We start from the raw sequence: 64,606 nt of genomic DNA, 5'->3' as shown, positions 1-64,606 counted from the left end.
GTGACCCATGACAAAAATGTAGACAAAAATACAAACAAAACAAAATATTTAATTATAGTTAGATTTATGACATTTTTTAGGACTAAAACAGATGCACTGATAGTTTAAAGCTGCAATAAAATTCAAGTCTTGAGAGTAGCCACTTCACGCATAGAACTATAGCAATCACATTCCTATGTGAATGATAGTTGACTAGATATGCAAGTACTTGTATAATTCTTAGAATGGTTAATCTAAAATAAATTAGAATTCATAATTAAACATGTTTTATTAAAAAAGTATCTTATCTTACTGAAGATATTCTTTTAAACTTCTTTTTTGGATCATGCATCATTCATAAAAAATTTAGCGAAATCTATTAGAAAGACAATAGAATTTAAGTTATAAATCATATTAAGGTGTAAACACATACAAATGTAATTAAAATCATATATTCGAAGGAAGTGACATGTACCTTTCTCTAACTTCTTTATATCTTCAAGTGATTCATCCATATTACCTTTAGAGACAAGACGAAACCAATCTTCTATACATATGATAGCTTGTACAATCTTTGAAGATAAAGATATCCTAAAGGAATCAAGATTGTGACCTCCCATACAAAATGTTGACTCAGCTGCATTGTGAAGATAGGAATTGCTGATGCATCTTGAGCAATTTGTGCGACTATCAAAAATCGAGAGCTATTTAGTTTCCACCAAACCAAAATGTCAACAAATATATATATATCATCCTCTTCGAGATCATCATCTAAATACTTATCTATCTCAATTTTGTTTTCCACAATATTATAGCTCGTCTTATGCTTCTTAAATAGATTTTTAAGAAATAATTTTTTAATCCTCTTTGATTCTCTGTCAATTGAGTTGAATCAAAATTTATAGTTGTTACACTTGTATGTTCAATCGTCTTTTTGTACTAACCAAACAAGCCACTTAAAGCTTATTTCACCCTACATTGGATCAAAGTAGCTATATCATCATCATCATACAATTGAGAAATCTTAAAATTTACATGTTCAAATTTGTATCTAGGATCAAAAACTACAACCACAAACAACAAAATATTTAGTTTCCCTGGATTTCTCCAATATTTGTCACATTTCTCTTTTATTTTTCATGCCATTGAAGAAAAAACAAACCTTTCACTTAGACTCCACTCTTTTAAGAGACATAACACATTGATAATTTCATGAAAACATAAATGTGAAGTCACATATGATGTTACAAATATAGGAACTGTTAGGTTATAAAAATGTTTCTAATAATGTGGTCAAATATCTAGCTTTATCTCAATCCTCATTAGTTAATAACCTTTTTAAATCACCTGAATCATGAGAATCACTAGATTAGAATCTAGTTATTTTTTATGTTATTTAGAAAAATAAGATTCATTCTCTGCAAACCTTTCAAAGGTCTTTTGAAACTTTTAAGTCGTATCTAACATCAAATATATGAAGTTTTACATAGTAGGTATATCTAGACATAAAAACTCTTACTTTGAATTTTCTCTTCTTCAATACATGATTTGAACTTTTTCAACCTAAATAGAGATCAAACATATCTTACTACATTTCAAATGTGAGTAATATGTTTTTCTTCTAATTCTAAACCGTCCATAACAATTAAGTTAATAATGTAGACAACACACTACACATGCAAATATTGTCTACCTAAAACACCTCCACCCCAATTGTCTATTTTCCTCTTTACATGTTCAATAGCAGAATCATTAGACTTGGTGTTATCAACTGTGATATTCATGACTTTTTTGATACTTCATTCAAGCAAACATTTATCAATTATCTTCCCAATTTGCTCACCTTTGTGACTAGTGATGGGAAAAAATTCAAAATGTTCTTTTGCAATTGCCAATTATTGTCATTGAAATGAGTTGTGATACATATATGATTAATCATTTGTAAAGATGTCCATAACGAAAATTCTATTACAATTACTCTTTATGAATCTCTTTAACTTCTCTTATTCTTTAATGAAAATCTCATCAGAATCTCTAGCGATTACAGTAAGAGATGAAACTTCAAATCTATGTTACATTTGCTTGCAAAAATTCCTAAACCCTTGCCCTTACAAACTTAAAGACAAGTTCATCCATTATGATCATTTGTCTAAGGGCCTTAATGAAAATTGCTCAAATTTCCAAGTGTTTATACTACCACTTGCACTATCTCCTTCAGCAACATCATAATTTAATATTTTCTGCTTAGAGTTTATTTTATTTTCACCACTTAGAGGATATTTCTTGCACCTAGACAAATAATTTTTTAATATACTTGTTTCAAGATTTTTCAGGAAACATTTGTACACTTGACCATAATAGCTGCACTTATATTTGCTTTCCCTAATATATTCAAACTCAATAAAATGTTCTCATTCCTTAAATCATTCCTTTATAAATTTTCTTTTTGCTATTGAGGAACCATTATCATTGCTTTCAACTTAAGGTAAGGATGATAAACTTCCTCCCTCTCTTAGCAAGGACTCACCATTGATATCTGTGATCTACAAAATTTGATCAACTATATATTAGATAACAAAAATAATTAAATTATTGGGCATGAATTTTTACTATTAGTTTGAAAGAACGTGTTGGAACATTGTTGGAGACATGCCTAAAGTTTGGTTGCTTGACAATTATTACAACAAACATTTGACTTGTGATTTATACTTTAAAATGTTAAACTTTCAACATTTTAAAATAAAACTAAGAAACAATGAAAATGAAATTTTTTTATATTAAAACTGAAAATTTAAGCCATCGAGAAACACTGTTTAATGTGATGATAATAGTTGTTATCAACCTTAAAACATAATGAAGTTTAAACAATACAAGAAAAGTAGAACTTGGTCACAATTAAACTGTTTACAAATTAAGGCTACAAAACTCTAAGTAATCAACAAACAAAACTATAAGTGCTTAGACAATTTATCATTGACCCAAATATATTATAAGCAAGGAACTATATTTCACATGTCAAATGAAAGAAAACATGAACAATTTATATACCGACATCAATATTTTGTCCATCAAAACCACCTAGACAATCCAAAATGCTATATAAATCGAGTCTTATAGACTTGTAGTCAAAGATCTACACAACGAACAAAAATTCCAACAACTATACTACACCATAATACTATTTTCAACTATTCAAGAAGGATGTGCTTTCATCAAAGCTTGAAAAAACATGTCAATGAATTGATTGTACTATCAAACTATCACAGATAGTAACATTAGATAGATCAAACAAAAGCAATTGACAAAAGCATCATAAAAGATAAACTAATCCTTCTTATTATTAATCCTAATTTTTATCCAGTCTATTATTTATTCGTGGTTATTATTACTATATATCTATAAACATATTGTTGTCAAAAGGATTATTACAACTCTCTCTTTGATATTTTATAAAAATTATTGTTAACTATATAGGCAAGAAATCAAGGGATTTAGTCTTCTTATGTCAATTAACATACTTTACTAGCTAAGATTACTTTGCTAGCATTTTAAAAGATTGATGGATTGCCAGTGGACAATAAAACATGGATGATATTGTTTTATCCAACCCATTACTATAGTCAGACAAATTTGTGGTTATCCTAGTCGTAATAAAAGTAGTTTCTTAAAAATAGATTTTTATAGAGGTGGTTTAGCCTTCTTCTGAAAACTTAGATTCATGTTATTGATATTTTGATGTAAATTCATTGGAGAGAACAAATATTGGTGGCAACAAGTTGAGCAACAATTGAGACGAGCTTAATGATGGCGAGTTGATTAGTGCCTGAGATGATGAATGAGACCAAAGTGATGGTTATAGAGCTATAATTATTTTTTGGCAAGGAAGAATGACAGTGATATTGGAGAGTTCAAGTAAAAGTCAGCTATGTTTGTAGGGTATGGTTGTGTGGCACCCATATATAAGAATAAGGGTAAGATAGTTATTGTAGTTAATTAATATTGACATATATTGACCATGGACCAAAATGAATTGAAATTAAATAGAAATATTTAATTTTAGCTTATAAATGATCATTCATGCGTCCATGAATGTTCGTGCATAACCTTTCATGTCAACAAAGCTAGATAAGCCATGTACACAAAATTTAAACATGTTGAACAAGTAGCAGTGGTAGAGTAAATGATAAGATATAAGTCAAAGACTTGAATTTTGAGAACTCTAATAGTAGAACAATAGATCTATATTATAGTATGTTACCTCAAAGTCTAATAAATAGAGCAACAAAGGTGAAAACGTTACGAGCTTATAGTCAAGTTGCTCAAGTTAGCATATATGTATAGCATGATTGTACCATAATTTGTAGTATGAGTTTAAAGGTCACTACAAGGATGCAATTGTAAGAGACTCCCTACACCACCCATAGTAGGATATTGTCTATAGTAGGATAATTGGTTGGTAGTAGAACTTGATCACCTACAATAGGGTGTGATAGACTGTAGTAGGCTTGAGAAAGACTGCAATTCAATAGTGGTGTTGGGAGTTATGATACTCATGTAAACAAAGTGTCAAATCTTTGTTTCGACTAAGTCTGATCGACAAGTTAGTTATAATTTAATTTAAAGTTAAGTAAGCTTTCATCTATAATGTGTCAATTGAAAATAAGGTCTTGAAGGGACCAATAAATATATGACATGAGGATCAAGTTAGTGAGACAGTTTTGAGGAATCCAGTAGGTTTCGAGGTATAAATAGTCAAGTAGGGATTCATTTCATCTTGACGGAGTAAATGACTTACTCTCGATGACATGTATAGTTTGAACTGAGTCAAGGGAAAAATAGGAATTTAGTAAATTTTATTTTATATTCCTACTTACTGAGTATAATTCACTTACGATTTCATGTTTTGTCCATTTTACAAGAGATATGACTAAGAGATGATAGCAATGCGAGGTCATGACATGTGTGAGTAGTAGAGGACTACTATGTCTTTTCCTGTTTTCAGTAAACTATGTAGTTGGCATTTTATAATGAGCTATGAAATTTTTGTTTTTATGTAATTAAGACATCGTATGCACATTTTTCATAGAATTTGTTATGAAGGGTAATTTGATCTTTTTATTCATTAAATTATTAAATTATCTTTATTGTTTTCATTTCATTTAAATAGAGATCACTTAGATTAGGGTTCTGTATTAAAAATAATATAATAAATATTATATATATTTTTTACTTCCTTACATTTATTCTTGTGTAGGTTAATAATGATTGAGATTCCATTACCAATAGATTGAGGACATTGGTTCCATCATTGTTGAAAATCCAAATAATTTGGCAATGGTTGTTATTTTTTTTATTTGAGTACACTAAATGCCTTTAATTTATGTTCAGTTCTTATTTCAATTAATTTTTTTTTTCTGGGAAGGTGTTGGAAAATTTTTTTGCTATGGATTAGGAAGTAAAGAGTTTGGATCTAGTTGATCAACCATTTTGATGTAAAAAATAGACACGTTTTTTTGTATGGTATTTAAACAAATGATAACTTGGTTCATAATGTTGTTTTATCAGACATATACTTTGGTTGGAATGTATAATTCCCACATGTACATATGAAGGTCATTTATGTAATTTTTCACTATTTGTGATGTGATGTGAATGTGGATAATGAAAATTTAAGTCATGCATAAGAGATAAACAATTCTAAAGAGTAGAACACTTGTTCAATTTGTACTAGTTGAACAATTCGTATAATACCATGTTAACAAGTGGTTTAAGTGATAAACGTCCATTCAAATAAGATGAACACATGTTTTGACAATTATCTAACTGAAATTCTATAGATTGAGAAAATAGTAAAAAATAAAACTATACGTGTTTACTTTGAGTATACAAATAGGTACATATTTGATGTATATTATCATGTAACTGAATGACTTTAAATTAAAGATAAAATAATATTCAATCATATAATAACACACATAAGTATGTACCTATTTGTATACTCAAAATGGGTATATTTAAATTGTTCATATATGTGTGTGTGTGTGTGGAATTGAGCTGTTATGGTATGTTGATAATGAAATTGTTGTATGGATTCGATTTATGATTAAAGTATGTGGATGTGTTATGTATTGTATTTGAAAGATAATGTGTTCATAGACTTTATAGCAATGTAGTTGATAGATTAAAATCGAGAATTTTAGCAAAATCAGTCATGTTTTTTTAATCTAGATTTGATCTAACAACTATTCTAAAGATGGGTACAACCCTTTCATAACAAAAATAGGAGAGACTAAATAACATATTTTACATATTTTATAAGTTCCTTAGGATGTAAAGCCATGTGGGACCAACTTTCACATAGTGTATATGTGATACTCGATCCCATAAGTTTAAATATTATGAAACCTATAAAGACATGGATTTTTAAAATGATATGTTTTCTAAAAGGTTGATTTAAGGAGACACCCGTGAAATTTTTCATGTCTGTAGTAAGGCATACCCATAGTATAATTGTTTTGCAATCCACCATATGTATCCATTATATAGGTGTTATAAAAGTCCTATTATGTGCACCCATAGTAAAGGTGTTATGATGAGTTTAGTTATATCTTGTGATTGTGAGAACCTATGAGACTTATGCGGTCAGGTTGTTGAATTCTTGCTTCAACCTAATATTATTGGCACAATCAAGTATAGTTTTCAGATAAAAATATTTTTTTATGAAAATGCTTTCACCAAGTTCTCTAATAAGTTTTTATCATGCATTGCATATCCATGTCATCCTAGTTTAGATATGTAGATGTATCTTAAATAACAAGTTTACAAGATAGAGAATGTAAGTTGTTAAACTACAAAAAGGAACTGGGTGAAAATGAATATAGACTTCGTATGTACTACTTATTTAGTGATTATCATTCACTTATTTCTTTTGATATTTTATAGGTAATAGGTGATGATTGCTATGTAGATGTGAGTCAACGAAGGATGTGTTTAAGGGTATATGTTGAGTTTATATGTTTTATAATATTGAGTTTTTATTTCTATGCACTGCGAGATTGTCTCATTTTTTAAAGACATTTTTTTATATATTTTCCATTAATTGCAATTTTATGATGTTGATACTGTTTCAGTAATTACAAGTTGTTTTATTTCGACAAGTTTTAAGTATTAATAATGTAAAATAGTCAAGTGAGTAACATTTCTCTCTAGAGGGTAATCTTATGGAGAGGGGTTTTACAAATTGTCCATTTAATTGTTAATACAAACCATGGATTGTGGCATATCGGTATCATTTACATCTAGGATTAAGTTGTTGGCTCCCTAGTGTTGACATAAACACATAACATGTATGTGTTTGGTTGATGGAACACCACTAGTCCCCCACAAAATGAGTCTTTGATTCTTGATGGTTTTTTTTGTTGATTAAATCATATCTTGTTTAATTGTTGTTGTGTTGTCATATGGCATTTATGACTATTACTAAATCCTTTGCATTGAAATTAATGCATCTACGGATTTAAGTGGTAAATATAGGGTTTAGGATACTAATTTGTAGTAGAAGAATTTTGTAGAAAACTTGAAGGGATATTGTGTTCGTTGTGGATTCAATTCAAAGTATTAAAAAATATATGGTAATAGATAAATTTTGTTTGATTAACCCACATATATATATATATATATATATATATATATATATATATATATATATATATATATATTGTCATGATTATTTTGGTTATTCTTATAATTCATTCTTTGAATTATAATATATGTGGTTCACCTTTATTTATGCTGATTGGTAAGTCAAAAGGGAGATGAGTTTCCACCAGAAAAGCTATCAATTGCTAATGTAGGAAGGCAAGATGCTAAGATGGACCTTAAGGAACCTTGTCTTTTACTTGATGTCATTTCACATAATTAAAACTTTAGGAACATTCAATTGTAATTTGATACTTGTCGCAATAAAAACCACACTGAATTTTTGTTTTACATATTTGACATGACATTTAGTTTTTTCAATACATAAGCTGAATATTTTATTAGAGTTTTTCTATTGCTTGAGATTTCTCTACAACGGCAAAGTAATTATTGGAATGTTCAATGATAGCTATGTAATTTCCAATTCCTAGTGTTGTGAATTTTATTTTTATTTTTTTTAAGCCAACAACCCATGGTTCCATGGATATTCACTCTTAGCCATAGATTTTGACTTGCCACCCATTCAATATGAATGAGTTCGATTTTGAATTGAGTTCGCTTTGTGCCGACAAACGGGCAGGGCTTGAACTGAACTTAAACAGCAAACTTTCACATTGAATGGAGTTTTAGCTACACAAATCATCAGCTAACTGAACTTGAGCTGACTTTTCCTTATTCGGAGTGTTTAAACTTAGGTTGGATAGGTCAAACGCGCCCGGAATGCAGGCTGGCTCCGTAGAAACTATCATCACTGCATTAATAAACCGTCCATGCATCACTTATCGTGTCCGGTAAATAACAATTAGCGAGTGCACAAGATTTAAGACAACACAGTAACAAAATGGCCTTCAAAAGTGACTTTGATATTGATATAAAAGTAATTAAACACTTACATGTATGCAAAAGATGGGGAGATAGTCACCAACCGGTTTAAAAGAAATCTCCCTTCCCTTCAATTCGTTTTAAATTATGAAAATTATGGAAGAGTACTTATGAACAAAAGGTACAAGGAGGTGGCGCTGTGTTCCCCCACACAGCCACAATTTTTACAGGGGACGTGATTAATTTTTTATGAATTCGATAAATACGCCTCTTTTTCACTGCCCAAATCTCTCTAATTATTATTTTATTGACTAAATGGAATCCCAAAAGAACCTGCAAGATGAAAAAAACTTCCATGGAAACATATACATATATATATATATATATATATTAGAATTTCAATATGTTTTAAATATATCATTGTAATATATGTAACTCCAGTCAGCTGGGTTGTTTATATATAGGTAAAGGAAGAAGAAAAGTGATACAGTTTGCTTTACAGCTAGAGTTAAGTTTTGTTGGATGAGCAAAAGTGAGGAAGATCAAGTGAAAAACTAATTAGTAAGATAAAGGGAAAGGGCACAAAATAAAAAAAGCAGCGGTTTTTCCGGTGCAAAGGCCTTAACAGGAGAAAGAATGTGGTGCATACGTGGCAAGAGATTGATCGTTAGATCAGGAACAGAAAGCAAAAAGACGAGGATGAGCATGGCAAACAATTCGTGATGGGAGAGGTGACAGGCATCCACATATAGAGAAGAGATGGAAGAAAGAGAGACAGTTAAGTCGGTGAGTGAGTGAAAGAGTTCAGTTTTTTAAGATTTAGATAAAAAGAGAGAGTTGTTTATTTCTAGGCACATAAGAAGAGCTGCTCAGAGCCTAAAAAACACAAACTCAAAACCAGCAGTAAGTCACAGAGAGAGAGAGAGAGAGATGGGGTGATTGAAGAAAGAGAAAGTTCAAGAGCATGGCGGCTATTGCAGATAGAGAGCTGTAATCCTAAGAAAATAGTAGCTACAAACACCAACACATACACTTTGATTGAGAAAGAAGATCCAACTTGAAGAAAAGAGTTGGAAGACCGTTCCTCAAGCGTCCTCTCTCTATTTCAACTCTGAGATACAAGACAAACAACTTTCGACGAAAATTTCAACTATCGAAGTTTCATTACTCATAATTTTCGTATAATATCTTCTACTTTTATAATTAAACTAGTGAGAGGCTCTGATATTGAGTAAATGTCATAATTGGGGAGTATTTCAGATAGAAAGCAAAACCAAATGGCTGGGTTTTTCTCTTTAGGTGGTAGCAGTAGTGGAGGAGCTGGAGGGAGAGCAGGCAACAACATTTATCAAGACCTTCACCAAAATATTAACCCACCAAACGCAATTCCAATTGATGCTTGGTACTGGTACAGAAACAACGATAATCCTTACCAGGGTTTAGAGCTATTTCAACATCAAGCTCAACACCTGCAGCAACGACAACAGCTTCAACAACAGCAAGATCTTTACTCAACAGCAGCTGGTTTAGCCGTGGGACCAAGCAAGAATGCAATCAACGTGGTTGACGATTCACCGTCAAGATCGACGCCGATGAGAGGTGGTAGAGTAGGGAGCTCTAGTTGTCAAGACTGTGGTAACCAAGCAAAGAAAGATTGCTGTCACATGCGGTGCAGAAATTGTTGTAAGGCCCGTGGCTTCGATTGTCCGACCCATGTTAAAAGCACCTGGGTCCCTGCTTCCAAACGACGCGAGAGGCAGCAACAAGTTGCTGAAATGCAAAAACAAAAGCTAGAAGAACGTTTGCAACAAGAAGAGCAAGCTCGTCGAGGGAATTCAAAGAGGCAGAGAGAAAATCCAAGCTCTTCTTCTTTTGCCTCAGGTACTGTTTTGTTTGGTTCTTATAACAAAAATAAAATTTTTTTGGTTGATATACTCACAGTTTCAAAGATTGACTCTTTGTAGGAATTTAGAAACCCATCTACAGAAAATTCTAAAAAGACAGAAAAAAATAAAAAGGAAGACCATATGTAGCTATTCAGTGGCAAGAAATCGACTCCCATAATGAACAACATCAGCTTTTCTTTCTCCTTTCCTTACAAATACAGTATTGTAGTGGTCCTTACGAGTGAATTGACAGTAAAGGAACTATTTTGCTGTGTCTCGGTCCCTTGTTCTTAAACCTGTGGCCAAAACATGTGTGCTTGCATTTGTATGCAGAAAGACTTTTATTCTAATCTTCAAGCTGAATTATTTTATAATATATTCCTCTGGTTTTGGGGTTTTTTAGGGTTAGAAGAAGGAGATTTTCCTGAGGAAGTGAGCTTTCAAGTGGCATTCAGATGCGTCCGAGTGACAAGCCTTGACGATGATGAGGACCAATATGCTTATAAAACGGCCGTAACCATAGGAGGCCATCTCTTCAAGGGTATTCTATACGATCAAGGTCCGGATAATAACTACACCACTGGTGAGAGCTCTACCGGTGGTGGATTTCAGGGCTCTGCGGCACTAAATTTCATTCCTGCTGACCCCGTCACCACCCCTTCAGCAACCGTTTCCGCCACTGTAACTGGGGGTCTTGTTACAGCTCCTTCTTCCTCGTATCTTGATCCTTCTACTTTATACCCGACTCCGCTCAACACTATTATGGCTGGTACGCAATTCTTCCCCAGCCCAAGGTCCCCTTAGAGCTCCGTGTGCTCATTATCTCTTGGTTACTATTTGTCTTCCATGCTTTCACCGTTAGATTAATATGTGTTTATGTTCATGTTAATTTTCAAGTAGATGTGGTATGATTGAAACTTGCCTAAGTATTAGGTCTCAATTAAGGGCTAAAACTTTGAAGGACGAGAGAAAAACACTAATGATGTTTAATTCTCCACTCCAAATTCAAAGTTTTATTTCTCATTATCTTGTTATATATAAATATATTTATATTCTCCCTAAGATTACTGTTCTCTCAGTAAAATATATTGTGTTTTTGTGTGAAATTGGCAGACATCAAATGTAGCCTAGGAGCATGGTGTGTTTGTTCTCTGTTTATTTCTTTTTTAATATAGACTTTTATTATTTTGAATATTTGTCTTTCTGGTCTGCATTTTCCTTCCTCATTTTCGTTAGTTTTGAACTTGGATAGTTCCCTTTTCCAGTTAATCCGTAAGTTTGCCGGTTCCAAATGGGACGAATAATTTTGTTTCGCCTTTGTTTGGACACACTAATCTACTAGCCATGCAAGAGTTAATAGCGTTCAACTTAGAAAGCTGAAAATAATTATAATAAGTCTATCTCTCTAGATGTATAAATTCTGGTCTGATCATTTATTCTGATTTTGATAATAAGAATAGACTTGCATAGATTTGACACTGATGATATAATGGGAAATATTTCCCATCATCTGCAGCTCTTAGTTTAATGCACTGCCTGCAAAAATTGAAAAGGACGAAGAAGAAGCTAGCTGTTCTTTGAATAATTACATCTGTGTGCAAAGACAGTTTCATAAGTTACAGTATTCCCATTATTACAAGAATGTTGATTCCAGTTCAGTGAAATTTTAGAATGTGCTAACCAAACCGAAACATTCACAACCTTTCCTTTAATCCACTAGGTTTTGCCCATGCCATTTTTTTTCTGTTCTCTTTGCCAGAATAGAGAGTCTGTATCGTCATTCCTCACATGTTTCTTCTCACTTCTCGAGAAAAAGGGTCTTGTTTTTTGCAGTATATAATGAAATGATTTTATTCTTTATTTATTGTTTTTATGTAGTTTTTGCATTCTCGTATACTATGATATGATTTTATGATCCTTAATCATTGTTGAGATTCATTAAGACCTGCTACATCTTTTCTCTTTATAATATTTACATTCAAATTATTATAGATTTCCAGTAAGGCATAGGAGGATTTTTTTTTTTAATTATTATTATTATTACTACTACTACTAAAATTGAATAAAAACTAGCTCATTTTTTCTTTTTCTGGGAAGGGGGTGTTTTGGTGTGCTTGAATTCAAGATTTATTATTGTGCAGATCGAGACTAAGTATTCGCCTAATTGCTTATTAACCGATATGAATTAACAGGTCTAATATAAGTTTAAAAAAGGTTCAATATTATCCCATATGATTTTTGTAAAGGCTTCAGTAATGTTTAGTTCGAGTTTTTCAGTGTTTGCTTGTTCTTCACTGACAAATCTTCGAAATATATACTTCCAGAATAGATTGGAAGCTGGGGAAATTATTTTTAAGAACCGAAAAGGCTATTTTTAAGCAAGGCATAATGAAGAAGAAATCATATATACCTTGGACACTCTAGCCCCAGTAGAGTTTTTATCCATTTGTTCATATTTCCAGAAAATGAAGGAAACTTACCTTGGGAATAGATTAGTTGGATGACTAAATATAATGTTAAATTTGGAAATTGGAATTAAGAAATTAAATATTATATGTTCTCCATTGCATGGTTTTTATGTATCAGTGTTTATATTAATCATGCATTGTCATTTTGAACAAAATAAATCAGTTGAGGTTTACTTATATGTCTGTTTCAATTAATCAATGATGTGAGGATTCAGGTCTCGATTAATGTCAAGGCATTGCATTTTTTTCTTTGAAGAAATTATTGCAAGAAGTTAAATATTCTAACTAATTGCGGTACTTAGATAATCAATTACAATTTTGTGCACTGAAAAAACAGAAAAGAAGAAAGTAAAGTTGTGTTGTAATGGCTCAAAACTGCTCGTTATTTTACTGACCCTTAATATTAGGAGGGTAAAGTATGCTTGTTTTTCTCTCTCACAGTTTTTATAAAGGCTAGTCAAACATTTCTCCAACTCCTATGGTAACATTAATATTTGGATGTTATGCATACATATGCAAAGGAAAAAAAAACCAAAGTCTAAAATTTTAGTGTAGTATGAAGGACAATCCATCATGATTATTATAATATCTTCATAACTGAGAAAGAATGGGCAATTCAAGTGAATAGAGCATATATATGGAAGACCAACCAGAAGTTATTTCTTGTGTGCATGTGCGTGCTTTCTTTTGGGGGAAGGGGTGTGGATGGCTTCCCAATAGAGCATATAGTCCAAAACTAGAATTCAAAGGCAAAAAATGGATTGATATAACCAATTAGGTTCCATGGTTGGGTCTTAATTTGTTATATTTATCTAAATCAGAAGTACTTGTTCATTGTCTTGCAAGATAATTTTGTCCTGAGAACTTTTTGGCCACAAACATTTGGCATGTGAATGGTTAGCTACTTTCAAATAGTGTGATGTTAGAATCTCCTTTCTGTTGATCACCACTTGTAAGTGGAGCAACGAAAGAGACAATGATAATCCTAAATTTGCACAAACATAAGGTTTTGATTTCAGAATAACCTATCCAATTGTAGAATGGAATATATCAAAGTGGTTACAGTGAAGATATAAGGTGATTATGCTGTTGATTTTCTACGCAAAGCAGGCAGCTTCTAATTAGTCTGGCATGATTTAAATGATGAAGACTGTATTATTAAAATGACTGATTCAATAATGCTTCAACCTTTTAGGTAACTTAACCTCTCTCATTCCTTCAGAGAAATATGGATAGTGTAGTACATATTAATCAAACCCTCAAAATCTACCTTGCTTGAACAATACTGGTAGAAGTTTTGATCATTTGCAAATAAGCTAGGGCTACACTTAATCCAAGCCTGTCTTTTAAAGCCGTCAAATTTAAGCAGGATATATGCTTGGTTCTGATGGCATGGAACATGATTAAGGAGTTAATTAAGTAAAATCAATGCCTGTTAATTAGCAATATAATTTTATATGTATTATAATGTTTGCTAGAAAATGATGCATGACTGGAAGTTAGAATGATGGAGGGCCATATAATCCCCCCAATTGGAAAAAAGTTTTGACATGACTTCACCACAGAAAGTTTTGAGATGGATTGTCCCTATATATATTTCCTTGTCCAGAAATGTTCAATCTTTACGGATTCTCATGTATCAACACAAAGAGAAATAATTTCTTCAAACCAAAGGAACAACAATCATACTTTGGTTTCAGGTTCTACTCACCCTCTTTATTATTTACTTTGTTTCTTTCCTTGTCAGGCCACTTATACTCCAATATATCCTGTAAGTAGTGTTAAACATTTAACAGGAAAAAGGAAATAAGATGAACAGAAAATGCTTATTGTTCTTCTAAAAAAGTACTACTAGGAGAAGAAAGAGTTACCCACCTCTATCAACATTTATTCGGCTCAATTATATGCATCCAAGCTCAAGCTCAATCAAAATTACACTTTCAAAAAGACTTTTGCCATGTCCCTTGACTTGAGAAGTAAAATAGAAGCCAGAAGGAAGATTGGATAGTGGTAGCCCTGGCGGTTACTAGGAATTGAGCATGTTTAAGGAACTAAATGAATATGATGGAGAATGAAATTCCAAAATTAATGCACAGAGAGAGAGAGAGAGAGAGAATCTTGGCAGATCCATTACAATGATTAAGCATCAATCTCAAGAAAAATTCCTTGCTTGCGATGGAAAATTCAAGGCAATTTCAAAATTATGGGTAGGCTTTGTAATTGCAATGGAATTAGGGCATTATATGTACTATAGGTAGATATAGTGAGGCCAGAGAGGTGGTAGTGATTTAGTTTCTTGTTAAAGCATCATTGCGTGGTCCCATTAAGCCTTTTTTGATCAATTAGTCTCGGCTCTTCAATCTCCAAAAGGTTTGTTGCTCATCAAGATATAGAGTCCTATGTCTTATTGCTTGTCAAAAGCTGGAGACAGCCTGTATGTAAAATTGTACTCCATGACTTAAAAAAGACTAAGGAAAATTTAACAAGACTGCAAATATATAGTTGCAATTCTTCTGTAGAAAATGTTAGCCTTTGTTCTATCTGAGAAATACGAAAGAATGTTGCATGAAATATTTAGGTAGGTTTTGAAGCAAAAAGAATATAGTTCTTTTTGTTATGGGAACTCGTCTGTTAATTTGACCGATAGGTAATCGGTTAATTGCTGAAAAAATTCTCCAAGCTAAGTCCAAGTCTAACAGTGACAAGCTATCTGACACTGGAGACAAAATTTTGTATAAATCAAGATAGGTTTCAGAAAGCATGGATCGTCTTTTACTTTCTCTGCCTAGATGGAAATGTACTATGCCTTTAGTGAATTTAAATTGCTCGGTTTTTAGCTGTGCCTACCACTTTTTATTAAGATTTAGTTCGAAGTTTGCCAGTGAGAGAAAGCACTTTCTTGGATTATCTCATAAATGCATTGTGGACGGAAGATTCTTTTATAAATTGCAACAAGAAACACAAATTTACAGGTGCCGGAAAAGTATCGTTGCTTCTTCCTTTTAATTTCCAAGCATTGTCTTTTTTACTCCGAGGAAGAAGCTTAATTTGAAGCTGGTATATTGATTGATTGGATCAAACAACTTCTTTTGCATGGTGACAGAATAAGTAAAAGGGTGTGTGTGGTCAGGCAAAACGTACACGGAGATGAGTATTTTAAGGAGCAAAAAAAGTAAAGATGGGAATGCTTTGAGCGGCTTTTATGAAAAACAATCAAAATTGAATCCAAAAAGAAAGAGGGAAAACCATACAAATGCGTGTTTACTTCATGTGTTTTAAGTTCATGACATATGTCAACATCCAAAATTGCACTATGGAGAAGCACATCGGATAAGAGAGATTTGAGTGCAAGAATATGAGAAGTTGAAATATAAAAATATGTCACGAATGATTTTTACATGGTTCAATCAAAAAAACTTTATAAGAGTCTACGTCTATGATATTTTTATTGACATGAGTGAAATATATTATATTATGATAACAAAAACTAACTTTCATTTTTTATGAGTTGATCTTTGTCTTTTAATTCCCTACTCATTGGCTATATTTATAGTGATGGTGTCACATTTGATAAATATAGTATTTATGAGCAATAATGTAATGATGGCCTTTGAACATCAGGAAGGTAAATACATTTAATAGGTTATTGTTGAATTTTGGGAAACTAGTTTTGTAATGATAAGAAACTTTTCCTCAATATTGAGTTATTATTGAGGTCGTAGTTTACATTGTCTCAATTATCTTATTGTGAGGCTTTTAGAAAGTAGCTACTCAACCTAGGGTTTTGACCATTAGACTCGAAGTCATTTTTTGCTAGTTGTCATCCACTAAGTAGTTGTCCGTTAGAGTGGTCTTCAAGAGTTGACTTCAATTAGGATTTTTAACCGTATAACAATTTTCTCTCAATTTTATGAATGTCGGTAGCGATATTAAAACTGTTATATGGTGCATAATCCAACTTCACATGGACGGTCAAGTTTTCAACTAGCTAAATGGTGGCAAGTGGTGAACATTTAATGTCTTGCATATGCCTGAGCCATCTTAAGCTTATGGTTGGCACATACCAAGGAATGGTACAAATGTTCTCCAATTTCTTTTTTTTTTTTTAACAATTACTTATAAATAAGTTTCCAAAACTTTACATATGTCATAAAGTTTCCTTAGGCATTTCTCAAAGAAACCTTAGTTTTCATAATTAAGCATTTTTCCAAGTCATGTTATTCTCATCTACTTTTGCCATGGTAAGGTCTTCTTTGAACCAATATTTTTCTTAGAAGTTTTGTCTACCATTCATTGTTTTGTGTCTTTGAGATATCTTTTGAAATTTCTAACAGTCATGGCATCTACTGCATGTTGAGTCAGAAGGTTCGTCTGATGAAAGTGCTCCCTTAGCTAGACAAACTTATTGTTGATAGTAAGTTGTAGACAAGTGGTCTTATCTTGTTTTCTTCTTCAGTTGAGGCAATTAAGCAAACTGCTCGTGAGTATTTGATCTCTTAGCTACTTGTCTAATGTTTATCAAATCACAAATGATGTGATGACCCAATTGTGCGTAATCTTCCACCACCAAAACTTGTTTCTTTGCTTAGCCTTTCCTTTAACAGGGTTAACCTTCAACTTGGAAGAGTCGACCATTCTTCTTTGGCTTCATAGTCAAGGCATAAACACAAGAAAAAGTTATCAAGGTTGCAAGCTCAAATAGGCCTTGTTCGAAACTCTTACCTAATTATAAGAAGGTATTAACTTTGTTACAAGGTAAAAACCTTTGGACAAGAACTTCCACAAAAATTAAAACAACTATTTTATTTTTTATGAGGTTGTTAATATGGAGTGGTGGGACTTTGAGCAAGGATGGAAACCAATTGAACAATTGAAGTTTACTACCATGAGGGCTTGTCATGTGCTTTAGTTTTTGCCTTTTTACTTTTCACACATTCTTTAGCAATCTTGTTCGACTTTTTGTTCTTTTATTTTCAAATGTTTACTTAAATGTCCTTCCTTTACAATCAAGACTATGTCTATCTTCAATATAAAGATCTTGAAGAGAATTTTTGCCTTTTTTTCCTTTTCACACATTTTTTAACAATCTTGTTTGGCTTTTTGTTCCCTTATTTTTAGATGTTTACTCAAATGTCCTTCTTTTACAATGAGGACTATGCTTATCTTTAGTATAAAGGTCTTTAGGAGAATTTTGCTATATGAGATCCTTATTGGAGTTAAAGGAGAAGTTGTGTATCACAACGGTGAGAGTCTAGAAACTAAATGAGAAAGAGAAAGCTACAAAGGAAAGTGCATGAATTAAATAAAAGAAAGCTAAGATAGCAAAATTGCATTTGTATGTTGTGTAATAAAGTTACAAAAGTACTATCAATGATCTTTGCTCAGATCATGAAAAATCTATCAGTTGTTTTTTATTCAAACTTGAGGAGAAAATGTCGAAGTATAAGAAAGCATTGGAGCAAGTAGAGACATAGACAAGGACAAGTTGATATTAAGGCTCCTATTCAGGAGAGAACATTGCTCATGCAAAGTCTTTTATGCTATCTAGCATGAGAGTTCTAACCTTAAGTATTCTCATCTCAAAGATAAATACAAAAAGATGGTCAAGCAATGAGAATGATCTATCGAGGTGGTTAGCAATGTTAAACCAAGGATAAATAATCCCCTCTAAAGAAGTCGGATACAACCAAGCTTATACACTTGGAACAGGTTGATAAGAAATGACAAAATTTAGAGGATGAAAGCCATGTGAAAGATTATCAAAAGTCGAACAATGAGAAGCAACCCAATATTAAGATCCATGAAGAGATCCAAGAAGTACAAACCAACAAAGGCCCAAAAATGACCAAGAAGCCACCCATGTGGCTTAATGATTTCATTAGATCAAGAAGATATATTTTGTTAAGGATGAGAGAGAATATAATTAGTAAGTTTTATCTAATTTTTTTTTTTGGCATTATTATGTTTAGTTGTCATGTTGAGTTGTCGTGTTAGTGGAGTCATATGTATCTTGTTATTGTATTTTGTTTGGCATATAAGAATAGTACAAAATAATCTTACTCTCTAGATTCTCTCTTTTGTCTTATCTACTACTCCATTTGGATTTTTCAAATTAGAATATTTTTATAATGATGTATGAGAACAAGAGATCTTATTCACTTTTACTTGTTCTTATAACGTCTCTCTCTTACAATATTTACATTACATTTGTTTCTTCATATTTGAGTTTATAAAAATGAATTCATCTCAATCGTTTGAACATGTTTTTTTATGTAGAACAAATTAAGTTTTTTTATTATCAAAGTATTTAAAAGGAAAAAAATAACAAAATTGTAAAAATAAAATGAAAACTAAGTTTTTTAATATAATTAAAATTTGATTGAGATAGTTTAAGTAAAAATTTATAGTTTCCTTTAATTAGAATAGGAATATAAGTAATAAAAATACACAAATATTTTATATTATTTGAAAATAAATAAGAAATGTAATTTGGAGAGTCAACCCACCATTTTCGAAGTACTATCTTTGGTTGTATTAATTTGAAAGTAAATATAAATTAGTAAAATTTAATTATTTTTTATTATTTTATTATTAAAATAATCAAGCTAGCCCACCACAAGCCCGAGGCCAGCTGGGTTAGGTTTTGCATGGCATGACCTGTTACATTATGGGACATGTCGTGGGCACTCATAACCTAAGAGGTTGCCTAGCCCACAAGGCCCACATTGTAACAAGCCTTGGCCTAATACGACTTGTCAATACAATTGGTCGAACCAAGGCTAACTCGGGATGACCAATTGACATCTCTAGTCTAGTATGACTTTTGCTTACATTACAACTACTACTACCATTGATGATTTATCTTCTAGTATTCTACCTTAAATAAGTTTCTTGGTCAAGTAAACATTTATACTATAAACCAAGCCTTAACCCGATTTATCACTATGTACCTTTACTTCCTCCATTTATCTGTCAACTCATGTACATTTTTATCTTGGTACTTTGACTTTGCATGTTTTAATCATATTATAGTTGATTCTTACATTTTTTAAACCTAAAAACATTGTGTGTTATTCTCCTATTATTCGTATTACTAATGATTCATGTTTGTTTGTCAATCACGTAAATATATTTTCACTTCCACTTTGTCTTTACCAAATACTTTTCTTTATTTTTCCAAAACTCATACTAAATCTTAATTTTGTTGGACAACTATGTGATCTTAGCCTTGATGTACATTTTTCTTGTTATGACTATTATGTGTAAGGTCCATAAATGAGACAAATCTTGGGGACCAGGCATAAAGTTGATCATTTGCTTGAACTATTATCTTTTCAACTATCTTTACAAATTACATCTATGCCTCTCTAATGTGTCAAAGTGTGTTGCCTCTATGTCTTCTTCTACTTGGCATTCTAGCCTAAGTCATGTTTCCTCCTATAGATTGAGGTTTTTGTGTTCTAATGGTCTTTTAGGAAACATTAAACATGAAACTTTTGGTTGTGCTTCTTGTGAACTTGGCACATATAATGTTTTACCTTTTAATAATATCAATTTGTTTCTTTTTCTATTTTCATCTTGTGCATATTGATATTTGGAGATTTCTCCCATAGAAACTATGAAGGTGCTATATATTTTGTGATTTTCCTTGATGATTATTCCCAATTCACTTGGATATATCTCATGAAAAATTCATTCCCAATTGTCTAATATTTATGCATATTTTGTTTCTCTTACGAAAACTTAATTTTCTTGTACTATTAAAACTCTAATGCTATGAAGTACAAAGATACTAAACTTCTTACTATTCTCTCCCAATGTGACATTACTATTATTAAATCTTGTATTGATACCTCTCAAAAAAATGGTCATATAGAATGTAAACATAAACATATTCTAGACACTATTCATAATCCTTTGATTTATGCTGTACATCTTGAAACGTTTTGTGCAGAAATAGCTCTCACTATTGTCTATATAGTCAATTGTATTCCTATTATAGTGATTGGTAACCAAAGTCCTTATGAATGTTTGTATGGAAAAATTCATAATTACAATCTTCTTTGAATCTTTAGATCTACTTGTTTTGTTTTTTTATAGCCATATGAATTATCAAAGTAGAACCTCTTGCCAGGCTATGTGGTTTTTCTTGTTATGGTATTGAACATGAAGTTTATAATGGTGGAGTGCTATTTATAAATATCTTTGTGTTTTGGGAACACAAGATGTTTTTTTTACTCTTTTTGAGTTTTAATTGTCTAAAAAAACTAACTTTTCTTCACTAATCTTTGTGTTGAGTTGTTTCCTAACATATCCCCTTCTAACAATGAAACTATTGTGACTCAAACTTAGGACTTAGCTATCAATTGATGAAACTATTGTGGAATGCAAATAGGTTTACAAAATTAGAATCTGAGCCAATGGCTTAATGGAGCAAAACAAAGCTTAATTAGTTAAAAAAGTTTTTACTTATGAGTATGATATTAAGTATAAGGAGACTTTTTCTCTAGTGGCTTGTATCGCCTCTATGCATAGTTTTATATTTATTGGGCAAATGGTGGTGTGTGTAAGTCCTACAAGGGCACATGAATGGAATTTATGGCATGATAAAGTGTGTGGTGGTGCATGGAGGCAAGTTATGATACATTAGAGCATGTGAAAGGCAAGCAACAACATGTGAAGTGTATGAAAGACGTATGGTAACGTGCGAATGACTTGTGGTTGCACGTGAAAGTATATAAGATGCTTGCAAGACTCTGTTTGGAGACAAATTTAAATTTTGATATGATATTGTGGCATAATACTCTCTTCATATTAGCATTGATGAATTTATACTATCAACTTATCATGTACAATTAACATATTAAGTTAAGATTATTATTCACTAGATTACATAGAAAATGGCAAGAAAAGTTTAGAGTTGTAGGAAAAAAAAAAAATGAAAGTGGTGGTGTGATGGAACTGAAGTTAAGATCGATGATGGCAGTGAAAGGACTCATGGGAGAAATAGTTTGAGGAAAAGAAAGAAGAAACTAGGTCAAAGAGATAAGGAAGTGGTGGAGGTGAAGAAACTATATTGAGAAAGAGAAAAAAGAGATTAAATCAGTCAATGAAGCCAAAATATGAAGTTTTATTGGCCTTTTTCTTTTAAATATTGATTGTAAAGACAATGAAGTCGACATCATTCCAGTGGGTGTCTTTTAAATAAGAAACTGAAATTACTTTTACCTGAGGTGTCTCAACTATGTTAGTAAGAGTTTTTTTTTTTTTTTAAATTATGAGTGACTTCTAAATAAGAAACCCAAAAGGAGAAAAAAGAGTTGAAGACAATGAAAAGGAAGGTGAAAACTTAACGTGGACTAATAGGAGTAATGGTAGAGAAACAGGAAACCATATGGGGTGGTCATTGTCTGATGTATTTGTATTTTTGATTGAGCAAGAGAGAAGATTGGAGTATAAGAAGAGAGGATTGGAAAAGTAGAGTGTTAGGCAATCACAATATTTTGTGGGTTCGTTTTTTGAGTGAAGGGATGAAAAACATTTCATTTAATTTAGGATAATATAATAAATTTTAGTTAAAGGTAATATAATAAATTTTAGAAAAGTGAAATAATTAGGGGTAATATAGTAATGAAAATTTTTGCATTTGTATTAGAATCTTTATTTTTCCAAAAAATAAAATTTCAATAAAAGAGTTAGATTTTGAGTGAAAAAATGTAATTTATATTGTTAAATGATGGAAAAATAATTTTGAGTCAAACCCTAAGTAAGAAAATGTAATTTATTCTCAATGTTCATATGTTTTTATTCTCTTTTCACTACTAATTCTTATTAATTAATAATAGATAATAACATTTAGAAGAAATTAAACTTTCTTTTTTTTCCCTTTAAAGGGACCAAATTTTTTCAATTTTCTATTGGGATAAACATGTATATTGTCACACAAAAATAAGCCTAATCTCTAACATTGTTAAAAATTAATAATTTGAATTTTCTGTTTTAGTTCAGAAATGATGATCAAGATAATTTTCAACTGTCATTGACAATTCTTAACTGACAAAATTTTATTTATTCTATTAAAGGAATTGAACATTCAAATTTTCCTATTCAAATGATCAAACTTGTATTTTGTTATACAAAAACATGCTAACATATAAATTTGCATTATATCTTTTCTCTAATAGCTTTATTATATGTCATATCTATTTAAAATTCTTTTAAGAAAATTATATTTATTTCCTTTAATATTATGTTCTACTTTTGTTCAGACACTAAGCTTCTTTTAGAATTGAATAGAGTTTTTAGACTTAGAGGTTACTTCGATCTGGTCAACAACTCTTATGTACCAGTTATATTCGATTTGCACTTACAAATGAGTCTTGATTTGATTAGGAAGCTAACATTCAATCATTTTTGTAGCAATGTTCTCATTGATTGTATATATGTGTTAGGATCTTGTAACAATAAAGGTGGAAAAATTAAATTCTATTGATTTTGTCATCTACCTAAAACCTCACATATAGACACGTCAATTGGACTAGGCCAAATAAAGGCCCGATGTGAAATACAAATTTAAAGCCCAACCCAATATTGTAGTGTGTTAGGCCTAACCCATAGGCTTTTTGGGCTAGGTCATGGGCTTTAATATTAAGCCCATGGGTCAGGTCAATCCATTACTATTTAAAAAAATAAAAATTAAAGCAAAGGCTTTTATGTTTTTTTAAATTTATTTATTTATTTATTTTTCTCTATATAAACCAATTCAACTCTTCATCAGTTTCAATTTCTCTCTATCTCAATTCTTTTATTATATTCTCAATTTTATTTTCTTTTAACTCTCTTTCGAAAATTATCTAAATTCGCAAATAATAGTTCTTTATGTTTATAATTTTATTTTCATTACAAAATATTACAAATAGATCCAATTACCAAAAGAATTCAAAGATTTGGATGTTAAAAATGAGTAGATAAATTGTATAGTATATATATTTTATTTATGTTTGTAATTTATACAGTATGTAAATCAATTTATTTGTATTATATTATAAACTTATAATATTTTTCATCATGTATCTATAATATTCTTTCACCATAAATGAGGGATTATAAATAAAATGTTCAAAGTATTGTTCTCGATTTTAATAATTGAAAAATAATTTGTATTTAAAAATTTTAATTAAAATTTTTAAAAAAATTGTTAAAATGCGTCGACCCATTTAAGGTCTGGCCCATTTATATATAGAGTCGAGCTTTGGACTTTCAAAAATATATGAGCTGACTTGGCTCAAAGGCTTATTACTGTATGGATCTCGAGCCTGGCCTAACCCATTGCCATGTCTACTCACATAGCCTTTTATTGGTTAAACTACTCCCAAATAGGGATTTATGGAATATCATCTCCTCAAGCTTTCATTAAAGATCATGAACATTGCAACCATGAGGTGATGTAATGAATTTTAATTGGTCCAATGTGAGAAGTGTTATGTACATGAGAGTTGTTTATGGGGCATATGATATGAGTTAACGCCATTGATACACCAAATTCCTAATTAAATTACTTACCAAATAGAGTTTGTGTAGGTTTGCAGAAACTATGAAGGATCTTTCATTATGGGTTGTTAGCTTATACAGATTTTTAAGAGAAGAAATGAGGTAAAAGGTCATTTCTAAAGCATGAATATATATAATTACAACATGTAACTCTCACAACCATTAACTTCTAAAAGCATAACTCTTACACCAACTAAACCCACTACACTACCATTATTACATAAATTAATTCCTCCAACCATAACTCTTATAACTATTGAGTTACTTGATCATAAACTACACTTAAAGTTCACCATCAATTACATTTTTATTAAATTAAATAAACTTGCTATTGTGACAAACAAAGTTTCGCAACTTTAACACTCCTTCGTGACATTTTTGTTGGAAACACCAAGTGATTTCCTCAATGTTTCAAACTTTGCTTTGGGCAAAGCTTTGGTTAAGATGTCTACTAGGTGATTTTTAGAAGAACAATTAATCAACTTGACCTCTCTTCTTTTTCTGCATCTCTCACAAAATGGTATTTGATCTTTATGTGTTTGTTTTGCCATGAAAAATAGGATTCTTCATAATAGCAATGGCTAATTGGTTATCACATAAAATTTTAGTAGGACCTTTCTACTTTGGAAATGGGTCATTCATGATCTTCCTTAACTGAATAGCTTGATTAACTGTTCTAATAGCTACAACATATTTAGCCTCTGCAGTTGATTGAACAACAATATCTTGCTTTCTTGAATACCAACTAAACATAGTTAAGCTAAGTGTGAATATGTAACCAAATGTGATTCTCATATCCTCTTGTGAACCAACCAAATCACTATCAATGTATCCACTTAACCTGGACTCTTGAGCTTTCTTGAACCAAATTCTCATGTCTTTGGTGCCTTTAACATACCTCAACACCCTTTTGGTAGCTTTATAATGTAATTCACTTGGACTTACCATAAATCTTAAAAAAAGGCTTACTACAAACATAAGATCAGACATTGTGGCAGTTAAATATAATAAACAACCAACCAAGCTTCTGAAAACTCTCTCATTTATTTTTTCAGTGCCATAATTCTTACTCAGTTTTTCATTTAACACTAATGGAGTACTAACACTCTTGTTGTTCTCCATCTTGAATTATTCTAGGATTTGTTAAGCATAATTTTTCTAGTATATAAAAATTCCTTAATTACTTTATGAAATTTCCATGCCAAGAAAATATGACATCTCTCCCAAATATGTCATTTCAAATTCTTTTTTCATCTATGTCTTTAACGTAAAGTGATACTATCAAAACATTATTTCCTGATTTCTTCACATAGAGGGTTATTCACTTTTGCTTCTTTCAAATTTCAAGTTGTTGAAGTACTCATCAACTTTGTTGTACCATGCTCTTAGAGTTGTTTTAGGTAAGGGTGGATTCAAGCAAAATCGAGCCCAAATAGGGTTCAGCTCGTTTTCGTTTAAGTTTGGCTCGAGCTCAATTTGGGCTTGTCAAGCTCGTTAAAACACATGTCCATGTTCAGTTTGCTTTATGATTTAAGTGTTTATGCTCAGTTCGCACCTAACTCGGGTTCGTATCTACTGGCTCAGGTTCGCTTGGCTCGACTTTAGGCTCAGGTTTGGGCTCGTATTCTAGGCTCGTGTCAAATTATGGATTATTCTTAAATTCAACAGTTTATATACATATAAATTTCTCAAATTCAAAAGTTGATATACATATGTAAAGAATATTATTAAGCCAAAATATATATTACATTCTATTATCATCATTTATCATAAACTTTAGATTTCTCTTTAATATTTAATTCAAAAGACATTAATACAAAATAAAGTAGTTTGTATTACACATTAATTGCATAATTTTAACATGTTTATAGATTACTTAAACATGAATAAATGGCCAAAATGAAGTCGCCTTTTTGTCAAACCTAAATCAACCATATTCCATGTCATGGTTCCATTACTTCCATGCCTTTTGTCAAACCTCAATCAACCCTGCATAATTATAATATGTCATGGTTTCAATCAAACTTCAACAAGCATTTGCACAAACTATAGCCAACTTATTCAATTCATCACACTTGCAAAATAAATTCAAGAATAAAAGCAATAACTCAAGCTGTTTTGTTATCCCCAATATAACATTAACAAGATAGGAAATCGTATGTTAAAGTAATTACATTTAGCATTAACTAGATAATGAGAATTAAAATAAATTTCATAGTAGCATAAAGAGAAATTATTCATTCCATAACATCAACAAGAAAAGAAAGAAAATATAAAAATAATTGCATAATTTTAATCATAAGACATATATGAACATAATTTGTTCTTACTTATATGAGAACACTGTATTATCCTCCAATACGTGACTGTTTAAGTGTCTAGTAATATATCAATCTCTGTATCAGCGTCCTCAATATTTAAGAAAGCACATGACATGGTTTATTAAATTGATTATAAATATCATAAATAAATAAGTATATGAAGTTAAAGTTATACCTGCATTTGTTTTTTTACCCAATGTTTAGCTCGAATCCAATCACCTCCACACATAAGCATACTTACAGTTTTTGGTACTAGAGATGCCTTTTATGGATCAATCACTCTAGCTCTAACACTAAAAGCACTTTCTGAAGCGACAGTAGAGATCGGAATTGCAAGAATTTCAGTCATCATACATAACAAGACCGAAAACTTAGTTTGATTAACAGATCACTAATAAAGTATGTTAAATTTTTTTGTCTCTGCACCCTCTGATGTCTCTAACTCAAATATATCGGATTCGAGGTACATTATCAACTTCGACTTTCCCACAGCTTTAGCTTGAGTTTTCTTACGATGTGCATACCATTGCAACATAATATCAAAATCATTTGTCATTCCATGTGAAAATATAGAACTGGAATGTATTCCTACAATGTTTTTTTATTAAAAATACATGACTAAAAATTAATCTAAAACTTTAAGAGTTATAATATGACAATTAATATTATGTATAATGAGATTATATACTTAAGGTAAATGATCCTATCTGTGATGTAAGAGAGAGATATTAGTTCTTTATTGACAAAATTTCCACATACTCACAATATAATTCTTCCAATATGTGGCGTAGGTTGTCCAACTCAACCTCTGCATCATATTCCCCATATAAAACGGGCTAAGTAAAGTTTACAAACTCTAATTTATACCAACAATAACGAGAAATCAGCTTGGACCAATAATAATAACAATATACCAATAATCAAAATTATTACCTCGGATCCATAACGATTATGACTACCATGAGTAGATTAATCTCTCATTAATATTATTTAAACTTTACCATCATTGATCTAACCATTGACGTCATGACATGATCAAATTCTCTATCTTTTGACAACTTTTTTACTCTGAAAACCTTCATAAAGTACAAGTTAGTTGTTGGATAGTTAGTTTCTGATACAATCTTGCTTACATTATTAAAAAATCTCAAAAAGTCATAAACTTTAGCCAATTTGTTCCATTCAACCTTATTCAGTAAATATTGCAAATAGTTTCCATCTTTAGCTCTGCATTACGGTCAAACTTCTCGAAAAATCAATGTCACATTCAACATATTATAAATGGTGCTCTATCTAGTGGGACAATCCAAGACCAATTTCCTTTTGTTGATCCCACAAATTTTAGCAATACTTGCAAATTCTTGTTGTCTAACCTCACAAGCACGCACCTATTTCACATTATCCCTTATTTTATCAATAATATCCTTAATCTCATGAATATCACTTTGAAAAAGAAGATTGATGATGTGAGTCGTGCACCTAATGTGGAATAAATTTCCCCTAAAAACTAGTGATTTATCCATCATAAAATCTTTCTTCAATGATTTGATACACATATCATTCATTAATGCATTGTCCACAGTGATGGTGAACACCTGTTAACATAGCATTAACATGTTTATAAACTATATAAGTGTTGTCACTTATCATTGATAAGCAAAATAAACAAATTTCACCTTACCTTATTTTGAATACCCTAATCTTTGAAGCAATTGTACAGAGTCTGCGTAACAGTTTCCCCATTTCTTGGGGGAGGCATATGAACAAATCTAATTATGCATTTATTTAAGGCCAAATGACTATTTCCCACCCAAAGTATGCGTTTTTCTCAAGCTTCCCCCTATTAACTTTGAAAATACTATTTACCCACCCATGGGCTGTTAAATTTAACTGAACCCTAACCCTTAAAAAATTTATCTCATTTCCCCCCCTAAAATTTCAAAAACTAACAATTTTTCCCAACCCAAATTTTAAAAAACAACATTTTCACCCTTAAGGTTTTCAATTTTTCAAAGTTAGTTTTTCGACGTCGTTTCTTTCTCTCCAGCGACCTCCAAATGACTCATCTTCCTCTCCAACGCGACCTCCTTCTAACGATTATGCTAGGTATGGTCGTTGACACATCTTCGTTGAGACAAAAATGAGTCGTCTTCATCTTTAACGAAGATGAATCATCTTCGTCTAGAGACAAAGACAAGGTCTTCGTCAATGAGGAGTCTTTATTGTCAACAAAGACGATTCGTCTTAGTCTCTGACGAAGATGACTCATCTTCGTCCATGATAGTTTCCACGACAACCATCGGAAGGACGTCACACTAGAGAGGAAGAAGAGTCACTTGAAGGTCGTTTGAGAGGAAGAAGCAGCGCCAGAAAACTAACTCAGAAAATTGAAAACCCTAGGAGAGAAAATACAGTTTTTTAAAACTTTGATTAGGGGAATTGTTAGTTTTTAGGGTTTAGGGGGGAAAATAAAATCAAATTTAAGTTTACTTTTAATAATACAGACAAAATGACGATTTTACCCTTGAAACTGTTAATTTTAACTGGCCACAGATGGAAAAATGGTATTTTCAAAGTTAATGGGGGGAAACTTGAGAAAAGTAAATACTTTGGGTGGGAAATAGTCCTTTGGCCTTTATTTAATGTCCATTTTTAATCCTCTCAATATGCGGTTATAACCATATATTCAATGTTTTGTGCATCTGACTTCCATAAATCAGTTGTCACACTTATCTTTTTTAACTCTTTAAAAAAAAATTTCAATTGTTTGGCTTTAGCTTGTACAACTCGATCATAGTTAGATTTTACTTATTTTCTGCCCATTCTCTCATATAGTGGTTATAGAATAGTACAAAAATAATTAAAGTCAATATGTTCAACAAAGGAGAATGGCAATTCATCAATTAGAATCATATGAACCAATGCCTCGCGGATTTGCATATTGAATCACGATAGTAGTGAATTATTTTAACACAACTTAGTATGAAATTAATAGAAAATAACCAAACAAGTTACTTAAATATTAACACATACCATATCGTGATTATATTTTGCGTTCGGTCTCACGATAGGTGGAGTAAAAGGGACTAGGTAATTTCCTTCTGTTGGTTGAAAGTTTAATAACATTTGTCCCCTCAAAGAACTCTGTTTCCCCATTGTCTTCTTTCGTTTGACACATTGTCCCATATGACGATAAAGGCGTGTTGTAGAATATGTCTTCTGTAGTTTTAACCTTTTATTATAAAACTTACATACAACAAATCATACATCCCTTACCATTATAATCATATCTTTAAGAAAACACTCTCAAACAGTAGAGGTCTTTTTTTTCTTGTTAGGTAGGATAACTAAAGGACTAAGTGAGCTAGATTTCCCATCTAATATTATATCTTCCTGCTCACTGACATCTTCTTCAAATATTTCATAATCTTTCGTAAATATAGTTTCTACTTTTGCATTCTCTACAAAATCATGCAAATGAGGTCCTTGAATTACTATTTTCTTCCCTTTTACTGGTCTTGATGAATGGGAATGTTTCTTTTCAATTGCAGTTGGTAAATAAGAGGAACATCAACTAATATTTCTTTGGTGCATCTATATTCAAAACATACATAATTCAACAGCAAAAACAGTTATATCACTCAATCATATAATGATATACCACCCCATTCATAAATGTCTACATATTCAATGACCATTGAATAAAGAGAATGGAAAATTTCATAAACACACTATGATGCACCTTTCTCGCACACTTTCAAACATCTGTGTTGTCCATATTTGCTAAATTTGTGGTTAGCATCTATTGTGATTCCTTAGTGTTATCTTCTAGAAAGTGCAACATGCTCTAATATGTTAGTAAGTGGTAATTAATTGGTTTTCAAGTGGATGGACTTAAATACAACCTTTCTGGTTTAACTTATGATTTCATGTTTTCCTGGTCTAGCTTGTTCATTTGGTCAATTATACTTTATATATATTTCTATATTAACTTGATTGAGGTATGATTTTTCATTTTTGAAATTGCTATCATTAACAACACTCTTTTTGTCATTTTCTTGCTGCTATTGACTATTCTTCCCAGTTTATGTTTACTTTGAAAGGATAACAAATAAACTGTTTTCATAACCATATTTTGAGTTATCAATACTGAAATCTAGAAATTTAAGCTCTTATTTAATCATCCTTGTAATTTCAATGGAATATTAGCAGATTTATTTTAAGTAAATGAAAACTAAAAATCTATCTGAGAGTTGACAGGAAGAGTCATTTTAAAATCTTAATAATGTGTGTATTTAGAGAATACAAATTCAGACTTAAGTGCATCAATGGCAGAAACAAGTATAAATGATTTTTAAAAAAATTATACAAATAACAAAATAGAAATGACAAGTGTACACATGATCGAAAATAAGGTTCATGTGGGAAAACAAGCAAATTGATGACAAAGGACTAGCAAAATACTTGTCTTTTATATCTCCATATGAATGACACCCATAAAAGAAAGGCATGAACAATTTACAATTTTATGATCCATCAAACTAATTAATGGCAATGTATAGGTGAGGAGATGGGATGTTCAGCACCCCATTCATAAATGCCTACATATTCAATGACTAAATCAAGAGAATTGGCAACATCAAAAACCCATTAAGATGCACCACTGCACCTCCATCACTACAATGTATATTTTAAGAAAATGCAAATTCAAACTCAAGTGCATCAATGGCAGAAACTGTAGTATTTATGAATACTTATACGTCAATCACTAGTCAAACAAATTTCATATGCAATGTTAACTATTTCAAAGAACTCTCCAACAGTGAATATTTATGTGTATTTTCTGATTCAACATTAATCTAAGAACAATAAATTCCAGATCTGAACACAATGTTTCACTAAATTATAGTTTGAAAAAGTTATCCCTCTTGATGAACGGGACTAAGTAACCTTGCTACTAGAGTAGAGAACCACCAGAGAAATGACAGAAAAGAAAGGCCAAAAGCTATTGTGCAGCAGAGAAAACAAAATACAAAGATAAACCTCATCAACGACTGAACGATGTTGTAGTCATGATGGCTAAACAATGTTTGAACTGTGAGTGAATAGAGGAGTCGAAGAGAGTCTAAACACGACGACAACAGTTTTGGAGAAATGGCATGAAGAAAAGTAAAAGATGTTAGGTTTTTTTTTTTGGTTTAGTTTAGTTTAATTGCTCCCAAACGGTGACGTTTTTTTTTATGCATCAATAAAAGGCCAGCAAGCTTATGATTTAACTAGCAAGCAAAACTCGACTCATCGAGCCAAGTATTACCCTGTTCGGGTTCAGACTTGTGTTTGTTTTCTGATTTTTGCTTAGACTTGTATTCGTATTCGTGCTCATTTATAAAAGGCTCATTTCGGACTCGTTCGAGTCAAGTCATTTTGAGCCCGAAAAAGCTCACTTTGAATTCAACCTAGTTTTAAGCCATACAAGTTCGTAAGCAAATAGACTTTATCTTCTTGGCCTGTGACAATAAACCTTTCAAATTGTTTAACATAAATTTCCTCATTCAAGTAACCATTAAGAAAAGTTGACTTCACATTTAATTGGAATACCTTCTAAGAATTTTAAGCTGCAAGTGCCAAGAGAAGTTTGTTAGTATCATACCTTGCTACTGGAGCAAATGTATCTAAAAAATCAACACCTGCTTGCTATATGTAGCCTTTCATTTTGATTTTAAAAACCTATTTCAAGCTAATAACTTTTCTATTGTCAGGTCTATCAACCAATTTCCAAGTCTCATTTTTATTAATCATCCATAACTTCTCTTGCATTGCATTTATCCATTCATGTGAATTTCTTGCTTCTTCATAAATGACAGGTTCAATCAAAGAGGCAACATTACATCTTTCATAAATTTTTGTTTATAATCTTATGCCTCTAATTGCATCTTCAGAGTCACTTTCTGATTCAGCACATACCTTATTTACATCTTGCTCATGGGGACGATTCCTTTTAATTAAATCATTTTTTTAGGCTCTATAACTTTCTTACTCCAATCCCAAGTCTCAATTTCACTGAACTTCACATTTCTAGCAACAACTTTCTATGTTTGCAAATCAAATACTTTATATGTTTTACTACTGTTGTTATATCCCAAGAACACATCGGTCATGACTCTTTCTTCCAATTTATCTCTTTTAGCCTCCGGTACATGAATGTAACACACACATCCAAAAATGTTGAGATGGGTTACTAATGGTTTAACTCCAAACAAAGCTTTAAATGGAGTTTTACCTACCAAGGCTTTAGTTGGAAGCATGTTAAGGAGATACACTAGGGTATTAACTACTTCAGCCCAAAAGTGCTTTGGAAGAGTTTTTTCAAACAATAAATATTTAGCTATTTCCATTATGGATTTGTTATTTCATTCACTCACTCTGCTTTGTTATGGAGTATAAGTGACAATAAATTGATGATAAATTCCTACCTCTTGGAGATATTTCTTAAATTGCAATGAGGTATACTCACTGTCATTGTCTTACTTGAGTACCTTAATTTTTCTTCCACATTGATTTTTAACAAAAAACTTGAATTTTTTAAACTCTTCAAATACTGTAGATTTCTATTTTAGAAAAAATACTTGACACATTCTAGTACAGTCATCAATAAATAATAAAAAATATTTGTTATCATTGAGTGAAAGTGTCTTCATAGGTCCACACAAATCTGTGTGGATCAATTGTAGCTTTTCAAATGCTCTCCATGCTTGATTTATAGGAAAAAAACATTTTTTATTGTTTTCCAAACTGACACACATTACACACACTTTTGTAATCATGAATAGTAGGTAAATCTTGTATAAGACCATTATCATGCATATATTTTAAGGCACCATAATTAAAATGGCCTAGTCTCTTGTGCCAAAAAGATGATTCATCAATTGAACCAACTAAAGCATGTATTTTAGTTTACTTTCAATTGATAGGAAAGTTTTTATTCTTCAGTTCGATAGTAAATAATTCAACACCAATTGGATTAGTAATTTTGCATACATTGTCTTCAAACTGTAAAACATAATTCTTCTCAAGCATTTAAGGGACACTAAGAAGACTTTGACTAATTTTAGGCATATATAAGACATCTGAAATTAGTTTGGTACCTTTCGAAGTGTTGACGATAACTATGCCTTTGTTTTCCACTTCCAACAATTCTCTATTTCCCATTTTCACTTTAAAAAAGAAACCTCTATTCATGTCAACAAAGATGTCTACATCAGATATCATATGATTTGAGCATCCACTATCAATGAGCCAAGCTTCATGGTTGTTACTTGTTGCATAACAAGTTGTGACAAACAAGTGTTCATTTTATTGTTGTTGTTGACCACTATCAGCAAATTATGTTTGTTGTGCCTGTTTATCACATTGACTTTTACATACTTTTTCAACATGTCCAAATTGCTTACAAATTTTGCATTGGACATTAGGCCTATACCAACACCAATTTGGTGAATGTCCTTTCTTGTTACAATGAATACATGGCTTGTATTTTTCTTTTTTGCCTCTATTTTTGGCCTTTTGAAATTCTTTTCTTTATCTTTTTATCCACTAATTTATTTTTTCTCTTCACTAGTGGATGGAGCTTTTCCCTTTTGTTGAGCCAAGAGAGCTCATTTTATAGCTTCTTCTTGCCTAATTGATCTCTTTTGCTCTTGTCCCTGTAAGGCATTCACCAATTCTGGCAAGGTAATTTGATTAAGATTTCTTGAATCCTCAAGGGATGAGATCTTTACCTAATACTTTCTCTACAATTCTCCTATCAGTTAATTTTTCACCCAATAGTTTAATTTTATTAAACACTTTTAAGGGGCTATCTGCATAATTTTTATTTGCCTCAGAATCTTTCATTTTGAGAAGCTCAAATTCCCTTCAAAGATTCAAGACTTGCATCTGCGTTTTTTATCACTACCCTAAAACTTCTCTTTAAGTTTGTCCCAAGCTTCTTTAATTGTTTTGCCAGCAATGATTATGTCAAAAATAGCTTTAGACAATATTGCTTACAGGCATAATAAGGCCTTGAATTTCTTGTTTGACTCTTCTATATTGTGCTTCATCTGTGTTATTGTGGGATTGGCTCTAAGTGGAGGAGAATCTCTATCTGTCTCTACTACTTATCATAGGTCAAGTTCTCTTAAATATATTTTCATTTTCACAACCCAAACAGGATAATTTTTTTCTTAAAAAAATAGGAATTGAAGCTACTAAAACACCACCTAAAGCTATGATTGATCTCTCAAGTTTTTTTTTTATTTTTGGAGGAAAGCTTGCTAGTTTTCTCTTTTCTCAAAGTCCCTCTAAGAACTTGAAAGCTCTAATACGAATTGTTAACTTATACAAATTTTTAAGAGAAGAAATAAGGCAAAAGGGTTGAGATTTTCATTTCTAAAGCATTAATACATAGAACTACAAAAAGTAACTCTCACAACCATTGACTTCTAAAAGTAGAACTCCCACACCCACTAAACCCACTACACTAGCATTCATGCATAAATTAATTCTTCAAACCATAACTCCTATAACTATTGAGATACTTGATCATAAACTACACTTAAAGTTTACCATCACTTATATTTTTATTAAATTAAATAAACTTGTTATTGTGACAAGCAAAGTGTCACAACTTTAACATGGGTGATGAATATTTTGAACGCATATGCTACTGATAGATACACTTCCCATAGTCTATGAGCTTTGTCCCTTTGGAATCTATCATGACTAGTGTGAATACTTCAGCACATATCCACATTCCTATGATCTCCTTCAAGTTGATCCTCTTTTCTCATAACTCAAGCAGAGGTACAAATTATTGATTATAAATAGTTCCCCTTCATTTTTTTCAAGCTTGATGAGTAACTGTATTTGTTTGCTTTATAACAGTAGTATCGTCCCTGTAATGGCAGAGGTGGATAGAATAGTCAGACCTGGAAGTAAAGCCTAGCACTTCTAACCTTTGTTGAATGGTATAGATAGGACTTCACTGAATCTATACTTAGAAGAAAATGGATGACATAAAATGTTCAAAAAATGTTAACTGGAACAACCTTAAAAGGATTTTCATAATTTCAAAAAAAATCCCAGGCATTCAACAAGGAAAATAAAATCTGTAAATGCATATTAATTCTCCCACTATAGTGCACATGTATCTTGGATGGAACCAAATAAATTAGGTATTAGTCATTTCAAACTTGACGTTAAGGTAAAATGAATGCATCATTGCCAGCCAAACAAAAGGGCTGGGTGATCTGACTTGCAAGAATTAAATGTAGAGAACATATGCTCTCAAATAGTTCTTTCTAATTACATAATCCAGGTAAGCAATCAAAAAGATCTTCTATTTAGACTTTTAGGTCAGATATCCCTTCAAATAGAGTGAAACATTCTATTTTACCTTGTTCTTGAATTAACCTGTACTCCTGATTCGTTTTGATTGAGATTGCACAATAAAGATATCTTAGGACTGAAATACATGATAAGCATATCATTTTAATTCTGTATCACAAAATAAACTAGAGAAACTACTTGGCCAATTACAAAAATTGATAAATTATCATAAGTCCCGTGATAGAAACCCACTACTTATATTATAAATTAAAATAAGTATAGTGAACAACAAAAGGTGTCAACTATTTTCGAAGGTAAATAGAAGTATCTTTCTCTTTTCCTCCCAAAAACTCAAAAAACCCAAATAACAATAATCTCTCTCCTCTTTCAATACTTACTCCCTTTTATATATAATTTATTAAATATTATCTTAATAATATTTTTATTAAATATTATCTTATAAATATTATCCTAATCTTATAAATAATATTCTAATTTTATCTTGATATTAAATATCTTACCCTAATTATATATTTTATTCTAATATAATATTATCTTAATTAATTATTTATTTATTTATTATTGTTTATTATAATTAAGTCTTAACATCCCACCAACTCAAAATTTCTTAATCACTACAACAAATTATTTTTCCAGACCCAAATTTGTAATATAACAAATCCATTTTCCCCAAATATAAAGTTTTTCATTCATGGATGAGAGATGCTACATTTTGAACTCTCTTGGCTAACTCATGTATCTTAGATAGACTCTAGGAGTGATTTGTCAATCCCCATATGTAGCTTTTGATCAGATGTTTTTGTCTCACATCATGACACCGTATTGTCTCATTAACTGATACTAAGTAGTTTCTGCAACTGACCGACCGCTCACAAAAATATTGGTAAAACAGAAGACGAGACGGTAACATATAAAAGCGACTTGCATTCCAAGGTCAAGCTCCACAACAAAAGTCCGCTCATGTAGCACAGCAAAGCAGTATCTGAGGAAAAACACAAAAGAAAAGGCACAATCTGTAGGAAAATTCACATGTGATGTGAGGCAGGAGGATACAAAGAGCAATGAATTTTGACACAACAGTCAATGAATTCAAATAGAAGTTTGTTTTCATCCCCGAATTTTGAATAAATGAAAACATAAACACCATTATCAGTTTCATCCTACAGGAATATCACAAACTATTTTGAATTTCAAACAAATCAAGGCATAATTTTTGCAGTAACAGTCACTGTTAGGTTGTTTCAAATAAGGCTATGCAATAAAACAAAGTCTTGCCTTCTTATACCATAAAGCGTCCAATTCAGGATCATAAAATCAAAAGCATAAATAAATACACAGAAAGAATTCCAACAAACCGGTGGAGAAAATGACAATCTTGTTGGAGTAGATGGAGTTCCGATCACCAATTTCCGGTAAAGGCGAATTGTGGGGGAATTGTAGATAAATGAGTTTACAAAAGCATCTTAACAACCAATTTCCTCAAATGGGAAATCAACCAATGATCAACAAATTGCACCACATAATAAATCATATCAGCCTTTTGGCAACTACAACGTACAAAAAATTAAATAAATACATACATAGGGCTTAATTGGGTATGGCATTTATGAAATCGGTTTTATAAAGCTTATTATACGCCTCGAGCTCCTCATAATACACATCCCACACGCATCTAACGCATCCGCTTCCACAACAATCCCCGGGTGGTTCTGGCTTTTCAGGCAGAGGAGGCGGCAATTCCTTCAATTCTTGCTTTGGTTTTTCTTTCTTCTGCTTGTTGAAAGCTTGTATTCTTAGCGACGCGTTTCAATACAAGATCCGGTCGTAATCTCATGACAAAGGGAACATGGATTGGGATATTGGACTTGTTGTGTAGGTGATAAATTTAATAGGCTAACGGTGGCGCAGAAGCATTATGGTAATGGACGGCCGTTCCCATACGCAAAGCGCAACGGACTTCTATAACAGGCCGTCAGAGCGCCAGGATCTTAAGCCTCTGTAAACTTTTCCAAAACCAAAACTAAAAGGAGTCTTGGGTTGCCTCTGGTGCATGTGCCGCCGGTGGATGTGCGTAACTTCCCGATAAAAAGATGAACAATATTATGTATACACATTTTTTATATACAAATAATATGTTATCATCTAATTAAATGATACCACATTATTTGTATGCTAAAATTGTATATCAAAAACCCATATACATAATTTTATAATAAAAAATTTTTTTATATTTTTTTGCCGAGCCCTCTCCAAACATGCGCATGTTTATTCATTGAAGAGTCTAGTCTGGGTGTTTATTATTGTTATAAAATATGGTAGGGATCGAATATAATATGAAGCATCAAACAGTACAAATAATAGATAATATCAAACACAGGTATCTCAGTCACCAAATTTTTCACCATTAAATTGGTCTCTCCACACAAAAGTTTAGTGTGTTATTCTTGTTCCGGATTCAATGTCATCCATTGACATTGACTCTTATACTATGAAGACCTAAATAGGCAGTACGCTACTTTTTCAACCCAAGCAGTAGAAGCAATAAGTTGAAATAGTCGAAATCGTATGCGAATCTGAAGAAACTCATCTTGAAATCATTCCAAGGAGGATACCTTGGCTGCATTTCAAGGAAGAAGGTTCTCTGCATCACTGCTTTTTCATGGCTGAAATTGTCGAAGGAGTATTTCCCATGGTACCTTCCAAATCCACTCTGCCCAACACCTCCAAATGGTAGATTGTCACTTGTATACTGCAAATACAACAACAATTTGGGAAGGATTTGCGTTAATTTTCTTCAACTTTTGTGTTAAATATCACAATTACTATCGAAGTACTCCAAAATAGGGAAGCAGAAGCAGAGCAGTACCTGAGCCAAGGTGTCATTAAATAATAAACTTCCTGAAGATGTTTCTGATAAAATTTGTCTGTTGAATGTCTTATCTTTGGTGAAGGCATAGATGACAAGGGGCTTGGGCCTAGAATTGATAAATTCAATGCTTTCTTGAATGTTATTTAACTGTTACAAAAAGGAAAATCACTTCGTTTACAAAGCAAATATGATGTCGAAAACTTCCGGTAGGAACAGAAGATCAGATTATTTCTTACTGTGATTATGGGAAGCAGTGGACCAAAAATTTCTTCAGTCATGATCTCGGAATCAAGTGGAGGATTTAACAAGATGGTAGGCTCAATGAACCTGTTCAGAGATTGCACTGAAATAAGGCCTATTTATCGGAACCAGACCATTTGGAAGTCTTCAAATTTAGATTAAAGATTGCAAATATAAAGCAACACAATAACTAAAGATATCATATAAGTCATATAAACTTAGTTTTCTTGTGCCTTCGGAAGACCAGCGATTAGTTGACTACAGCTATTCCAATACGTAAACATGGTTAACAATGTTTATATGCTCGCAATACCCATAAGAATCACTTACATTTTTTTTTCATCTGATGAACCGCCATGAACAATGGATGCCGCAACATGAGGATCTTTAAGAAGTTTGCTCAGTCTGTCAAAGTGGTTTTTATTGATAATTCTGCTAATGCTTTTTGAATCTTTGGGGCTTTCACCAAAAAATTTCTTGATTGTTCTCTTGAGTGAATCAATCTACCAAAGAATAAAAATTATACATGTAAATCTAAGGTTTGTGTTTTATGAAAAAAACAAGGGAAAATTTAGTTGAGGGAATGTTATACCAGAGTGGAAGCAAATTTCTTTTCAACAAGTACATAATCCACTCCAATACAAATTTGCCCATTGCAAGCCGCCCACTTCCCACCAACAATTCTTTTGACCATTACCTTAAGATTACAACAATAACAATAGCAAATAAAATCAAATTGATCAGAAACTAATTAAAGATCATGTTGCCTCTCTGTTCATACATCAGCATTCATTATTTATGTTTTTTAGCACACTACATGTATGATAAATCTTAAATTCACTATCATGCTTTCACTCAAGGTCCACAGGTTGTTCTAAAAGCCTTTAGAGCATTGTAGATGAAGTAAATAGTGAGTGAAAACTACCTTTATATCTGAGAGGCTGGACAGAGTATCAATGACGGCAGGGCACTTTCCACCCAGCTCTAGAGTGACAGGAGTTAAATGTTTAGCAGCTGCAGACATAACAATGCGACCAACTCTTGCACTCCCTGAAGATTTATTCATAAAAAATTCAAAATTTTATAGTTCTGAAATTCCTCAGCCCAGTATTTTGTGCTGATTAACAAACTACTTCTGTGCATCTCACTTTCATTGGTTGAGGTCAATGATTATTTGACGAAATGGTAGTTTGTGCATAGCACATATTCCATCTGTGAGAGTGGACATAATGTGTTAAATTCATGAATTGCAGATTTGGGAAATCATCTATACCTGTGAAGAAAATTTTGTCCCATTTCTGTTGCAGTAGTTTCTCGCCGACATCAGCTCCACCATTGATGACCTTGATGGCATTGCAATCCAAATAAATAGGGATGATCTCTTGTAGAACAGAGGCACATTCCGGGGCTAGCTCTGAAGGTTTTAGCAACACTGTGTTTCCAGCAGCTATTGCTCCTATTAATGGGTCTAATGCTAGAGCTGCATCCAAAGAATATCATTCCTACATGTATTAGCAGAAAACTTTAGTATGATACAATACAGATAGGAAACAGGATAAAATTTAAGTGGAGTAAGGAGATTGACATTCTCCATCAAATTGGCCTTGGTGTATGGAAATTGAACCCACCCTAAAAACAGAATTTACATAACATTATTCATCAATGAATCATATGCAAAAGTTTCTCTGAATGCTGCAATCGGTCAAATAGGTTGTGGCATCATGTTGAGTAGATAAAAATGTTTATGGAACTTCAACCAATGAAAGTGTTTGGCAATATTGTTTAAGCTCGTAACAAGATTGTACTTGAAAGATATATGCATATATTGTTATATGGTAAAACTAATCCATATCCAAACTCATAGAACGACACCAAGCAACAAATTGACCAAGTATATCAATTTTTAAATTGACCATTTGATTAGGGATAACAACCCCTCACCCAAAAGCAACAACTTTCGAGATTAAATTTCATCCTTATCTCATGTCTATGTAAAAAAACAATAACTTCATACCAAATTGGAATCAATCAATTATTTTATCCTTGTTGAAATGGAATTGAAAATTAATTTTGAATATAAAGTTGAATGTCATAAATAAGATTTTAACCCTAACTCTTCATCTTATAAATATAAAAAATCAACACAGAGAAAAAGAAGGGAGAAGACCGATGAGGAATCCCTCAAAAAAACACAAATAGTCTCATGCTCTAGATAATTAAGTCTTTTCAGGACAATCCTTTTATAATCACCACATAAACTCTGCGAGAACACTTCTCTGAAAAATAATATAACTGTGTACGTAAGCTACCAAACTGTGAGCCGAACCATATCAAAAACTCGCTGATGTCTTATTTATCTTATTGTTTCTTGCAATTAATATAATCGATGACCAAATGATCCAACAATTCCAATCATTACTATCATAGTCTATCTTACGCAGCGCTCAATATTGTGTACTTTCAGTTGGTGGCAAAAAAACACATCAACAATATGGCATGAAGGAGGGCTCTCACCAAAACTAACTGCACATCGTCAATCTCTAACATACCCCCACAAGCATGCTAATACAGTGTATAAACGCATCTCAAATGGAATATCTTTTTCAAGATTCCCCACGAAAAGATATCAAGGAAGACCTTTGAGGATCATACCCCCACAAGCATGCTAATACAGTGTATAAATAACTCACGTCATAAAAAAAACCAAACTCAGTGTATACATGACTTTCAAGGTGTAGAATTTGGATCACTAAGAATAAACAACTTACGCTACAATAGTGTCAACTTGTGGCATGTATTTGATGTTAGGAGTGAAGAGACCTACCCACCTCAAGTAGTTTTGCTAACACCCTTAACACACCATTCCTTAATGTGCAGACAACTATCTACGTGCAATAAACTTGCTTTAGATGCATAATTCAGAACTAAATAGTGTTTATGCGCAAAATATAAATCCAAACTCACGATAGGATGATTAGTCAATTTCATGTAGATAATAACTCACGCCTTGTTAAACATCAATCATTCACATGCAAATGTTTACTTATATCATAGAAATTGTCAACCGAGAGTGTGCAAATAACAATGACAACTTTCAGTGTGTACCCATTAACTTAAGCCTAAAAGATATTATTAAAAATGTCGCCCCTATGGCAAAACCTGGGACCCTAATCACTCTAAATGGTTAATCCCTACAAGAACATCGACTTCCTAGACAAGCAATGTGTTGAACCACCTTAGAAAACCTTTTATGTCTCATTATTTCATTCACACTTCCATTTAATATAATAAACAACAAAATGACCATACTACTCCAACAATACATATTTTCAAATGAGGACAGAAAAAACATAATATATATGTGTGTGTATATATATACACGTACATACATACGAACGTATACATACATACATACATACGCACATACATATGAACATAAGTGTATATGTGTGTGTATATACATACGCACATACATGTGTGTACACACATTAATGTTTTACATCAATTTGATGAATTCCATATTTGATTAAACTCACTTATGGGAAAATTCCAAGAGGCGAATATGAGAACCACTCCAAGTGGTTCGGATAGTACTTCTGCACTTGCCGGAAAGAACAGCAATGGTAATCGACTCTGTGCACCGAAACACAAACTGATTAATATATATATTAAAAAGAAAAGCTCAAGCCATAAAGAAATTACAGAACTCGTACCTTCTTTGGGGCCATCCATTTCTCCAGGCAACTCAAGGCATGGTTTGCTGATTTTTTAACTATTCCAATCTATATCACAAGTTATATAATCACTTGACCTGACTCCACAAATTATAATGATTTATTCATCCTATTGACATGAATATATACAAATGTTTACCTCATCACGATAAACTTCAGCAGGATGCTTTCCTAGATCATGATAGAGCGCTTTAGCAATTTTCTGTTCGTTATCTTGAACCAGTTTTATCAAACCTCGAAGCTGATTTTTCCTCCAGGCAACGCTTCTGGTCTTTCGACTTCTGTAGGTTGTCCTGAGATCAGCTATGCTATCTTCAATCTCCTCCATTTTTTTCTTCAGCTTACAAATACAGTGATACCATACATACAGCTCTGAAACCCAGGTATGTATATAATTCAATCAAACAGATGCTTGGGTTGATATTAAATGCAGTGTTGAACGTTACAGCTATTAATGCACCTACCTAACGGACCGTCCTTTTACCTATCTTGTCTGATTAGATCATGAAGGGCATTTAAATACTGAATAGAGACATATGCCATACACATTGACATTTGTAATTCCCTGCCAAATCTTCTTTCTCTGATTAGGAGATTTAATTTTTAAATATTTTTAATATATGAGTTAATATATTTAAATTTTAAAAAATTAGCGGAAAAAAAATTTTAAATTACTTTGAACCTTATATAGGAACAAGTTTTTTTTTTACCTTTTTTAAAATAAATTCTTCCTTATATAAACTAATATATCATTAGAATTTTATTTTAAGAAATTAATAGCATAAAAGGGAAATTGTAATTTCATTGTTAATAAATTAAAGAAAACAGAAAATAACTCCTTTATTTCAATATAATATATAACATTGAAAAAGGGTTCAAAACTTACAAATAAGTGTTAATAATTCTTTGAATCCTACCGACTGAACATTGTTTATTGTCATCGCCACTTGCTCACCACAATCATGATCTTACCAGTACCACGATTTTTTCTAACCTCTCGATATTGATCTATTTTTCATAGATCGTGAGATCAACTTATTAATTTGTCCGCACACTTCCTAACATCCTATTTTGTAGTATCTGATTTTGTTATTAATTATCATTTTTCAAAATTAATGATAGGGTTTAAAAAATATATATATTGACTTTCTAATAAAATTTAGCCACGATTGTTGATTGAGAGTGCAAGATAGGTTGTTAGAAAAAATAAAATAACGTTTAATGATTGTGATTAGAGGAAGAAGTGTGAGAGTGAAATACATGAAAATGAGAGGGTAATTATATAATTTGAACTTTCAAAAAGCTTTTATTTTTATTAACTTAATATTATATAATAAATTTAAAAAATAAAATAATTTCACTTATTATATTTTAGAATTCTTTTTATTATATGGTAAAATAGTAAAAAATTGTTATTTATGTATCAAAAGGTAAAAATTTGTCTCCAAATCAAAACTTAGATGGAACAATGTAATTTATTGATCAATAAAATTACATATATATATATAATTTTTATACATAATTTTATATATAAATAATAATATATTATTTTATAATTAAATATTATTTATTTTTAATTTTTAATTATTATATTATATAAATAATATATTATTATTTATATATAAAAATTATTTATATAATAACAGGCTGGCCTTTCTACATTTGCAATAACTGGAGTTTAAAAGTTGGGCCATAGGAACCTGAAACATCAACAATAAAATGTTGTCCGAGGAGTGAAGCCCGTACGCAAGCTGACCCATGTGCACTTGAACATTCAGCCACCACATGCCCAGTCCTAGACATATTTTGTACCCCACACTGCAACTACAAATTTATGACACGTATGAGGTGGAAAATCCTGCACTTAAAAATTAGGTAAAAGTAATTAGGTAGATCGATTGTTTCTCACTCAAGGTTTCTGCATTCATACTTTTCTACCTTCTAAGTTTTATATGGACATTTTTCTTTTTTTTTTTTAATCCAATTTTGTTAGTGAAATATATCAACTTTTATGATTATAAAAGATTGAAAATACTATTATTATTTTTATAATACTTACTAAAATATTGTATAGGTGCAAAATAGTTGAGGGAGACCAAATGAACTTTTATGTTGTCAAGATGATTCGTTAAATTAAGAGGTTGGCAACATTTGTTGTGATTATGGACAATGACTTGGTGACTGATCTTGTCTTGCAAGTCTCTTTCTTACTCGAATAGGATGTTCATTATTAACTATCTAATAAGTGAAAAAGAAAAATCTATTATTGAGTTTCTAAGTTTGTTGAGAGGATTGTTGAGTAGGAAGTTAAAAAGACTGTTAGGGGGTGTTTGGTTTAAGTAATATTTTATTATCAAAATAAGAAGATTATCTTGAAGATAGATTACTTAAAAAATTATTGGGTATAAATGATTACTATGTTTAATAAAATTTAGTAGGTATAAATAATTATTATATGTGGTTAAAGATAATAAAAAAATACTAGTAAATTATTTTAATTAAATGTTTTAAATATAATTATTTTTAAATATTTTATATATTATTTGTTAAATTAATTAAAAATAAATGTATTTTTGTCTCAAAAAATTAATAAATTATAATATAATTATAATAAAATCAAGATTACTTTAGTAATCTTTTAATACCTAAGATGAAAGTAATAATCAAATTACTACATATATTACATGTCACGTCAACATTAGTAATAGAAGATTACCGTAATTTTTTATTAGTAACAAAGCAAACAAGGTAATATAAGTAATAAAAGATAAATTACCAAAATAATCTTTAAATCCCTAGAACCAAACAGTTTCTTAGTGTGTTTATGATTGAAGCTAAAGCACACAAGACCAACGGTAAGGACAAGGCCAATGTAAGGCCCAAACCCAAAGTCCAAAAGCAAATTTACATTGCTACATAGCCCACAAGTGGCACATAAATATGTAAGGTTGTTTGTTTCTTTTATAACAAGTATGGCCACTGGAGGAAACATTTTAAGACCTTTCTAGAGAGTAAAAATAAGTCAATTGCTTTAACTTTAGGTATTTTCGTAACTGAGATTAACTTCTCTTCGTCTTTATCATGGGTTGTAGACATAGGATATGGTTCTCACATTTACTTTAATGTACAAGAATTAAGGTGGAACATTCTGTTTGTCAAGGGGGAAATGGACCTATGCATTGAAAATGGAGCTCAAATAATTGCATTAGTCGTTGTAAGTTAATTCATTAGTTTGTCCACTAGGCTTATGTTAAAATTAAAGAATTGGTTTAGCGTTCCATCATTTCCTAGGAACATAATTTTTGTGTCAACATTAGTCGAAGAAGGATTCTCTATTGCTAATAGTATTATAACTATTAGTTTAAACAATATTTTTTATAAAACTACAAAATTGATATGTTCTTACTCTAGATAGTAATATTCTCAATATCAATAATAAACAAATGAAACATTTCGATCTAAACACCATATAGTTGTAGCATTACAAGCTCAACCACATAGGATAGAAACACATTTCAAAACTCCACAAAGATAAGGTTTTGCAATCATTAGCACCTAATCTAATGATGAATGTGAATTATGTTTATTAGGTAAAATAACCAAGTCGCCTTTTATTGGACACAATGAAAGGGTAATCAAACTATTAGACATCACTCATAATGATATATGTGAACCCCTAATAGTGCAAGTCAAATATTAGTATTTCTACTTCATCATATTTATTGATAATTTCAATAGATATGACCACATTTTTTTATAAAACACAAGTCTAAATATTTTAATAAATTCAAATAATTCAAGAAGAAAATAAAAAAGCAATTAAGAAAAAGTATAAAGATCCTCCAAAGTAATTGAGGAGGTAAATACTTGATTGTTAAGTTCAAAGAATACATAAAGAGCAAAAATAATGTCACAATTCACTCCTCTTAGTATCCCACAACGTAATGGTGTATCTAAATAGAGGAACCAGACCTTGATGGATATAGTCAAGTTAATGATAAGTTTTATTAACCTACCTATATCATTTTTAGGTTATGTTTTAGAAACAACAACCTATACACTGAACCATATCTCTTCTAAATTTGAAGACAAAACTTCTTATGAGTTTTGAACTAGGAAAAAACTCATTTTGAAATATCTACAGATTTGGGACAATGAAGCTTATGTCAAAAAATTGACTTCCAATAAGCTGAGTTCTAAATCAAAAAGATATACTTTGTGGAGTATTCAAAAGAAACTAAAGGATACTGCTTCTATCAGTAGAACAAGCAAAAGGTTTCTTGAACTAAAGTTTTTTTTCCAAAAATGGAGCATATTTATAGTAGAATAAGTGGGAAAAAGATAGAACTTGATGAAGTTCTAATACCACAAACATTCAATAGAAGGATGTGTCATCCCAAGTGGTCGAACATCGTAAGGAGATTGTATTACAACAAACTCAAATTACTTACGAGCCACGTAGGTCTAGCAAAGTACACCACAAGCCTGAGAGATTTGACCATATATTTATGTAATGCCCCTTCTAAAAGCATTACTCTCCAAAGAAAGATGTCACTAATTAGATCATATAAGCAAGCATTTTTTTCAAAACACATAAATAAATTTCATAAATCATCATTTATTAATATTCAAAATTACCAAAATACCCTTTTGAAAAACATATATTGAAAATGTACAAAAGATATGCCCAAGCATGAAATATAAAATTGAGAGTCATAACATGTGTAGCCAAATACATAAAAATCAATAGAAATATAAAAACTGATAAAAAAGTAAAATAACATAAATATCTTCTATGACTATAAGTCTGTTGACTACCACTCGTCTTGTAACTATCATAATTATTTGTACCTATTCATATGAAAATAGAAGGTGAGTGATAAAATACTCAATAAATAAGAGACTCTATTGGTAACTTTTACAAAATCACTAAAATGCCCTTGGTCCCATCTCATACTATTTCTATCATATAGAATCGACATTAATCTCACATTAGGATAATGATGAGTCATATATGTCATCTTTGTGCTCATACTAAACTCTAGGGAATGTTTAGGCTACATCTTTTAACACTTGAATCGAACAATGTCTCATTCGATTACTAAGGAACCACTCCTCGAATTTTTACCTGATATGACCATAACATCTCTTGGTGAAAACATAATCATCTAGAAGCTATGTATGAAGTTATATACTAGGCTGATCAAATTGGATCGGATATAGAGATTTGGCCCCTTGGTCATGTGAGCTTTCTCTTTATTCTACTACATCAAAACTATATCTCAATTGGGCTCTTACTACAAATACAGTGACCTATTGTGAATGTGCCTTATTGCAAGTGGTGTAGAGAATGTGTACTCATGATACCCTCTCGTAACAATTCTCTGATATCTAGCATACATGCATCTCAAGCCTTAACTCAACTCGGGCTCGTTATCGCTTTCACTTAAAACATATCTTGTGTCTTACTAAAATTTCATCCTTTAGGTACATGGGATACTACTGCATACCTAGAATCTATATATTGTATATCGGGACAATCCCTCAGTCTCTAGCCTAGTTCTTTTTTCTCTGTTCTTTCTTCAATTTTTTCTTTTTTACACTAGCATGTACTTAAGATACACGAGGGTGTGTCCCTTTTTAGACATACATGACCTTTTTCCTTATGGCCTCTCCCCATGTAACTTTTTTCTATATACATAGCGGCAAATCTCACTAACGCGGGCATGTACCTTCTAGATAATTAATACACTTTCTATTTCATACTCATATCGACTACATTACTTCTTAGGGGTATTTTAGTCATTTCATTTCACACATAGTCATATGAAAGTCATACACCAGTAAACTTCATGTCTTAGTTGACCGTTCAACGATCATAAAAGTTCAAAGATCGTTGGAATGTCGAAGAAACTTATTCTAATTTCTGGGTTTCATGTATACAAACATATGTCTTATATTACACAACCATGTATTGAACCTAGAAATGCAAAATCAACCTAATTCACATCCTCACTTGGTCTCTACGTGTTTTCAATCCCTCACAACCATGTTTGAGAGTTTCTAACATTAATACGGTCTCCCTAACATGGCTTTCAATCCAATTAGTATGATAATCAAATGCATTCATAGTGTTCCACAAAAAAGTCCAATACTCATCAATCAAACAAACAAGGACTAACACCGAACTATGGTGAACAAATCCATACACATAAGCATTTAGTCCTCTGATTAACAATCTTCCAGTATATGCATACAGGTGATAATCAATGAATCAAACCATGTTCTACTCTCCTTATCTCAATCAATGTCAACAACATACAAAATTAATATCCATACACCCATACAACCATGATCAACACTCATACATTCATCATGCTTTATTTTCAATATCAAAGATCATCATTTGATCACACAAAAGCATCAAAATCGCCTCAACAAAAACAATAAAATAGCTAGTCCTACTTTCCTCAATTTGTGAGTGCAGAAGTGAAGTTGAGCAGCAAGCCCTCTTCTCTATGGAGTTATTAATTTATATATTATATCCATGCTTGAATCATTTATTATAATATTATTTTAAAAAAGTCAAATTTATTTTGTAATGAGTTTTTATTTATATATACAATTCATATTTGATAATCTTAATAATGATACGAATATAATTCAATAACATAAATTATCAGATCATTTTTTCTCATTTTCTTCTTGATGATTTTGTATTATTAATTATAAATTTGAAATTCAATTTTAAAGATTAATTTTCTAATAAGTTATATTGATGATAGGATCATAATCAAGACTATTTAAATAAATTTTTTTTTTTTTTTATTGTAAGTAGATAACATAAAGAGGTATCATTTGATAGGATTTAGTTGAAATATGCTTACAGACAGATATTTAAGACACGTTCTACGAGTAAAAAACAATCCTACTAACACCTAGCAAATAGCGAAATTACATTAGCAAATGGCATGGCAATATGCTTAAGAGATACACTCGTAAGAAAGGATGCTCTAGAGTGGCAGGGGAATTCAAGGCAGGCAGGAGAGAATAGCAAGCAAGTGCGTTAAGAGGGATTGGATTGGACAGGTTATTGGACGCCGAGCCAATATGTTTCAACAAAGTCTGCTACAAATGAAATAATTCAAATTAATGATAAATGAGACAAGAAATAAAAGTTGATTGATCCATTTGACAGTATCATTCCATTTGCACCTTGCACTTTAAACCATACATAATTGGCGTGTTGAAAGTGGCAAATGGGCTTTGCGCTTTTGACTCGTTTCCCTGATACTGCTTTATTTGAAGTTTGAACGCCGTAAAGTTGAAACCTGATATTTTAACTTAGTATTTTATATTTTACTTCAAATTTATAAAACTTTTGATAAATATATTGATAATCCATACTGACGTATAATTATTTTATATATGAAAGAAAACTATTACGAATATTGGTTAAGTATGCTTTTTTTATATGGATAAGGTTATGTTGTAGATCTTAGGTTTAGATTAAACATATTTAAAGTTATAAAACTCATAGGGGAAATTATTTAAGATATGACTACAACTTTTATTTTAGAAAATTTAATAATAAATCGAACGGATGCTAAAGAGAAATGAGATACGAACGTAATTTAATGATGAAGCCGAAATACTAATCTATTCCCTATTATAGCTCAAATTGTACATAACACCTTTATTCATACCAATTCTTACATTGCATTGAAGTTAGCATTTTCAATTAGTGACTACATGGTTAACAATTGAAGTTGTTTTATAACCAATAAGATAGCTGAAGTTATTTCGTGTTTTTACGATTATGTATGGGGAGATAGAGATCAAGATACCAACTTGAGTTGAACTACTCAATCTCTTCAGAAAAACAATTTTAGATGACATTGATGATATTCAATTTGTAACAATTTTAATTGTTATATCATTTACACGTAATTTGAAATTTATAATTTGCACATTTTGATTCTTTATCATCCCAACTCTTCAATTACAATTTATATTAATCATGCTTATAAATAATTTTAAAATTTAAAGTATAGTTTATATTTATGTTCTTAAAAAGTTAAGATATAGTATTCAAGGATATAATAAAATTAAATTGCAATGATGCGTTTGTAAAAATTATAAAAAATTACTAACCATGGATCTCATCAACAAATTACCCATATAAAAATCATAACGGGATGCTATATTGAGTGATGATAATGTTGATGTGGGGGGGGGGGGGGGGGGGGGGGGTGGTAAATGGAAGTAAGGTTAGATTTGAATTAAATTTGTTCGAATTTGAGTTTAAACTCGGTTCAAACAAATCTAAAACGAACTAAACTCAAACAAGCTCAAAAATGAAATTTCAATAATTTTGAGTTCGAGCTTCAGCTTTGAAGTGTTTAGCTCATCAAGCTTGTGACTTAAAAATTTTTATACAAAACGATGTTGTTTAGATTAATATGTATTAAAATGACATCGTTGTAATAATGAGCTAATTAAAAACTTGAACTCAAGTTTGGCTCTTTTAAAATGAGCCGAGTTCAAGCTTATTTGAAGCAAACTTGACAAGCCCGAGCTTGAGCCCAATTTCATGCAAATCAAACCGAACTTAAGTTCTATTCGGCTCAAATCTAGCCCTAGATGGGAGTAATGATAGATTATTTTGGTAATATATTTTTTATTACTTGTATTATTTTGTTTGTTTTGTCAAATAATAAAATATTAAAATAATTTTTTATTACTAATGACAATATGACATATAATATAGGTGATAATTTCCTCTACCTTAGGTTTTGAAAGAATATTAAGTTAATTGTAATTTTGTTATAATTTTATTCTTGTTTATTAATTTTTTAGGACTAAAACATTCTTATTTTCAATTAATATAATAAGTAATATAAAAATTATTTTAGAATAATTATAATTAATTGTATTTTAGTAAAATAATATTATAATATTCTTTTATTATTTTCAAATAAATACAATAATTATTTATAATTATCAATATTTTAATAATAATTCATGTCTAATAATCTTCATAATAATATTTTTATTTTTGATAATAAAAAATTTCTCAAACCAAATTCATAGATATAATATATGTATAATAGTAGTGAAACAATGTATAAAATTTTATACACAAATAATGTACAAAATTTAATGTATAAACACTAATATGTTATTATGTGATTAGATAATTTTTAATCAAAATGAAACAATATCTAATTACATAGTGACAATCATTATTTTTATATAAAATCATGTATATTATTTATATATAGTATTATTGTATGTATAAATATTTAGGAGAAATCTCGATTACACGTTTTCCTAATTATAATTCAATTTTGGCCAAAAAACTTGTTTCCACCGAAGGTTTGATGTAATTTCAAAAGCATACCCACTAACTTTTAAAAAATCAAAAGTTTTACCTATGAGCTAAATTCTATTAAAATTTTTAGTTAGAGTTAAGGATAAAATTGTTATTTCATAATAATATTAAATAAATATATATTTTTATCTCATTTGTCCCTTAGATTTTGAAAACTAATAATTTTACCCTTACTTAAACATTTCTAACTTTGAAAAATGACTATTTTCCTTTAAATATAGTTTTTTTTCTCCATCTCCGACGATTTTCTCCTTTTTCCTCCCTTTGATCGGTTCTCTCGCCCATCCCTCACCATCGAAATGGTTTATTGGCACAACTAGTGTGATTAAGAGTCTAAAGATCCCTTTGTCATACTGTGCGACAAAGAGATGAATCCTTAACAAAAAGATGAAGAGATCTCCAAATCTCTTTGTTTTCTCAATGACCGAAAAAAGGTTAATCAACAGTAGGGTTTCATGCTCAATGACTAGGGGGAGAGGACGACTTTCCAATAATTAGTAAAGTGACTTTGTCATTTTGGGGTGAAATTATCATTTTTAAAAATTATAGGAAAAACTAAAACAGAAAAAATATAAAAACTATAAAATTATAAAATAATATTTTAATCTTTAATCTTAATTAAAAGTTTTAATAAAAGTTGAATAATAAATAAGGCCAAAGGACTATTTCCCACCCAAACTATGTTGAATTCTCAAAGTTCCTCCCGTTAACTTTGAAAATATCATTTATCTACCCATGACCGGTTAAATTTAATGGAACTCTAACCCTTGAAAATTTAATCTCATTTCCCCCCTAAAAGTTTAAAAACTAACATTTTATTCTCTAAGCCAAGTTTGAAAAGATCGTATTTGCCCCCCTAAGATTTAGTTTCAAAACGCGTTCACTTTCTACAATGTCATCGCCAGTCGTCTCTCCCTCTTGACGGTTTCTCTTCCACCGACGGCTCACCTCAACTCCACTCCAACCCATCTGACGTCGAGAGACATCGTCTAAGAAGAGAAATCATCTTCCCAGACGAAGACGAGACCACTCATCTTCCCAGAGGATGACGAGTCGTCTCGTCTTTGTCTGGGAAGATGATTTCTCTTTCCAGACGACGTCTCTCGACATCGGATAGATTGGGGTGGAATTGAGACAGGTCGTCGGTGAAAGAGAAACCATGGGAAAGGAGAGACGACCAACGATGACGTCAGAGAAAGTGAACATGTTTGAAAACTAAACCCTAGGGGGAAAATGTAATCTTTTCAAACTTAACTTAGGGGAAAAAAGTTAGTTTTTTAAATTTAGGAGAGAAAATGAAATCACATTTAAGTTTATTTTTAATATTAAATAAAAAATAACAATTTTATCCTTACTATCGTTAATTTTAACTGCTCATAGGTAAATATTTGAGATTATCAAAATTAAAGAAAAAAAATTATGAAAGCATCATACCTTGGGTGGGAAATAGTCCTTTTGGCCAATAAATAAATATTTAAATTTTAAAAAATTGAGGTTTTGCTTTAATTGGGTAGGAAAAAGTGTTTGGCTCGGCGTTATTTTATCCTCTGGTCACTGCTAGCATTCCAATGTATAAATAAATTATTGAATTCTCAAGGCTGTTTTTGAATTCAGTATTTCCATGCCCCCCTTCGTTTTGCTAGATGCCAAGAATCTGTGTAATAGGCCTGCAGCCTGCTCTTGCTGTGCTGTGCTGTCACATGGAAAAGGCAATGAAAGGGAAATTGAAATTTTTAGCACTATTTTATTCCGTCTATACAAAATTGCCACCTATCCTAAAGCTTTCACAAATATACCACAACAGTACTCACCTTCCCCAAAATACCCCTCTTTAATCTTTCATGCATAGATTCTCTCTCTTCTTCTCTGCAACTTTTTTCTCTTTTCTTCCTCTTCTTCCAAAGTGATAAAGGAATCACTCTCACTTCTTCTTTATCTTAACAAGCAAAAGCAGGAAATTACTTTGAAGAATTCTTCAGATTAAGAATTCTTCAAAGTAAGGATTTAAAAAAAAAAAGATCAACCCACAAAAAAACTCAACCACATCCATTTTATATCTTAGAAGAAATGACCATCAAGAAAGATCATTTAGTAAGATTTAACTGAAAAAAAAATTAACATTTAAAGATTAAAACTGAAAAAAAAAATTTACGATTAACCGAAAAAAAAAGCAAACGTAGGCGTGAAATTCTGGAAATTATTCCTCTGCTGTGTATTTAATATATTACTATATTAATTTTAAATTATTATAATATATTATAATATTATATAATATAATATTATAATAATATATATTATCTTATATTATTATATATAATAATATATAAAATATATATTATTATAATATTATAATATATTATACCCAGGGTTGGCGATTCCACCAACCCAGGCATATTTTATATATATATATATATATATATATATATATATATATATATATTATAATTATAATTATATTATATATTAATTATATTATATTATATTTTTAATTATAATTATATTATTTAATTATATATTATAATATATAATTATAATTTATATAATATTATAATATAATTATATAATTATAATTTATATTAATATAAAATATATTATAAAATATAATATTATAATTATATAATATAATATATTTTTTATATATAAAAGGTTGGCGGAATCGCCAACCCTTGGCGCCAAGGGTTGGCGATTCCGCCAACCTTTATATTAATATATATAATATATTAATTTTTTATATTATTATAATATTATTATTATTTATTATAATATTATTATATTATAATATATATAAAGGGTTGGCGGCCGCCAACCCTTTATATTATATATTATATATATATTATTATATTAATATATTAATTTCAAATATTATTATAATATTATTGTAATATTAATATAATATTATAATATAATAATATATAATAATATAATATATAATTATAATATTATAAATAATATATTATATTATATAAAATAAATTATATATTAATATATAATATAATTATATATAAATAAATAATATTATTATATTATATTTAAATAATATATTATAATATTATATATATTATTATAATAATATATTATATATAATATTATAATAAATAATATATATATATATAATATTATTATATATAATTATATATTATAATATATTATATATAATAAAATATATATTAATATATTATTATATATTATAATATATTATTATTAATATTAATATATTATATATAATATTTATATAATATAATATATGTATATATTATTGCTTGGGTTGACGGAAACCCTTATCAGTTTATTTTATATATTAAATTATATAATATTATATTATATTATAATATAATATAATGGGTTGGTGCCTGGTGACGCCAACCATTTGCTTGTAAAAAGGTGTTATGGGTTGGCGGAAACAAAAGCAGGAAATAAAAATGTTGAATTCTTTTGGAAAAAAAATGTTGAATTCTTCAGATTTCAAAAACAAAAGCAGGAAATAAAAAATTCTTCAGATTAAGAATTCTTCAAAATAAGGATTTAAAAAAAAAGAGCAACTCACAAAAAAACTCAACTGGAAAAAAATGACCATCGAAGAATATCACATTCAGTAGGATTTAACTGGAAAAAAAATTAGTATTTAAGAATTAAAACTTAAAAAAAAATTTGCGTTTAACTTAAAAAAAATAAAAAAAGCTTGGCGTGAAATCTGGGAATTGTTAACGCCAACCTAGCCTGTACATAGAAGGGTTGGCAACGCCAACCCTTATATGTATATAATGTATTTATATTAATATATATTATTATATAATATATATTATATTATATAATATTATAATAATATATATTATATTTTAATATTATTATAATATTATATTATATATTATAATAATATAAATAATATATTATTTTATATTTATATTAAAATATATTATATATTATATTATTATAATAATATATTATATTATTAATAATTATATAATAAAAAATATATATAAAATAATATATATATATAAAACCAAGGTTGGCGGAAACGCCAACCCTTGGCGACGCCAAGGGTTGGCGTTTCCGCCAACCTTGGCCTGTACATATATATATATATTATTATTATTATATATATATATATATATATATATATATATATATATATATATATATATATATATATATATATATATATATATTATATATTATAAATATATATTATTTAATTATAATAATATTATATATTATATTTAATATATTATAATATATAATTATATTATATTATATTTTATATAATATATTTTATAATATATTAAATATAATATCATTAAAGATAATATATTATATATAATATAATTATAATTATATAATTAATATATTACATAATATTATTATGTAATATACATATAATATTATTATTTACATTATTAATATAATATATACATTATATTAATATAAAATATTATATATAATATATTATATATATTTTATTCTCTGCAATATATAATAATATATATTAATACATATTATATATTATAATATATAATATTATTAGATTATAATATTATAATATATTTATATATATATATTATAATATATAATATTATATTATAATAATATTTAAATTCAGGGGTTGGCGTAAAATCCAACAACTTTCATCTTTTTAATTTGTTAAATTAATTTGAAATTTGATACAAATATAAATTAATATTATATTATATATTAAATATTATAATATTAATATTACTATAATATTAATATTAAAATTAATATTATAATTAATATATATATATATATATATATATATATATATATATATATATAATTTTGTTACCAAGGGTTGGCGGCATCGCCAACCCTTGGCGACGCCAAGGGTTGGCGATGCCGCCAACCTTTGGTTTATATATTATATATATAAAATGACAGCCTTGGTTTATATATTATGTATATATTATATTATAATATAATACTGTAACCTTTTTATTGATATGGGTCCCATCTCTTTGTAAAAGATAAAATGCAAGCATTGACATACGCACCTTTTTATGAAATAAAATAAAATATATTATATATTATATAAAATGGCAAATAATATATACATATATTATATTATATAATATTATATATTATAATATATAATAATATAATATAATTATAATATTCTAATTAAAAATATAATATAATATATAAAATATATTATATATAATATTTATATTATATTTTATAATATTATTATTATATTATATATTATTATAATATAATATAATATTATATATATTATTAATAATATATAATATATTATATATTATATAATATTATATTATATTAAATATTATAATATAAAATATTATATATATTATTATAAAAGTATATATATAATATAATATATTATATATTATACTGTTGTGGTATAATATATATAATAATATTATTATATTATAAAATTATTATAATATAATATAATATTATTATATTGCACGCCAGCTCTTCTCCTGCTTTAATATTGCTTTAATATTTATGGGTTGGCGTGCGCAAACCCTTCCCTTGCTTTTTAATATTTTATCAGTTGGCGTACGCCAACCCTTTACCTATTTTTTAAATATGGGTTGGCGTAACGCCAACTCTTGGCGTTACGCCAAGGGTTGGCGTTACGCCAACCTTCAAAAATAAAAAAAAAAGAATTAATTTTTTTTTTCAGTTAAATGTTTAATTTTTTGTTTTTCACTTAAATCTTTAAACGTCAATTTTTTATCTTTCTTCAGTTAAATACTACTACATCATCTTCTCCGATCATCATTTTCTATAAGATATGTACAGTGGATATATTTGAGTTTTTATAGGTTATTCTTTTTTTTTTAAATCTTTACTTTGAAAAATTCTTAATACGAAGAATTCAGTTTTTTTCTTCTTGTTTTTGTTTTTGAAGATGAGGAAAAAGTGGGAGTGATTCTTTTATCACTTTGGAAGAAGAGGAAGAAGAAAAAAAAAATTGTAGAGCAGAAGAGAGAGAATTTATGCATGAAAGATTGAAGAGGGGTATTTTAGAGAAGGTGAGCACTGTTGTGGTATATTTGTGAAAGCTTTAGGATAGGTGACAATTTTGTATACACGGAATAAAATAGTGCTAAAAATTTCAATATCCCGCAATGAAAAGAGGTGTAAAAAACACGTATATCCATAAAATCAAATCAAATCAACACTTAAAAGTTTGTTATTCGTCTGCACTACCAAACCAAACACAGAACATTACACGACAAACCAAATTTCAATTCCATTCAAAAACCATTTGAGTTTGCCTCAGTTCCCTTCATAAAAATTCAGGGTAACTAAGGATTCCACGTGGAGACTTACCGTCAAGCCCGATGCTTGCACGAGCACCACAATTATTTTACTATTTTGCCAGGGTGTACACCTCGGACCCCACAAACATTAACGGCTACATGTTTTACTACTGCCACGTGAGTAAAGCTGACTCTTTTGGCGGGAAAGGCCTTGTGGATCCCACTCTTGGCTAAAGAGTTGGAATTTTTTTCTGCCCTCCGCGCCGGCGACAAAAATCCATAGAAACAAAATGAGATAAAGGGATAAAATAACGACACTCCGGGAACCTACTGTTACATTTTGAAATTTAAAAAGAAAAAAAGAAAAGGTTAATTTCTTGCAACTAACAATTTATGAAATTATGCGGGTGAAGGTTGAGAGGTTGGATCGGCTGATGAGGGAATATCAGGACCAACACGACAACCTTCTAACATGAACACGATGTCCGACATTGTTGGTCGATCAAGAGGGTCTGGTGCGGTACACAGTAACCCCACTTTCACTCCAAGCAAGAACTCTTCCCATTCTGATGATTCAGGATCAAGCTCAAGCAAGCCAGGCTCTAGTAGTTCTGTGATTTGGCCCTTTTGTAGTTGCTTCTTCACCCATTTTACTATATCCTCATCTTCCGTGAACATCAGTGGCCTTTTGCCTGTTAGTAGCTCTAGCAATACTATACCAAAACTGTACACATCTGATTCTTTTGTGGTTTCTCCTGTTAGTATTGCTTCTGGAGAGACATAACCCAATGTACCAACTGATGTTGTAGAACTGGAAGCTTCTGCTGGGGTTGGGACTGTAAGACGGTCAAGCCCAAAATCAGATAAATGAGCTTCAAAATCAGCGTCGAAGAGAACATTTTGAGGCTTGATATCTCCGTGGACCATGTTGGATGTGTGTAGGAAGGACAAGCCACGAGCAATGCCAAGAGCTATGAGATGGCGCATTGGCCAATTCAAGACATGGCCATCCTGGTGTGATGCTTCTTGAAGAAGGGTTCCAAGATTTCCGTTGGGCATGTAGTCAAAGACTAGGAGCCTTAAATCAGGTGATCCCGCATAGTAGCCACGAAGCACTGTCAGATTCCGGTGCTTTACTTTGCCTAAGAATTCAGCTTCTTTTCTAAATATATTTTCATCCAGTGATCCATCTGGTATGCGGCGAATTGAGAGCACCATCCCATCATTATAGCAAGCCTTGAAAACGAGACCATATCGTGTTCTACTAAGCACATTCTCTTCATCAAACTGCCTAGTTGCTTCAATTGTTTCTGCAAGTGTTATCTTGTTGTTAAACATAACCAGTTTTGGCCCTCCATTATCTGTGCTGCCACGACCCCCACTTGTTCTTGAGCTAGCTCTAGCTGGACTATGTTTTTTCTCAGCAGCTGCACCTTCTTTTAGCTTCTTGCGCCACCGCAAGAAGCTAAAAATATAGAAACAACAACACAATGCCAAGAGGCAAGCACCACTTGCAACCATAACTATCAACATAATCAACCTCTTCCTCCTGTTTTTATCTGTTGTGTTCTCGCATTTCTGGCCCAATGGCTTTCCACATAAATCTTGATTATTTGAAAATGCTGATGGATCATTAAACCTGGAACCCAGCAATGCTGGAATCTCACCCTTTAAATTATTACTTGAGACATTGAAGTATAAAAGTCCAGAAATCCGTGTAAGATTAGCTGGAATCTCTCCACTCAGGTTGTTACTTGAGAGATTCAGCACTCTGAGGTTTGATAAATTGGACAATGAGTCTGGTATGCTTCCTGAAAGATGATTGGCGTCCACTAACAAAGATCTTAAAGAAAAGCATTTTGAGACTTCTTCTGGAAGTTCCCCCGTTAAATTGTTCATACCTAAATCAAGCACGTTCAAATTTGAAAGATGAGAGAAATCAGCTGGAATGTGGCCAGTCAAAAAATTTGACCGGAGCTCTAGAGCTTCAAGATCAGAGCAATTGCCAAGCTCTGGTCGAATCAACCCAGAAATGTTATTATTAGACAATGACAGAACAACCAGTGAACGAAGAAAACCAAATGTCTCCGGAATTTTACTAGAGAACCCATTGAAAGATAAGTTCAAATATCGCAAACCCACCAAACTACTAAACCCTTCAGGAACATCTCCAGATAACTTATTTTCTTGCAAAGCAATGACTTGTAAATTTGGCAGGCCAGCAAGCTCAAATGGCAACTCGCCAGACAGATTCTGCTTGCTCAAATCAAGAGTGGTTAACTTTAAAAGATTTCCCAAGCTAGGAGGCAATCGCCCTGAAAAAGCATTACCACTCAGATTAAAAACCATTAACCGACTCAAATTCCCAATACTTGCTGGAATCTCACCAGAAAAATTGTTCTCACTGAGGTCCAAACTGGTCAAATTGCTCATTCCCATTAGCTCCTCTGGCAAGCTTCCACTCAAATTATTGTGTCTCAAGTTTAAGGTCTCAAGCTCTGAAAGATTGCGAAAACTCATTGAAAGTGAACCCGAGAAGAGATTTCCAGCAAGTGTTAGACCCTTTAACCCTCTCATGTCACCCAGAAACAAGGGAATCTCCCCTGAAAATCGATTCCCTTCAAGATTAAGAACACTTAACGACCTACATTTCTTAATCTCAACTGGAATCACACCACTGAAAGAATTATTGGCCATCCTCAACTCCTCCAATCTTGACAGATTCCCAATCTCAGCTGGAATATCACTAGAAAGCGAATTACTCGAAACATCCAACACAGTCAAAGATAATATTGACGTTAACCACAATGGAAAACTCCCCCGAATCCGGTTATGTTGAAGATCCAGAACTTGCACAACACTATAACAAAATCCCGTCTCGGGCCCAACCACGTCCGTAAATGCATTAAACCCTAACTGCACCATCCTAATCGACGGCGGATAAGCCGAGACATTGCAAAACATTGACATTGGAACCTTCCCAGAGAGATTATTCTGTGAGAGTGAGACCACCTGGAGCTTAGGTAGAGATCCAATAGCTGCGGGGATCACTCCCCCAAGTGCGTTGCCTTCAGCACTCAAATGCACAAGTGATGAAAGGTTAGCTAATACTGACGGCAAAGTTCCCTCCAACAAATTAAAGTCCAGCCAAAGATACTGTAAGTTTTGAAGTGCACCCAAACCTGCTGGAATCTCTCGAGAAAACTGATTATACGATAAATTAATCAGCTGAAGCTGAGACAAGTTAGCAATGGTCTTCGGTATCGAGCCAGAGAATGCATTTGACGAGAGATCTAAATACTTGAGATTTCTCGGGAGATCAACAGCCATCTCTCCGGAGAGACGATTTTGAGCGACGTTCAAAATTTCAAGATTGGTGAGATTACCGATATTTGCAGGGAGGCTGCCAGAGAGTGCGTTGTACTGCAGGAAGACAGCGCGTAGAAGGGTGCATTGAGAAAGCGAGGTAGGGATAGTCCCGTTGAAGAAGTTCGACCTAAGGCTTAACTTCCGCAACATGCGCAACTTAGCAAGGTGGTGAGTGAGTGGCCCACCGAGTTGAAGCCGAGGTAACCTGAGTTCGCTGACTCGGTTGTCAGCGCAAGTGACTCCACGCCAGTCACACGGAGCTGCCGGAGTTGAAGAATCCCAAACATTCAACACTCCAAGTGGATCATGAAGACTTAATTTGAAGGATGTCAAAGCTTCAATCTCAGATAAATTTTCAAGGCTTCGGTCAACAGCGAACGTTGAAAACGGTGCGCAGAGCACCATAAACAGTAGAAAAAGGATCAAAGCCATACAGTAAAGACCAGTTTTGGTTTGTTAAAGAGAGGAAATGAATAAATGCTTAAGCTAAAGACTGAATAAGGAGTGGGTTATGGATAAGGAAGAGAGCAGAGGGAGCGTATGTTAGCAGAGACAAAAACGGTGTATTGTCTGGAGAAGAATAGAGAGGAGTTGATTGATGCCATACGTTGCGTTTCGCCAGTAGTTGGCTAGCTATTGTTGCTGTTTTGCAGAGAGAGAAACAGTCGGAGGCATGAGTGACAGTGTTTGTTTACTACTGCTGTTTCACCAAAACGCTTTGAAGAAGCACTTTTCGAAACGGGGTATGGTGGGGCTGTCCGTTGTCGCTTTTTAGCCTTTTATGTTTTAGTTTTGATACGGTATGATGTGGGCCGAATCATTGAGTCTTGTGTTTGCCCTGTTGTCCTTTTATTTTTATTAATTTTCACTCTCGTCTTTTTTATTTTAACCCATTTGGAAATCTACTTTCTTCTTGCTAGCTGTTACCAAATTAAAGTGACAGCTTGTCATTACCAATGGATTGGTCCGATATCTGAGTGGTTCAACTACTTTTATTTACTTTTAATAGTACACTATTCATTTGCTTCAATTATGAGTTTTTATTAGATATAATTAAAATAATAAAATTATATTTTTTTAATATATAAATATTTATTTATTTATATATATTTTAATAATTTTAAATTAAAAATAAGATAATATTTAATTATGTGGGATCGCAACGGAGAGAGGCGGGAAGGGGATCTCAATCCCTGTCCCCGTCCCTATTCCTGTAGAGGATATCAATCCCTGTCTCCCCCCTGTCTCCACTACAGGGATGAAAATGATTCCCCGTCCCCTTTCCACAAAAAAAAATCTTCTTTTCATCCCCTCTTTATCCCTGTAGCCGCAAAAAAAAATTTCTTTTTTTTATCTTCTAAACACAATATAAATATATTAAATAAAATTAAAATTAACCCACTATTTCAAATATCACAAATATAATATATTAACTATTTTAATATATACAACAAAAACCTAAATAAATTTGAAAAACATAAATAATTTAAAACTATAAAAAATATATTAGTATTTTAAATAAATATATTAATATAAAGGGATGAGAATTGGGGGAGAGGGGGGGACACATATATCCCCATCCCCGGCTTGTCCCTGATTACGAAAATTTTTTTCATCCTCATTCCCGTCCCCTTCTCCTTCCCCTTCCCCTTTTCTATCGGGGAATCCCCTCCCCATTAGGGTCAAAGAGAGTCGAAACCCCTAAAATCGGGCCTAAATTGTCACCCTTAATATATATTTGTATATTCAAAATAATTATATATAATATTACTTTAATCAAAATGTACAAGATTTATATATTTTTTTATCTACTAATCAACCTGACAATTAAATAAATTAAAAGTTAAATTTAAATATATTATCAAAAACAATTTAAATTTATTTTTTATATATAAAATCTTATTTTTTATCGTTTGAAATCCTTATGAGTTTATAAAAAAAAAAAATTTCAAATGCCAATCCAAAAAGCTAGCTGGGTGGTAATGCAGTAGCTTTTATTTCCTTCTTCCCATATTTTTGACTCCCAACCATACTCTTTTAATATGGATTTGAATTTAAAAAAATTAATTTGAGATTTAAGATTGACTTGAGATAGTTAGGATAAATATTTTTAAAATTAAATTGATAATTAAATCAGTTATTTTATTAATTAAGGATTTGATCAATTTAATCAGTTAATTTAATGGTTCATCTTATATGATATTTTAAGATGTTAAAAATCGATCCATTATATTATAAAAAGTTACAACCAAAATTCTTTCATATTTTAAGGCTTAATGCATTTTCCATTTGTTGAAAAATTTGTAATCGGATCAATTTCATTTTCCCATCACACAATAAAAAAGACTTCTCTTAATAGAGTCAAACTTAATATCAGACTATCAAAAAAAATTGTTTTCATTTTGTTTTTAGTTTTATATTTTCTTTACGGATCTTTAAATATTAATCCAGTCTAATATAAAATAATTAAACTAATCTATTTGTTTCAATCTAAAATAACTAAATTCAAGATATTTAAAACTTTTGCAAAGCCACTATCATAAAATATAAGAACCATGAAACAAAATTTCATTGACTTTGGTGAAATTCAGTTCAATCAATTCACCAGTTTTTATCAGGTTTAAAGTAACCCAATTTTTAA

General features: G+C 30.9%; 3 protein-coding genes across 3 annotated transcripts; 1 reads left to right on the top strand and 2 right to left on the bottom strand.

The window, feature by feature from the left end:
• The first annotated feature begins 9,019 nt into the window (after positions 1 to 9,019).
• LOC123216970 (protein SHI RELATED SEQUENCE 1-like) lies at positions 9,020 to 11,577 on the top strand. The gene is made up of 2 exons (XM_044637691.1): positions 9,020 to 10,380; positions 10,789 to 11,577. The coding sequence occupies exons 1-2, from the start codon at positions 9,777 to 9,779 to the stop codon at positions 11,187 to 11,189; spliced, it is 1,005 nt and encodes a 334-aa protein (XP_044493626.1). The 5' UTR covers positions 9,020 to 9,776; the 3' UTR covers positions 11,190 to 11,577.
• A 26,896-nt stretch (positions 11,578 to 38,473) lies between these two features.
• Positions 38,474 to 43,357, bottom strand: LOC123227700 (aldehyde dehydrogenase family 3 member F1). Its single transcript, XM_044652811.1, has 10 exons — positions 43,094 to 43,357; positions 42,934 to 43,002; positions 42,757 to 42,853; positions 40,494 to 40,700; positions 40,146 to 40,270; positions 39,813 to 39,917; positions 39,551 to 39,723; positions 39,217 to 39,307; positions 38,978 to 39,127; positions 38,474 to 38,860 (listed from the first exon to the last, which is right to left on the bottom strand). Exons 1-10 carry the CDS (start codon positions 43,280 to 43,282, stop codon positions 38,624 to 38,626), a joined length of 1,443 nt encoding a protein of 480 aa, XP_044508746.1. The 5' UTR covers positions 43,283 to 43,357; the 3' UTR covers positions 38,474 to 38,623.
• A 15,537-nt stretch (positions 43,358 to 58,894) lies between these two features.
• LOC123214648 (probable LRR receptor-like serine/threonine-protein kinase At4g36180) lies at positions 58,895 to 62,640 on the bottom strand. Its single transcript, XM_044634563.1, has one exon. It carries the CDS (start codon positions 62,395 to 62,397, stop codon positions 58,996 to 58,998), a length of 3,402 nt encoding a protein of 1,133 aa, XP_044490498.1. The 5' UTR covers positions 62,398 to 62,640; the 3' UTR covers positions 58,895 to 58,995.
• Positions 62,641 to 64,606: the final 1,966 nt, after the last annotated feature.

Source organism: Mangifera indica, chromosome 1 (assembly GCF_011075055.1).
Source record: "Mangifera indica cultivar Alphonso chromosome 1, CATAS_Mindica_2.1, whole genome shotgun sequence".
NCBI classification, from domain to species: Eukaryota; Viridiplantae; Streptophyta; class Magnoliopsida; order Sapindales; family Anacardiaceae; genus Mangifera; species Mangifera indica.
The sequence above is the reverse complement of the archived record's forward strand: the minus strand, read 5'-3'. Positions and strand labels throughout refer to the sequence as shown.

Coding starts and splice junctions, on each gene's coding strand:
- LOC123227700 (XM_044652811.1), bottom strand. CDS start 43,282: ATGGAGGAGATTGAAGATAGCATAGCTGATCTCAGGACAACCTACAGA. Junction 39,918..40,145: donor CCAGCCTCTCAGATATAAAG/GTAGTTTTCACT, acceptor TGTAATCTTAAG/GTAATGGTCAAAAGAATTGT. Junction 39,724..39,812: donor AGAAATTTGCTTCCACTCTG/GTATAACATTCC, acceptor ATTCTTTGGTAG/ATTGATTCACTCAAGAGAAC.
- LOC123214648 (XM_044634563.1), bottom strand. CDS start 62,397: ATGGCTTTGATCCTTTTTCTACTGTTTATGGTGCTCTGCGCACCGTTT.
- LOC123216970 (XM_044637691.1), top strand. CDS start 9,777: ATGGCTGGGTTTTTCTCTTTAGGTGGTAGCAGTAGTGGAGGAGCTGGA. Junction 10,381..10,788: donor CTCTTCTTCTTTTGCCTCAG/GTACTGTTTTGT, acceptor GGGGTTTTTTAG/GGTTAGAAGAAGGAGATTTT.